This window comes from Ixodes scapularis, unplaced genomic scaffold (assembly GCF_016920785.2).
Source record: "Ixodes scapularis isolate PalLabHiFi unplaced genomic scaffold, ASM1692078v2 PGA_scaffold2__306_contigs__length_199485367, whole genome shotgun sequence".
Classification (NCBI taxonomy): Eukaryota; Metazoa; Arthropoda; class Arachnida; order Ixodida; family Ixodidae; genus Ixodes; species Ixodes scapularis.
The window spans coordinates 22,792,333-22,864,421 of NW_024609857.1; the positions used below are offsets into that span (position 1 = coordinate 22,792,333).

At 47.0% G+C, this 72,089-nt stretch overlaps 1 protein-coding gene across 1 annotated transcript; it reads left to right on the top strand.

The window, feature by feature from the left end:
* The first annotated feature begins 706 nt into the window (after positions 1-706).
* LOC120850838 lies at positions 707-44,156 on the top strand. The gene is made up of 7 exons (XM_040223505.3): positions 707-1,174; positions 9,319-9,512; positions 13,135-13,364; positions 15,628-15,878; positions 30,370-30,684; positions 36,350-40,441; positions 41,449-44,156. The coding sequence occupies exons 1-7, from the start codon at positions 1,061-1,063 to the stop codon at positions 43,201-43,203; spliced, it is 6,951 nt and encodes a 2,316-aa protein (XP_040079439.1). The 5' UTR covers positions 707-1,060; the 3' UTR covers positions 43,204-44,156.
* Positions 44,157-72,089: the final 27,933 nt, after the last annotated feature.

Consider the following 72,089-nt stretch of genomic DNA (forward strand, 5'->3'; position numbering starts at 1 on the left):
CACTCCGGCGGCTCCGGTCGTCGCTTTATCGCCTCCAAGCGGTGGCCGAAAGCGCGAGAGCACCGCGCCAACCGCGCGGCGTGCGTAGCTGTTGCCTCCCCCCTCTGCATCCCCCCCTCTTTCTCCGCGCGCGCGCGCCTCCGCGCTTGCTGTGTGTTGTGGTCGCAAATGGGAGGGATCGGATCCCCCGAAGGGATGATGTAGCCGGTCTCCGGAGGCTCGGGAGCGCTCCTCTCGCTCCGATGGGAGTTCTCCGGCCGCTGCCGCCGGACTCCACGTGTGACAACACGGGCACCCCCTCCGCTTCGCCGGCGCTGCTCGCCTCTTCCGACCCCCGCCTCGCGCTTTGAAAGTTCGCGCGCCGACGCGCTGTCCGGCGTGTCGCGCCGGGATGCTCCGGGCTGGAATGTCCCGATTCGGGACGCGATTTCTGTGAGGGGAAGGCGGCTTAGGAACCGATAATGCATCAGTGGCATCTCACGTACGACGGCCATCAAATGACGGGCCTGTCAGTTTCTTCGCAAACGCCATGTTTTGCTACTGTTATGGTGTCGTTTGGATTTTAAAACGCGGTAGCGAAGGGTGAGATATCGCGTTTGGTCGCCCGAAACGCGAATGGTGTTGTCATGCGCTGTCGTCTCTTAGGCGCATTTCTTTTTCGCCATTTTGTACAATTATTATTTTTGCTGGCACGATATCATTGACCGTTAGGGGGCTGTCTTGAACTTCTTGAAGTGGTGGGATGATGGCAGCGGGCCGCATTTTACAGCGATTGCTTCGGAGCAGATATTTGCGATCAAAGTGAGCGGTAGTGGTCGGCGGCGACGTTGTGATGCGTGCGAGCCAGTCGGGACCAGGCGCGTGGTCGCGCTGGTCGCGCTTCGAGCCGAATGTTTCGCCGTGCGCGTTTGTGTGTTTTCTTCCGTAGGTCACCTCACCGTGGTTCTCCGCCGAGTACTATGCATTCCGGATATGATACTTCTCCTTGATCCAATGAGATTCCGCCATCATACAATCTGGATCCAATGGGAACCCTTCATTTCAACGTTTAGCCAATGAGATGCCCGAACGCTTCGTGACAAGCCCAGATCTCAATATGGCGGCCGTGTCAGCCGCTCCGACCACAGAAAGATGCGAAGCGATCTCGATGGATTCAGTGCACTTTTCGCCAGAGGTACGATCACGATTCCTTCTCTTTGCGCTCTTCGAGGGACCGGAGGTTTCTTCGGGACCGTGCACGGCGCTCCCTGCAGGTTGCGTTTCGGTCGAGTGGTTATTTATTTATTATTGGAACAGTAGGCTTAATCATCAATCGAGAGTTCCTTGCGAACTCGACTGCACCGGGGACAGGGAACACCGGCCGCCGCGGCTGCGTCGTTTCGCGACCGATGGACCTCTTTCGGGCCACTATTGCTCATAACGTCTTTGGGGCGAGCACCGCGTGCGGGGGCATTTGCTTACGACGTGCACGATTCGTGTTTTGGGTTGCAATTGCGGCGCGACGTCTGGGCGTGACGCTTGTTGAAAAGCGCGGCCGCCGACATATTCCGTGACACTCGAGTTCAAATGCTATTTTTCGTCGTCGCTCTTCTCATCGATTACTACACGCACTGCGGCATCAAAACCACGTCAGTGAACTGAACACTGAACATAATGTCTGAGTCTGACAGAGATTCATGTTGATTGGACTCGGCACATGCCTGTTTATTAGCGAAAGAAAACAATTGATTCCCAGGCGAAAATGTTGTGCGTGTTTTAATATCCCCTAACCTCCGCCAGTAACCAGCGTGGCGTCGTAAGACCGTTTCGATCGTCAAATGGTTATGCCTTTCACGGTTAGTTAACTCCTGTTTTTAAAATATACTGCAAATACTCCGTGCTCGAAAGAGCGTTGGGATCCCATGTTAGCGTTTGTAATCGTGAGAAAAGGTTTAACGAGTATAATTTAGCTTCGAGAAAAAACAAAAAAACGGTATCCTTTTCCCGTCATGATGGATTGTCTAAAGTCTCGTTCCGCTTTGTCTGACGACCGGTTAGTTGCTGCGGTGTTATGGACACGTAAAATGTCCTAAATATAAATCGTGCTTTCCCCGTTGAAGCTGTCCGGCGCAGGACTTGCCAACGTCGTTTGTGTTGCATCGCGAAAATATCGCGACTGAAACGATATATATATATATTTTTTTTTGTGTGTGTGTGTGTGATTATGTTTTTTGAATAGGACATACCGTTCCGAGTTGTGTTTACGTGCGGGTGGAAGGTTTTGCTCGCGGCGGTCTCGGCTTCGCTCACGAAGCCCGGTTTTTTTTTGCGCTGCATGGCGGGCTCATCCTTTTGCTAGGCTTGCTCGATCTACCACGCAGCGCGGAGTACGCGATCCGACTGAAAAGTCTGGAAAGTTTGACGGCTGTTTGTTTATCGAGGATGTGTCTCAGATCACAAACGTCATTCTTGGGAATTTGTCGATGTGACCTCTCGAGCGTATTTATAGTGGTTTGCGCGAAGCCGATGATTTTGTTCGGATGGGCTGGAACGAATGGGGCCCAACTGATACGTTTTTCATATCGCTATTGTCGATATGGACACGTTATCCAAGCGCACGTATTGTACTTGTAGGCTTTGTTTTATGCGGGGCAACATGTGCACAATACCTTTTCGCGCTGTTGCAAATGTTTCTTCCTTAGAAGAAAAAAAAAAAGAAGAGGAGGTTAATATGGGATGCGGTCTTGGATATTAAACAACCAAGATGTAGTGACATCGACACTAGATCAGTGGCACCCTAAATGCTCACATGCATTTTGATCCCCCTCCCCTTGGAAAATGATTCCTGGCTATGCCACTCGCATGCACTAGATTCAGTACAATCATTTTTGTACAAGTCACAAAATGGTACAGCCTCAAACTGATAAGGGTATGCTAAACATCAATCTAATTTTTGGATAGAAAAAAAAAAAAAAGTTGGAACAGAAAATGCAGTTAGGTCGTTGCAGTTTGGTTTTATATTCTTTCTATTAGGAGGTGCCTTGATATGGAAGAGCAGTTGTAATGGTGCACACTGGTTATGGTATAGCTATTATTTCTGTGAAGATACGCGTTAACACGAGACGTTTTGAGCAACTGAGTATGCAACTATACTCGTTTTCACCTCAAGAACCGTACTAAAGAAAAGTACAGCTTCCCCCTTTATGTAAAGAATTAAGATATACATACATAGGTGCATTTTGTATTAGATTTGTGTTATGTTATCAAGACATACAGGTTTAAATCTGAGCACAACCAAATCCTGTAAGAACTACTCCGTGCGGCCGGTGTAAGAACAATGCTTAAAACTACCTCTTTTCTCAAAGCAAAAACGAGCGAGTTTGTAAATTGTATTTTTAGTCCTAGTGCACTTTCTCTTTAACATTCCCTGCTGCTTGATTCTTTCCGTAATGCTGCACTTGAGTGCCATGTGGAACAGACACCAATGAACATGGATTTTCAATTGTTTTATTTTACATGTTGTAGGGGGATTTTTGATCTTGTAATTTGTTACACTTGCAGTGGTTGCTTGTCTGTTGTTTTCCAATCAATCAGCAAAGAGGGAAGGAATTTTGCATGCTGTTTTCTTCAGCATAAGCCCACCTCAAGAAAACGCCCTTGAATATGAGGGAAAATAGACCCCGAAAACGCGGAACGCTGATTACGAGCCTTGCACACTTTGTGAGGCAGTGGCTTCTCCAACAGTGTAACTCGCTCCAGAAGCTGCATCGTTGTTCAAGCAGAGAGTGCTGACGACATCACTGCAGCCGCCTATTGACCTGACCTAATAATGACAGCTGATCCAGCTGTCTTTATTAGTTTTAATTTGGGTTTCTCTCCTTTGCATGTTATTGCTGGTTTGCTCCCTTACTGGAGAGTGCCAACTGACTTGTTGCCTTCAGCTCTTTCTTTGGGAAGTAGGTGGTTGCTTGTATGTCAGGTAGTTAATTGTATGTATGCTTATATGCCAGTGGAAAAGGGTTGGGAACCTGTCAAGCTATCTCACTGCACCCTTTTTTCTTAGTCTCCTCCATTTGAGGTAGAAAATCTAATAAATTAAATTATAGATAAAGGATCTCTTACATGCCGTGATTGTGCTGCCTGCAAGATATTATACTGGGATGATTGGCTGGTTTAGGAGAAATTGAGAATGCCTTCCAAACTTTGCCAACATCAGCTGGATACTTTTCTTATTTATCACAGTCAATATAAGACACTCTGAACGCAATGTGAGCACTGAAGGCATCTGGATAGTCATTGCACATTTCTGTACAAAAATACGACTTGAAGTTAGAGACACGGGGGCACTATGGCAACTCACCTGGAACATTTCATTGGTCGTTTAATACTCGGCTAAGTCGAATTACCTTATTACCCCCAAGAAGTTTGCATGGCGCCCTCTTACGGTGAACCGGGGTGACATGCCGGCAAGGACAGAATTTTTGCCCGACTCGCTCCGCTCGCCCTGCGGAGGCTGTGACGACGTTTGCTTTCGACGCGCTCCTTTCTATTTAATATTTTTGTGCACGTTTTTCGTTGGAAGTGTAAATTTTTATATGTGGCTTTATTCAAGTATGGCCTCTAGCTACAGACGAAACTTCAACCAACATTTCAGTCATGGCTGACAGGGCAGGCCAGAGCCGTATATGTAGAGAGTTTGGCCATTCGTTGGGAAGTATAGGAGACAAATGAAGCGGCGCCATTGGCCGAAAGCGGGCTGGGCGTGTTCCAGGGCGTCTTCAGAAATTTGAATGTGACCAACCAGAAGCCGGAAATAATACCCTGGCGGTGGTCGCGAGAAACAAACCTGATAACTGAATTGGAGTAACTCTCGATGGCTGAAAATATGGTGTACGTGATGTTTCAATCACACTCATCTAAAATGATGGTGGAAGAGTGCGACTAGCGGAAAGATCGACATAATCCTTACGCCAAACGCCGAGCGCCGGGAATCTGCCGTCAGAGCGGTCACACTCTGTCCGCGCAAAACAGAGTTGAGCGGCGCATTCGTTTCTTACATCTTTCTGCATGATCATGATGAAACAACACGTGAACCCTATTTTCAACCACAAAGAGTTACTACACTTCACTCTTACGCACTTATTAAAACCATATACGAGCAGAGACCTTCGATGATTGATCGGCTCAGAACTGTTTCTTGCTACCACCGCTAGGGGATTCTTTTCGGCTTCTGGTTGGTCAAGAAAGCATGCCAAGCCCTCTTTCCGAGTCTGCCGCATGCCCTGGCTCTGCCCGCACCTCCCATTGACCAAACTCTCTACATATACGGCTCTGGGGCAGGCAAGGCATGAATCGCAGCTGGTATATGAAAATGAAGAAATATGGCCACAGTTGCAGGAGCATCACTATAGATTTGCATCTCACACAATGGTCTGAATGAATTGGCAGCTTATGCATACTTTTTTTTTTTTTTTTGTATCTGTTTTTAAACAAAAACGCCGAAGCAGAAAAGTTGCATGCTGCTCGCGCAACATGTTAAATGTAGTCTGGGCCATGGAGAGAGAATCACAAGTGAGACAGCCCAAGTACAGGGATAAAGTAAAAAAAGAATGAACACAGGCATATATAGTTCTTTATTTAAATCTGTTTATATTGCTTGCATTTGGTCTTTGCTGGATTCAGATAGTATTTCAATGGACTCGACTGGTGCTATCTGTGGACTTCTTTATAATATCACTCAAGTAATGTACAACAAATGTAGGTGAAGGTGTTTAGCCCATTATTAGTTTCTTAGGCTCTAAAAATTGAGATTTTAGCTGAATCAAATTGTCCTGAAGCTAAAATACAAGGAGCTTTGATCACACAAACTGTCGCCCTTCACAGGTTCCACGTTTTCTGCTATTAGTGCAGCATCTACCACTGGATAGCCGTTCGAATGCTCGATGCTGCTCCTGTTTTCCTCTGTTGTCAGAGGGTCCATCTGTAGGGAGTTTTGAGGCTGAGGAAGCTTTTGGGCACCTGCAGCAATGTCTCTTTAAGTTGGAAATGACAATTCATACTAAACACTGTTTTTTCCGAATACACAAAGCTGGAATAAAGGAAGAATGCCAAGAAAAAGTATAAGCATTCCAAAGTATGGCACTATTGCTGCGCATATTTTGGGCAGCTCAATACATCTCCTATAGGCAACTGGGGGCAATTCGTCCGTTTTTCCTGCTACCGTACAAACTCATTTCCAGGAATGTGCATGTTCTAAAAAATAAAACATGCCTGCATACGTGTATGAACTATATCATAATTCTCGAAGAAGCTACATTGTTGTAAAACAACCCTGTTCCACAAACACTTCAAAGGTCTTCAGACCTTTGAAAAACCAGCGCACGCTGAGTGGTACGCGCAGAGTCGGGGTCGCGAGTGAATTTGCTGACCGCCCAAAGGCTTTTGATATAAATGCCATTTGAAAGGCCTGCAAAGCAGTATGTAATATTCTCCTAAATCGTGAACATGCAAGGAATAGAATTCCAGCGTCTGAAACACTTAGCCGCCGCTTCACCGGCCCCTCGCACGATTGCCTTGTACCGTGTGGACCAACAGGGAGGTTCATCGGCGGTATCGCCTCTGCCGATAGCTTTTGGGATTTTTAACCCAATTATAAAGGTCAAAGTGACAAGCACACTTATAGAAGGTACGAAAGCACGTTGGTATCGGCCTAACCCAGCATCTTGTACACCGGGTAAACAAGGTCCCGCTCCTCGGAGTACTTGCGGCACACAACGGCTAAACCTTGAAATTGAGGCAGGGAAGCGAGCCGGGTGCGAGATCGTGAGGCAGTGTCCTTCCTCTGACGTCGCGGTACACTTCACCCAATCGGGGCGTGGCGACCGCTGCGACGCTTGTGTTCCCTCTCGGAACTAATGGCATCTGATGAGGAGAAAACTACAATATACAATCTCCCGAATACACTATACTAACTAAGCTTCACTGAAATGACACTTGGATAAGGACGAGCTGGCGACTGTTTATGTCGAAAAAAGCCTGATACTGGTAGTCACAAAAAAGGGAGACAAACGCACTTATTTTTATGTCTGGCATCTTACACTGGCACATCCACATTTACCCGAGTAATGTGTGCACTTATGTTTTCCTGTAGGGCATCCATCAAGCCATTGCAATCTCCAGAAGGAGCCTAACAAACGATGAGGCAGGCAAGACATTCTCGCACAAGTAGTCATATCTGCATCCGACATTTTCCGGCCTGGAATCTAGAGAAGATAGAATGTTTGGGAATGGCTGATCATTTGCTGGGTTCACTTTCTACGTTGTCCAGAATAAGCCACTGAATGAGTTACGCTTCAGTGTAGCAGCACTTTAGCCATCAGATGGATGAATGAGTAATAATTAAAGCCCTGCATATTTGCAGAGTAAACAGGCGGATGCGGATAAAAATTGGACAAATTTTGGCGGATTGCGGATCGGATGCAGATGTCGGGGGCTGCGGATGCGAATATCCGCGGATACGGATCTAAAATTTTGCCCGGTGGCATTCAGTTTGTGATAACTGACTTTTCATCTACAGTTTGTTTCGTTGACATGCAACATTTGATCGAAAGGCTTCTTATGTTCGCTTCCACGAAAAACCTGAGACGTTTCGTCGCACACAGCCCTGCTATTTTTGTAACAAACTTTCTGCATTTCGCGTGGATTACAGAGGGGAGGGGAGCATGGTTTGGTTAAGTTCGCCTTAGTGAATTGCACGCTAGCTTTTAGCGGCTTAGTAAAAAAATGAGTCGTCGACAAAATGTCGCAGGGGCATGTGCCCACAAAACATACAGTGTCGACAAAACAGTGTGTTTATGAAATGTATGTCCATGAAAAGTTGTCCATGAAACATGTTTCCACAAAACGCGTTTCGAGGAAACGATAGAGATCCTAAGAAAGATCTGATTCTCAGTGAAGATTGCTTCAGTTAATGTGTTTCCTCTCGTCAAAAATGCTATCTACAGAAAAAGTAAAGATTGCAGGGCATCAATTGTCCCGAGAAAGCTAGTGCATTGGCAGGGAAAGAGTGGAAACTTTCTCCGGGCAAAGAAAACCTCAAACGTACAAGTCACAAGAAAGTAGAAGAAACGTCCCCCTCTCTGCAAAGAAGAGTGTGGTCATGCTTCCAAAAACAAAAGCTCCACGGTTTGTAAAATTTCAAAATCGACAGCGCACTCACATAGGCAGCCCGTAAACTGCCTGCGTGTTTCTTTCTTGTATGCTTTGAGTCCTAGCCAAGAAGTCTGGTAGTTCATATTCGTCCAACTACGACGCCAGGGCGTCAAAGCCGGACAAATATGAACCTGTCTTACTTTTTAATTGTCTGGTGTAACTAAAATGTCATAATTTAGTATGCACTTTTTTAACTTTTATGTTTCAAAAGTTTGTGTCCCCAAAAAATAAGTGTTACAAAGCAAAAAAAAAAAAAAAAAGTTTTATGCATTTTTTGGGGGCAGAGTGTCGCAGGCTCCTTGTACGATCACATAACTGAGATCATTTTTTCTTCGATGCGCGGTGTCTCGGGAAGGCTGATCGCTTTTCATATAAATATGATTTAACTGATAATGATAAAATGACATCCCCTTTGAATGGTGACCCGAAGATTTCTTTGTACAAAGATAAGCAAAAAGCTTAAAAAGTGCTATTTGTATTTGTATTTTTTTTCATTAATGCTTGATATTATGATATACAATGAATGTCTGGATTGTGTGTTGGAGCTGGTTCCACATTTTCCGGATGCAGTTCGGATACGGATACGGATACAACAATGTGAAAAGTTTGTGGATGCGGATATAGTCTGCGGATGCAGATCGGATGCGGATAATCAAACTGTTGTCCGCGCAGGACTCTAATAATAATGGCTGTATCTTTTATAACAGGCGGTAACTTGCGCCCATTACCATTGATGGTTAAAATTATGGTTGCCAGTTATCTGAAGCTTTATCTGAAACAGCAGGGAACGCTTTTTCCTTCTCCAGAAATGTTGAAACAGTCTGCGACAGAGCAAAACGATATCGCCTGAACTCCCCGATACCTCATCTCAACCTCAGAAAGTCGCATTATCCAATTGCAGCAATCGCCCATTGTGCGCATTGTGGGCGCCACTAAGCAACAAGATGGCGGGCCCATAAGAAAATTGGGAAAAAGAGTGCCGCTACTCTTAAGCATAGCCTACTTAGTGGCTCTGGTACCGTTTAGGTGGATACACTCTCCGCAAGAGAATAGGTGCGCGGGCCTCGGTGATGAGCATATAAGTAGCGTGGAAGCTGTTTGATTGAACCTCATTCCCTTTTCTCGCAGCGGCTGTGGAGACGATTGGGGGACAGGAGGCCCTCGATTGCACAGCAGGAGTTCCTGCGTTTCCTGGGCGACTCCGACAACGAATCGGGCCGGGACGCCGGGGAGCGCGTAATGTCTCTCGTCTCTTGCTGGGCCACCCTGACGTCCTGGTATCGCGCTCTGCCCTATGAGGACGCCGCTCGGGTCCTCTCGCTGTAAGTGCTTTCTGCCCATCCCTTTGTCGAGTCTTCGACCCGCTTCGTTCGGCTCTTCGAACATTACCGGTGCCGTGCAACAGTCTGTAATAACATTGGTTGTCTGCGCAGTAATCACTGATACCCTATGAAATTTTGGGCTGTCAAGGCCCGAGCATGTTGTTATCGCTCCACAGCCAGTGAGATTGCGTCAGTTGCCACTGGGAGTGCCAAACAATGAATCGCGAAGAAACAAGCATCAACTTAATAGGCCATATTCTGTGTTTGTTATACTGTCAGCGACTGTGCAGCACGTAAACTAACGCTTCTAAGGCACTTTAGACGACCTGCAGAAGTCTGTTTTTCTATGTATCGTGCAGCAATTTACTACAGAGATGCAAGCAGGTGGTGGGAGTTTATAGTGAACAAATAAAAAAATTAACTTGCCTCGTTTAAAAAAAATAAAAAACGTGTGTTGGGCAATTAACATTGCATCGAGGGAGCGCCAACCAATTCAGGTCCTTTTGAGAGATTCTCTGCTATCAACCCGAATCAGCTGACGCTACCTCAATTCGGCGTACGCCATCTGTCGGCAGCACTTCTCTCTGCACGTGTATCGTCTGCAAAATGGCGGCGCAACACAGATTGCCCAGAACAGATTTTTTTTTTTTTTCTTTCGAACAAAGTAAGTTTATTCCTTGATTTTTTCATTGTAAACTTCGACCACCTGCTTTCATCTTCATAGTAGTAAATTGCAGCGCAATACGTTGAGAGACTGATTTTTCCGGGCCGTCTAAAGTGCCTCGGAAGCTTTAGTTTACATGCTGTAGAAGGAATGCCCTGAACTGTGGAATCTGTTCAGGCATAGCACATACTGTTAGAAGGGAGGTTTGTGCACCCTTCTTCTCATAGGGCACAGGAGAGCCAGTCGTTGCAGTCCACTAAAGGCCATCTGTGCTGAATTCTGAGCAAATGAAGCAGCGTGTCGCAGCGCAGATGGTATTCTTGCGCGAGCAGTTGATCTGTCTCATAACGTATAACACCAGAGGTGTGCAAAGTTGGGGTCGTTGTATCTTAAAACACAGTTTGTTTTGGGAATGGGCATAGTGTGCTGAAAACTCTGTGTGGTATGGGGGAATACACTTAATTGTCGATCTTGCACTCAGTGCCAAGCTGTGAATATTTGACATTGAGTGCATGAAGGGTGCATCCCAGATGCACTTCGAAACCTGCTTTGGAAGCCTTAACGGAGCTGTGCAACAGTTTCAGTGCTTTGCTTAAATAATTTGGGAGTTTGTGTCTCGACCTTTCTGAAGTAAAGAACAAAAAACCGCTTTTGCCTACAGGTCCTAGTTTTTATTTTAAAAATGGATAAAGATTGAGGTTTTCGGCACCCCTCAACTCCTTCACCATCTCATACCTGCCAACTCTTCCGAATTTTTCGTAAAATGTACGAATTGGGACTAAGTTTACGATTTTGCGAATCTTGCTTCAAATCTTACGAAAAATATATTTTTAAATTTTTTTTTACTTTTTTTTTTTTTTTTTTGTTGTTGGCGGTATCTTGCACCGCCACAAGAGGACGATAGGTACCGTCCACAGCAGCGTCGTGGTTTTTACTATCCGTCTATTCGGTGGCCATGGATCGAAAACCAATCCAAAGCTCAAAGCCTTTGTTCGTGTGTTTGGCGGTGCACGGGTGCACGTTGGTTCGGCGTGTTCAGACTTTGTTGGGCCTCGCTGCTTCGGCCAGTTTTGAGGCGAGAAGTATGGCGTCTGTGTTTGTTGCACGTGTTATCATTCTCCTGGTCACTGTGGCTTCGCGGCGCAATGCCGAACTCCAAACCTCGAAAGAGGTACTTTCTTGTGTTCCTGAAGTCCTACACGTCGAAATTTCCGTGCTTCGGGCTGCCCAAAAAGCGAGAGAAGTTTGGATTCTGTGGCACGTGCACGTGTGATGTAAGCTTTTCGCACGCTGGCCAGGCTGACATTAAGCTGCACATCGCTTCGCGTAACCCCCCCCCCCGGCGTGGCTGCGAAACTTTTACGAATTTGACAGTCCACAGGTTGGCAGGTATGCCATCCTCCAAGTCACGTGTGCTGTGACGTCAATGGGGGTGACGCGGGGTTCCGGTGAAGCTCTCTCTCTAGAGCCCATCAGTAAGCAGCGAGAACTCATCCGCTTGCGACCGCGTGACCACGTGACCACGTGCTGGTGGGAGCAGCGCAAACAATTTGGTGAAAGGAGGAAAGTCTCATCCGGGTCCGGCCATACCCGTCCGGCTCTGCACCCCTCCCCCTCCGGCTTCTGGCGGCTGTTCCGCTGTTCGCGGTAGCAGTTAGAGCTGACGGTTTTGTGGACCTAGGATAGATGGCGCCATTAAAACTCCATATAATAAAAGTTTTGTCGATGATACCAGGTTTTTGATGCATTTATATTTATGTTGGAACGACAAGATTTATAGAAAAGTTACCTTTTACTGAGCAGGTATTCACACAACTTGATATCTTTCTATAAGACCCCCATTGACGTCATGCTGCATGTTTCTCATGGCCGCCGCTCGTTGCTGCAGGTCGAGGAATATTCTAATTTTTGCCTTGCGATTACGCGGCGGAATCGCAACATTTTGAAGGAAGGGGGTGTGTTTTCCGTCCTTTGTGACAAGGTTAACAATGTCAAAAGTAGAAGGTGCCAATTCTTTCAACGTTAAAATCGTTGCACAGCTCCTTTAATTTAAATGTCCGTGGCAGATTATAATGACGAAATCAAACGAGTAAGAGCTTTTCTGTTTCTAACGAGCGTGTTGGTAAGATGTACTAGATAACAGAAAGTATAAAAAAGAGAGAGGACGAAACACAGACGAGTACATTTTTTTCATACAAAGGCAACACAAACAGAACACTTGTAATATTAATGTAAATTATGCACATTCCATCAATCCAACGAACATACAGTAAAACCTCGTTATAACAAAGTTGAAGTAGCGATCGTAATTATTTCGTTATAACCATTAGTTTGTTATAGCCAATGTCCATTTCTTCCCTATTAGCATGCAAGGGGAATTATGATTGCTTTGTTATATCCATTAGTTTGTTATATCCCATTTTGTTATAACGAGGTTTTACTGTAACATAAATTTTGCATATAAAACAATTTTATACTTTTAAAATAATCAGTGAAATATGCCCTCGAAACTAGAACAAATTCTTACCTCCTTAATAAATGTGTTAACACTTGGGAATTTGCAAAAATTCTGCTGTTCTGTCCCAAAATGTTTGTGGACACTGCTATTTAACTTCCTCCATTGATTGCAGTGATTGAACCGTGTTTGCTTTGTGGGAAAGTATGTGCACGATCCTCCTCTTTTCTTTTTAACAGTATGTGCTATACTTAAGCACACTGTACATTCATTGGAGCCTTTTAGTGGATCTCATTTAAGGTTGACTACCCGCGGGACAGTTTAAAATTGTTGGCGAATCTGTTTCCTCGGTTTGTTTCCCGAGTTTTCCCTTTGTTCTCGGCAGCCAAAGCAAGAACAGTTTTTTTGGTCGGACATTCTCAAGGTTTGTCCGAATTGGACCAATCGGGGAAAAGGGTGCCCCCCACCAAATTCTAAGGCTTTGTTTGCACATGGACGTGCAGGGAGACGTTCAAGTTCGTCAGCGCGTCCTCTGCCGACATCCCCGAGGTCCTGAAGGAGGAGCTGCTCGATGCCATCACCAGCTGCTGTAGCGTCCTGGGGCCAATGGTGATCCCCTTCTCGTCCGTGTGCGACGTCCTGCTGACGGCCACGACTTCGCCCGGCAAGGGCTCGCTGCTGAAGAGGCTGCTCGATGCCACGGACCCTGAAGCCTGCATTCTTCTGTCCAAAGGTGGGGCGTAAGCATGAGCAAAATGCAAAATAGACCTGCAAAAAAATCCCAAAAGTTTGCACGTGAAGTCCTGTACATGGTGACACTGAAGAGAGCAAAAGAGAAGGAGGGTAGTGCAGTTGTTTGAGTGCCTTCGCCTGGAGTCACTGAATGTTTCCAGAGTATCGCATTCAATAGCATCCGCTGTGACTGTTCAATTTTAGCTTTGATCGACCATTTTGGTGCCGATACATATAACGGTGGAAGGGGCTTCAGGGATGCCAACTCCCGTCCCCCATGCGGACGCGCCGCAAATTACCACTGAAGTTAGAGCGTGCCCAGGTCCTAAAATCACTGCTGAGACATGGTTGTTTAAAACCAATATTAATTGTGCCAAAAAACCTTGTAAACTAAAATTTTGTGAAAGCATCAAACTCCGATCATTCTGTACTAATCTCTAATAAAAGATCCTACGAAAAAGCTTTTTCCGTTTTTACGCAAAAAGCTGCTTTCTATACACTCATAGTAACCACAGTAAAAAAAAGAAGTCTGAGGACACTTAAAGCACTTTTTATGAGTTGTGAATGTGGAAGCATGAATGTTGTTCTTCCGCTCCTCTTCATCGTGTGCCGTCTGCTTCCTTTTCGTAGGGGGGAAGGGGGGTGCCAGGTGCTTCGAGACTCCATTGTCGGCGGGCGGAGCGGGTGCACCCAGTCAGGGTGTCTAGCGACCGGGAAAACTGGGAATTGTCAGGGATACTGTCACAAAGCGAGCCCAGTCAGGGAAAATGAACCGGAAATGCCACTGAATGCCCTGAGCATAGACTTGAGGACTTGGGGGGCAGTAAAATAGGCAATAAATTCTGCTTAGAGCTGAGCGCGGGTTCTACTTACCCGATGTAGAATGTGCTACCCAATGCAAAAGGAACTGCCGACAAATCCAGTCCAAGCCTTGGATCGGATCGAGGGTGCGACACTAGGCTAGATCCAGTTAGAGCTACTAGATTTAGTAGCAGATGGGAAAGCTGCAGACCCCAATCCGATCCAAGCCTTAAACCGAAACTATCCAAAAGTGTACATCTGGCGGCCACGCTGCCATTCGGTTATTGACGTGTGTGGTTGAGCGTCGTGTTTTCATCGTGTTTCCGGAAGAGGCCTCTTCACCGACGATGTCGGCGGCAAGAAATTGCTCGTTTAATCCGGACTGGACAAAACCGATTATTTCAGAATATGCAAGTTGGATTAAGCCCGTGCAAAATAATCCTCAAAGTGCTCAATGCTCAATATATTGTGTTGTAATGGTCGCATATATTTAACCGCCTCTACGGTGGTCATGGAATTTCACCTGAAATTGTCAGAGAAAACCTGGAAAGGTCGGGGAATTTCAAAATAATAATTTGCTAGACAGGAGGAGGGGAAAGCCTCTCGGGCAGTCGTAGCCGCCTGGCGGGTGTCCGACGTGAGACGCCTCGCCTCGGCTTGCACCGCCGCACGAGAGCCAATGGAAGCCTATGCCTCAGCTTTTTGGCTTTTTGCGTTTTTCGAAGCTGGGATGCCTGAGATTGCGGCTTCGGGAATTTATCTGTCGTTCGGCGGGGCTGATGACATAGCTCGCTCCATGGGACAGTTAATGCTTTCGCTTTAAAAATATTGAGCCGCCAACATGGCGTCATGTGCCTCGCTCCGGCACTCCTCTTGTGTCGCGGGGTCTGTACCCGCACAGTTCGCTAGGTGCGAACTGTGATTTCACGTGCAGTGCCCTTCCCCAGAGGTTTGCCTCTCGTTGTTTTAAGCGTCATGATTTCGTGGACGGCTTACAGTAACTACTACTGTGTACTCCATGGAACACGCAGGTTTTGAAGTTTGGTGTCTAGGTGGTGCTTTACCGTAGCTTTTCCCATAATATCAGTTTTTAATCACGACCTTTGGGCGGCACTTTGAACGGCTGGTGGTGGCCTTTGGGGGGAGAGGCGGTGCTCACTTTTGCATGGGAGCTCCACAACCAAGTTATCTATGGTCACTGACAGGATAAGCGCAGCAAAGAGGAATTTCAGCTTCCAGTGCGAGCTTCCCATCTTCGATAACGCAGCCAAAGCGCGTCGGAAGGCAATGAAGAAACAGACGCCCTTCCATTCTCCCCTTTTCATTGAGTATAGTGACATTGTTCCTAGTGTTGCTGGAAAGTGCCGAAGACTGGGCTTTGTTCCCGGGGAGTTATCTGCTAAAAGACGCGCGGTGCCCAGTTGCTTTGTCCGAACCAACGCCCCGGCGAACGTGGTTTGCAGCGGTGTGCTCTGAGGGAAACCTGCTGAACCACCTGGAGTGCCTGCGCTTCTGGGAGCAGGACAGCGTCGTGGAGGCCCTGTGCCGAGAGCAGCTGGCGCGGGTGGCGCGCAGGGGGAGCGCCGAGGGGAGGTCGGAAGAGGACCACCTGGACCTCGAGAGGGTGGAGGGGGCCCTCGAGGGCCAGGAGTTCCTCGAGCAGCTGCTGTGTGTCCTCTACCGGCAGCGGAGGATAGAGGAGCTCTGCACCGAGGTGAGTGGGGCTTCCCCTTCCTTGTCGCTCCCTCCGGTAAGCGTCCGGGCTGCAAATGCAGAAATAAAGCTGTCTGTTTCGTTTCTTTATTTTATTTTTTTTATTTTGTGAAGCGCCACATGCTATTGGAGAAGGAAATTTCCCGGGTAACTACCAACGAGGCTTCTTACTGTCGACCAGTGTTCTGCTGGGAGAAGACAGAATGGGAATCTCGGTAATGTGCAACTCAACTTTATATGACTGCCTTTGTGATATAAAGTTGAGTTAAAAAAACAAAAAAAAGCTGCAATATTTTTTTTTTTTTAGTCATGTGCGATTAGTGGATTTTGAGCTCAAAGTGAATTTGAAACTGATAGTGGTTTTGCCCGAATATATTTGAATTGAATATCAAATAGCTTTTTCAAGCATTTTGCTATTGTTACACCATGCTTAACCGAAAACCCAGTTAAGCTCATGAAGGTTGTTCCCAAGCTTCCATTTGTCCATCTATAAGCTGATTTTAATCTAACGTATATTTACATAATGTGACCTCAGAAAGTCCGATACCTTGGGATGGCAAGTAAATCACGGATTTGCCATAAAATGAAACCTAGAGACATGCCCAGCTATAGCTACTTGAGTGGGTTTACAAATCTTGCTATATGCAAATATTCTTTCTTTAATCTCGAATTTGAAAATGAGAAAAGGAATTACAAATGATGAATGCAGGTTGTCAAGGCATCTCTGCCTAACTACTCCTGCTTAAAAGCCACAGTTTAATTTTCAAAATTTTACTGCACTGTAGATATATCCCCATTCACAAAGTTTCCTTTTTTTTTTTTTTTAATACACCAGGCAGGTGCATGCACCATCCCACTTTGAAAATATGCTTTTCTCCCAAGCACGCCATTGCAATATTCCTATTTTTCCAAGTGTTGATTGCGGCAGGTTACTTTCTTGAGTGCGCTTCTTGCCGAGCACCGATGCACTGCAGAGATGCAACACCTGCGGAGCTCAGTTTTGCAGGCGTTGCTTCTCCGCAGTGCACCCGTGCTCAATAAGAAGTGCGACCAACCCTTAAAAAAAAAAAAAAAAAAAATATCGCATTTTGTTACAAAGTGAATATCGTATAGTGTATTATTTGAAGCTACTATTTGAAATTTCAAATATTTGCACAACGCTGATTTTTTTATTGGTACTTGTATCTTTTGGATATTTTAGCCTAGAGATTGAGTTTGGAATACTTCGGAGCCCATAAAACCGTGGGTTAGGAATGCTTGACCTTGACTCAAGTCAAGCCTTGCTATCTCTGAGTAAATGTTTGAGGGTGTAAGCTTGTAGGATACGCCAGCTGAACGAAGGAAGAAATATGCAAGACAGAGAAAGTCACAAGGAACGCACACACACACACCGCTGGCGTATACAGGGTATACGGGGTGTGAGCTGCTTACTTCAACTATAAAGCATGCTAACCAAGAAAATGACTGTACCGTATTTACTCAAGTAATAACCGCACTATTTATGAACAAGGCCCTTGCGTCTACTTTACCATAGAACATACATACAACCAATCATTGCATTGCACATAAATAACAGTGAATAACCAGATTGAGAATACGATTCTCCATACAAATTCACTCTTCAAAGATGGTATCTTGACACAAAGATGTTATCTCTGTCCTGTAAACAGCTGGAATCATGCTGTCGAACGCGGTGATTGACAGTCTGCGTGCTCCGCAGAAAAGCAAACCCTCAGGCTTCCTTCATAAACAGTGCGGCTATTACTCAAGTAAATACGGTATTTCCCTGTATACGGAAGATGAATATGGCAGGGGTCAGACAGCTTTGCCAATTTTGCCATTTTTATACATTCACAATTTCCTGCGTCTAGTGGCGCCAAAAGTGTGAAATCAATTAAAATTGCTCCGCACTACACCAAAGATCATGGTGACGCTAGATTTAGCAAAAAGGGAATGCTCGATTGACAACCTTGGCTATTCCATTGCCAGGTGGCGCAAGCCGCCACCTGCTTCCGTGGTTTAGCCGTATCTGTACATTTATTCATCCAATTGGTTCTATTTATATATCTATACATCCTAACCATCATACCGTTGCATCACATACATCATACATGCCATTACTAGATTAGCCCAGTTACGGAACAGCCCACAGGCTCCCACAAGCATAACCCCCCCCCTTCCCTACCCTCCCCTCCCCTCACAGCCCGCTTCCTGTTGCTTGACGCGCCACCGTTTTGAGAATGGCTGTTATGGTAACTGCAGTGTATTCCATGGATTGCATATGTTCCAAGGCACAGAATTTGGATGGCGTTTTCCTGTACTCTAGGGAACACACAGTTTTGAAATGAAAATTTAGATGGAGCTTCAAACGACGGGAGGCAGACTGGGGGGAGAGGGAAACTGCATGGGAGTTCCAGAACTGAGCTCATTTAGTGACGTTGGTACATTCTACGATGCATGATGCAACATAGCATGTAGCATTAAAAGGGTACTGCAGCGAAATTCTATTGTCTAAGTGTCAACCACTTCCTGGCGACACCACAGAGACACCCATATTTTGCTCAAAAAGACACCAAAAGGACATTTAAAGGGACCATGATATTACCTTTTTACTTTTGTCAAATAACTTTTACATTAAACCTTCAACGCTCACTGAATGCCGAACAGGCATCCGTTTTCGTCTCTGTTCATTAACTTCTAGACAAAAAAATTAATGAAATATCGACTTTTTCTTTCCCTCCAACTGACCGCAAAACAAGTTGCGGCGTAGTTTTGATGATCGTGACGTACCCTGGCACAGGAACCGGAAGTTCTCTCGGCAGTAGGAGAATGGGAGCGTTAGCGGCGGCGAGTTGGGGGTGCACCGGTAGGTTTTACTGCGCTGATGTCACCGACGTATTCTGAATCGGCGCCTTTCATTGCCGCGATAGCCATGGACACATCGCAGCTGAGCGAAATTCAATGAGACATGTTGCGCTACAGCGACAGCATGGGACTAGTCTCATACGCCGGTATGCCTGTTGGGAAGTGCGGCGAGTGAAGACTCCAGAAGTCAACCCAACTGTCATTGTTGGTAAAAGGCGGTCCGTGTCAGTCGTTGGCAAAGCGATGTAGATGGAAACAAATTGCCGCGGTGTTTTTCGCGGCCTCGGAGATACAGGAGCGAGCCGACGCAAGAGCCACTTAAATACCTGTTCAAACTTGGAGCGGATGCGCGCGTTTGATGGAAGTGCTGTATTCGTGCTGTTGGTAAGCGCTTCGGGACCAGTCTTCTATGATTGCAACTCGATACTGACGTGACACTCGGCAAAGGAAGGTTGAACCGGCATTGCACGTAGCTCCCACGAACTGTTATAGCCTGACAGTGATGTGCAGTCGTGTCAGAATAAAAATGGCATACTAATAACAATGTGTACATACCGTGTTACGAAGGTAATCCATACGGCGTTTATTCAAGCTCTATATCATACAAAACGAAGATAGAATCGACGAGAGTCCCTTTTCGTTGACAGTGTTCATCAACGGTTGATAGTGGAGCTTGTTGGTACATACTTGTATATATTTGACAGCTTGAACCAGGGGAAGATATAGAGAAATTGAGACAGGAGAGAATAGACAGCTGACTACCAACGATTATTTAGTGGGAACTTCTTTTTCCTTGCGTGTTTTCAGACACCAACAAAAATTATTACATATTAAAACCTATTATACTAATATAATAATGCATGTGTATGTTTACAAAATTTTCACATTACCTAAACCTAAACTAATATTTTAAATTCACCCGCCACAAGCTCATACTGCCATTTTCTGGACCGTGACGCACCGTAGATATTGTCTCTCCTTTTTGTGAATAGTGATGGACGGGGTGCTGACGCACCCACTCGCTTGTTCTTCGATAGCAAGCGCCTCGAGCATCTCGCGCGCATGAGTATTGTTATTACTGGCTAGGATGGTTATGTCCTTGAACGCTGCACTGCAGTGGCAAGTCCTGCAATGAGCTGCAAGATGCCCTGCCGACGTTCCTTTAAGGGATGCTGCGTGCTCGCGGGCTCTGTCGTTAATGCATCGGCCCGTCTGGCCGATGTAGCACTTCCCGCATGAAAGGGGAATGTTGTAAACCACTCCTGTCATGCATGGTACATATTGTGTTCTGTGGGCAATGTCGCACGTTTTTTCTTTGCCTGTTTTGTTGTTAACTCGTCTGCACATGGAGTACGCTTTGTTAGGCGCGGAGCATACTACTTGGATCTCATTCCTCGCGGCGATCTTTTTCAATTTGTGCGTAATCCCGTGAACGTATGGTAGCACAGCGATCTTCCTTCGGGTTTTCTCGTTTACTTTTTTGCCCGACTTTGCACTCTTCAAGTTTCTGCAGATGGTCTCACAAACGGGTACCAAGATACTTGTTGGGTATCCCGAATTCCGTAATCGTGACATCTGTTTTTCAAAGCTCTGCCCTATCTGGTGTTTACATGATTTGTTTAAGGCAGAAACTAACGCCGTGCTGGCGATACCTCTCTTAATAGTTCTTGAGTGGCCAGAGGTAAACGGCAGAAACCCTTTTGCTGACCGGGGTTCGTACCTCCAGCAAACGTGCCCTTGTTGGAAAATTAGCGCGAGGTCTAGGAATTTGATATTTTTGTCCACAGGTGATTCATGTGTGAACACCAATTCGGGGCAACTTTCTTGAAACACTTGCAGAATAGTATCCTTGCATTCTTCACTCTGGTCGTCACCTTCTGTGGCACAAAGTACTAAAAAATCGTCCACATATCGGAAGATGGCTGTGACCCTTGTATCTGTCAGATTACTTGCGATGATCTTTCCGCATGCCCCCAGGAATAAGTCACACAATTGCGGCGCTACCCGAGATCCAATACACACTCCACTCTTTTGCACATATTGTTGATCTTGAAAGTCTACTACAGTGGAAGTCAAATATACACCTAATAGTTCCAAGAAGGTGCTCACACTTAGTCCAGCAGTATTCTGAAACGCTGTAGAGCCCTGCTCCTCGATGGTGGATCGGAGAATTGCCATGAGTCTTCTGTGTGGGATTGAGTAATACATATCTTGGATATCGATGGAAAATCCAGATGTGACGCTTTCTCCATTCTTCTTAAGATATTCAATTAAATGTTCCGAATTCTTAATTCTGTACGGATCGTCGGATTCTATCAAGGACAACTGTTTCGCCAGGAATGTCGACAAATGGACTTGCCAGGTTCCTCTTTCCGACACAATGGCCCGAAACGGTATGCCTTCCTTATGTGTTTTTGCTGAGAAAAAAACTTGCAGGTGTCCCTTCTTCGTTTTCTTTATTTTTGTGCTGAGGCTGTTAAGCTCGTTGTTATCAAGTAGCTTCAGGGCTGCTGGTTTAGACTTCTTGCTTCTTTTTTCTTCCACATGAATGAAGTTCTTAGCCATTGCAGCAGAAGCTTTTTCTTCGTATGCGTCTGAATCTAAGACCACAAATCCGCCTTCCTTATCAGAAACACAGAGCTTAAGATCTTTGCTGATTAGCTCATGTACTGTGGTACCAAAGCTCCTATTTGCTTTTGCTGAGCTTCTTTGGCTTGCGATGCAGTCAATCCCTTCACTGATTATGCTTGAAGCGCTCTCATCTTGAGCCTTGGATGCGATGTTTCTGACCAAGGCAACCTTGTCAATGGGCTGTAGCCGTGGTGGTAGAGCAAACTTCGGCCCTTGTTCTAGTATGTTTCTCGCCTTATTTGAGATACTGATATCTCCGATGACTTGAAGGGCCTGTCTTTTTGGATGTTCCTTGTCCTTCCTTGCCAGGTGCTCCTTGAAATATGGGAGATACTGTGTTGTCCACATGGTCTCTGTTGAATGCCTTGCGATAGTCAGGTGGTTAATAAAAACATTGTAGTGGGGACACTTGGCACGTAGAAAATCTGTGAGGAGACGTTGTTGTCGCCAAGTCTCTGACCTGAGGATCTTGCTTACTCGCATAGCATGTCCCTGCGACGGAGCTATAAGGCCGAAGACTTGCCTTACATCATCTAGGATGATATTCTTGTTGATGCTACGTGCTAGTAGCCTACCTTGGCACGTGGTGGTGGCAATAAGATGGCTTAGAGTCTGCGGGGCCATTGATTGAATGCGTAGGAAGGAGGGGCTCAAATAACTAGAAAGAAACTGAGTAACGGTTGATAGTGGAGCTTGTTGGTACATACTTGTATATATTTGACAGCTTGAACCAGGGGAAGATATAGAGAAATTGAGACAGGAGAGAATAGACAGCTGACTACCAACGATTATTTAGTGGGAACTTCTTTTTCCTTGCGTGTTTTCAGACACCAACAAAAATTATTACATATTAAAACCTATTATACTAATATAATAATGCATGTGTATGTTTACAAAATTTTCACATTACCTAAACCTAAACTAATATTTTAAATTCACCCGCCACAAGCTCATACTGCCATTTTCTGGACCGTGACGCACCGTAGATATTGTCTCTCCTTTTTGTGAATAGTGATGGACGGGGTGCTGACGCACCCACTCGCTTGTTCTTCGATAGCAAGCGCCTCGAGCATCTCGCGCGCATGAGTATTGTTATTACTGGCTAGGATGGTTATGTCCTTGAACGCTGCACTGCAGTGGCAAGTCCTGCAATGAGCTGCAAGATGCCCTGCCGACGTTCCTTTAAGGGATGCTGCGTGCTCGCGGGCTCTGTCGTTAATGCATCGGCCCGTCTGGCCGATGTAGCACTTCCCGCATGAAAGGGGAATGTTGTAAACCACTCCTGTCATGCATGGTACATATTGTGTTCTGTGGGCAATGTCGCACGTTTTTTCTTTGCCTGTTTTGTTGTTAACTCGTCTGCACATGGAGTACGCTTTGTTAGGCGCGGAGCATACTACTTGGATCTCATTCCTCGCGGCGATCTTTTTCAATTTGTGCGTAATCCCGTGAACGTATGGTAGCACAGCGATCTTCCTTCGGGTTTTCTCGTTTACTTTTTTGCCCGACTTTGCACTCTTCAAGTTTCTGCAGATGGTCTCACAAACGGGTACCAAGATACTTGTTGGGTATCCCGAATTCCGTAATCGTGACATCTGTTTTTCAAAGCTCTGCCCTATCTGGTGTTTACATGATTTGTTTAAGGCAGAAACTAACGCCGTGCTGGCGATACCTCTCTTAATAGTTCTTGAGTGGCCAGAGGTAAACGGCAGAAACCCTTTTGCTGACCGGGGTTCGTACCTCCAGCAAACGTGCCCTTGTTGGAAAATTAGCGCGAGGTCTAGGAATTTGATATTTTTGTCCACAGGTGATTCATGTGTGAACACCAATTCGGGGCAACTTTCTTGAAACACTTGCAGAATAGTATCCTTGCATTCTTCACTCTGGTCGTCACCTTCTGTGGCACAAAGTACTAAAAAATCGTCCACATATCGGAAGATGGCTGTGACCCTTGTATCTGTCAGATTACTTGCGATGATCTTTCCGCATGCCCCCAGGAATAAGTCACACAATTGCGGCGCTACCCGAGATCCAATACACACTCCACTCTTTTGCACATATTGTTGATCTTGAAAGTCTACTACAGTGGAAGTCAAATATACACCTAATAGTTCCAAGAAGGTGCTCACACTTAGTCCAGCAGTATTCTGAAACGCTGTAGAGCCCTGCTCCTCGATGGTGGATCGGAGAATTGCCATGAGTCTTCTGTGTGGGATTGAGTAATACATATCTTGGATATCGATGGAAAATCCAGATGTGACGCTTTCTCCATTCTTCTTAAGATATTCAATTAAATGTTCCGAATTCTTAATTCTGTACGGATCGTCGGATTCTATCAAGGACAACTGTTTCGCCAGGAATGTCGACAAATGGACTTGCCAGGTTCCTCTTTCCGACACAATGGCCCGAAACGGTATGCCTTCCTTATGTGTTTTTGCTGAGAAAAAAACTTGCAGGTGTCCCTTCTTCGTTTTCTTTATTTTTGTGCTGAGGCTGTTAAGCTCGTTGTTATCAAGTAGCTTCAGGGCTGCTGGTTTAGACTTCTTGCTTCTTTTTTCTTCCACATGAATGAAGTTCTTAGCCATTGCAGCAGAAGCTTTTTTTTCCTCGTATGCGTCTGAATCTAAGACCACAAATCCGCCTTCCTTATCAGAAACACAGAGCTTAAGATCTTTGCTGATTAGCTCATGTACTGTGGTACCAAAGCTCCTATTTGCTTTTGCTGAGCTTCTTTGGCTTGCGATGCAGTCAATCCCTTCACTGATTATGCTTGAAGCGCTCTCATCTTGAGCCTTGGATGCGATGTTTCTGACCAAGGCAACCTTGTCAATGGGCTGTAGCCGTGGTGGTAGAGCAAACTTCGGCCCTTGTTCTAGTATGTTTCTCGCCTTATTTGAGATACTGATATCTCCGATGACTTGAAGGGCCTGTCTTTTTGGATGTTCCTTGTCCTTCCTTGCCAGGTGCTCCTTGAAATATGGGAGATACTGTGTTGTCCACATGGTCTCTGTTGAATGCCTTGCGATAGTCAGGTGGTTAATAAAAACATTGTAGTGGGGACACTTGGCACGTAGAAAATCTGTGAGGAGACGTTGTTGTCGCCAAGTCTCTGACCTGAGGATCTTGCTTACTCGCATAGCATGTCCCTGCGACGGAGCTATAAGGCCGAAGACTTGCCTTACATCATCTAGGATGATATTCTTGTTGATGCTACGTGCTAGTAGCCTACCTTGGCACGTGGTGGTGGCAATAAGATGGCTTAGAGTCTGCGGGGCCATTGATTGAATGCGTAGGAAGGAGGGGCTCAAATAACTAGAAAGAAACTGAGTAACGGTTGATAGTGGAGCTTGTTGGTACATACTTGTATATATTTGACAGCTTGAACCAGGGGAAGATATAGAGAAATTGAGACAGGAGAGAATAGACAGCTGACTACCAACGATTATTTAGTGGGAACTTCTTTTTCCTTGCGTGTTTTCAGACACCAACAAAAATTATTACATATTAAAACCTATTATACTAATATAATAATGCATGTGTATGTTTACAAAATTTTCACATTACCTAAACCTAAACTAATATTTTAAATTCACCCGCCACAAGCTCATACTGCCATTTTCTGGACCGTGACGCACCGTAGATAGATCCTAGCCAGTAATAACAATACTCATGCGCGCGAGATGCTCGAGGCGCTTGCTATCGAAGAACAAGCGAGTGGGTGCGTCAGCACCCCGTCCATCACTATTCACAAAAAGGAGAGACAATATCTACGGTGCGTCACGGTCCAGAAAATGGCAGTATGAGCTTGTGGCGGGTGAATTTAAAATATTAGTTTAGGTTTAGGTAATGTGAAAATTTTGTAAACATACACATGCATTATTATATTAGTATAATAGGTTTTAATATGTAATAATTTTTGTTGGTGTCTGAAAACACGCAAGGAAAAAGAAGTTCCCACTAAATAATCGTTGGTAGTCAGCTGTCTATTCTCTCCTGTCTCAATTTCTCTATATCTTCCCCTGGTTCAAGCTGTCAAATATATACAAGTATGTACCAACAAGCTCCACTATCAACCGTTACTCAGTTTCTTTCTAGTTATTTGAGCCCCTCCTTCCTACGCATTCAATCAATGGCCCCGCAGACTCTAAGCCATCTTATTGCCACCACCACGTGCCAAGGTAGGCTACTAGCACGTAGCATCAACAAGAATATCATCCTAGATGATGTAAGGCAAGTCTTCGGCCTTATAGCTCCGTCGCAGGGACATGCTATGCGAGTAAGCAAGATCCTCAGGTCAGAGACTTGGCGACAACAACGTCTCCTCACAGATTTTCTACGTGCCAAGTGTCCCCACTACAATGTTTTTATTAACCACCTGACTATCGCAAGGCATTCAACAGAGACCATGTGGACAACACAGTATCTCCCATATTTCAAGGAGCACCTGGCAAGGAAGGACAAGGAACATCCAAAAAGACAGGCCCTTCAAGTCATCGGAGATATCAGTATCTCAAATAAGGCGAGAAACATACTAGAACAAGGGCCGAAGTTTGCTCTACCACCACGGCTACAGCCCATTGACAAGGTTGCCTTGGTCAGAAACATCGCATCCAAGGCTCAAGATGAGAGCGCTTCAAGCATAATCAGTGAAGGGATCGACTGCATCGCAAGCCAAAGAAGCTCAGCAAAAGCAAATAGGAGCTTTGGTACCACAGTACATGAGCTAATCAGCAAAGATCTTAAGCTCTGTGTTTCTGATAAGGAAGGCGGATTTGTGGTCTTAGATTCAGACGCATACGAAGAAAAAGCTTCTGCTGCAATGGCTAAGAACTTCATTCATGTGGAAGAAAAAAGAAGCAAGAAGTCTAAACCAGCAGCCCTGAAGCTACTTGATAACAACGAGCTTAACAGCCTCAGCACAAAAATAAAGAAAACGAAGAAGGGACACCTGCAAGTTTTTTTCTCAGCAAAAACACATAAGGAAGGCATACCGTTTCGGGCCATTGTGTCGGAAAGAGGAACCTGGCAAGTCCATTTGTCGACATTCCTGGCGAAACAGTTGTCCTTGATAGAATCCGACGATCCGTACAGAATTAAGAATTCGGAACATTTAATTGAATATCTTAAGAAGAATGGAGAAAGCGTCACATCTGGATTTTCCATCGATATCCAAGATATGTATTACTCAATCCCACACAGAAGACTCATGGCAATTCTCCGATCCACCATCGAGGAGCAGGGCTCTACAGCGTTTCAGAATACTGCTGGACTAAGTGTGAGCACCTTCTTGGAACTATTAGGTGTATATTTGACTTCCACTGTAGTAGACTTTCAAGATCAACAATATGTGCAAAAGAGTGGAGTGTGTATTGGATCTCGGGTAGCGCCGCAATTGTGTGACTTATTCCTGGGGGCATGCGGAAAGATCATCGCAAGTAATCTGACAGATACAAGGGTCACAGCCATCTTCCGATATGTGGACGATTTTTTAGTACTTTGTGCCACAGAAGGTGACGACCAGAGTGAAGAATGCAAGGATACTATTCTGCAAGTGTTTCAAGAAAGTTGCCCCGAATTGGTGTTCACACATGAATCACCTGTGGACAAAAATATCAAATTCCTAGACCTCGCGCTAATTTTCCAACAAGGGCACGTTTGCTGGAGGTACGAACCCCGGTCAGCAAAAGGGTTTCTGCCGTTTACCTCTGGCCACTCAAGAACTATTAAGAGAGGTATCGCCAGCACGGCGTTAGTTTCTGCCTTAAACAAATCATGTAAACACCAGATAGGGCAGAGCTTTGAAAAACAGATGTCACGATTACGGAATTCGGGATACCCAACAAGTATCTTGGTACCCGTTTGTGAGACCATCTGCAGAAACTTGAAGAGTGCAAAGTCGGGCAAAAAAGTAAACGAGAAAACCCGAAGGAAGATCGCTGTGCTACCATACGTTCACGGGATTACGCACAAATTGAAAAAGATCGCCGCGAGGAATGAGATCCAAGTAGTATGCTCCGCGCCTAACAAAGCGTACTCCATGTGCAGACGAGTTAACAACAAAACAGGCAAAGAAAAAACGTGCGACATTGCCCACAGAACACAATATGTACCATGCATGACAGGAGTGGTTTACAACATTCCCCTTTCATGCGGGAAGTGCTACATCGGCCAGACGGGCCGATGCATTAACGACAGAGCCCGCGAGCACGCAGCATCCCTTAAAGGAACGTCGGCAGGGCATCTTGCAGCTCATTGCAGGACTTGCCACTGCAGTGCAGCGTTCAAGGACATAACCATCCTAGCCAGTAATAACAATACTCATGCGCGCGAGATGCTCGAGGCGCTTGCTATCGAAGAACAAGCGAGTGGGTGCGTCAGCACCCCGTCCATCACTATTCACAAAAAGGAGAGACAATATCTACGGTGCGTCACGGTCCAGAAAATGGCAGTATGAGCTTGTGGCGGGTGAATTTAAAATATTAGTTTAGGTTTAGGTAATGTGAAAATTTTGTAAACATACACATGCATTATTATATTAGTATAATAGGTTTTAATATGTAATAATTTTTGTTGGTGTCTGAAAACACGCAAGGAAAAAGAAGTTCCCACTAAATAATCGTTGGTAGTCAGCTGTCTATTCTCTCCTGTCTCAATTTCTCTATATCTTCCCCTGGTTCAAGCTGTCAAATATATACAAGTGTTCATCAACACTGCTTTGGAAAAATAAAGAGATGACAAGGGGAAGAGATTGACCTCACCTCTTAATCTAAAATTGAGGTCAGAGGTCAAACTATAATACGGGAAGGGTCCACGATGGTTGCACGGGCTTATTCCATTCAGCACGCCAGCCGGTCGTGGGCAGACTGTCTTGGCCAAGTACCGTTGAAGCAACGCTGCGCCGAGTCAGAGTGCCTGCTAGGCCTATATTCTACCCAGCTCGCTTGGTTGGGGTCGGTGGAGTCATGGCCGTTGTAGCTTTTCTCGGGTGTTTGTGGATCCAGCGTTCTTGTTCGTTGTCTGTTGTAAGTACTTTTTTCTTGCTGCTTGAAGTTGGGACGTGCGAGAAGAACACGTAAAAAATAAACGTTAGTTGGTCGTTGCGACCAAGTAACTGAGCTGACTGAGCGACGCTGTCAGCCCTTCTGCGCAAGCGCAGTAGTTGCTTCGTTTACCACACGATAGATGGCACTTGGCTTTCAGCATAAGTAGAGATGTGACAAAAAGTTGGCAATTTTCGTCACATCTCTACTTATGCTACAAAATGTGGATCTGAATATTATTTAACAAAACATTTAGGAAACATTCGCCGGCTATTTATTGTTTATGATCGCGGTGCTGGTGAGGTAGGCTCTTACCCAATAGGCGACGTGGATTCGGCTGTTGTGCTGCGATTCCGCGGATGCATCACAGTGAAAAGGCAGAGCTTTCGAAGGAAAGAAGGCGCAAAAGAGTCCAGTTTTCTTTTAAAAGTTCTATAGCGAAGAATTTTTTTTGGCTCCCTATTTTAGTGTTTTTGTGTTTCTTTTCACACCTTTTACGACAAGTGGTGGATGAAATTCAATTTCAGAATCGTTTTATGGTCTCTTTAAAATGAATAAACCAAATGTTGTTACGTCAAACTACCCATGAGATACCTAAACTACCCAAATTCCCTGTAATCTTGCCAGTGAAGGTAAACCCAACGTCATGAAGGCGCTGGAGGCGCGAGGTCGTCAGAGACTCATCACGCTCTCCGATGGCCGCTCTTCGAGCGCTTGCTAAAATCTGCTGCCGGTTGGAATTACAAATATAGCCATCCGTTCAAAATACAAACATGTAATTGCCAGTAGCAGATTTCGTTTCTGAATGTGAGGTATACTTTGATTATTTGTTCAGCATCCCTGTAATGTGCCCAAACCGTGCCCCTCCATTTCTAATCTAAATTTGTCCCTAAAATAAAATATTCTCCGTGCAATTTCAGATATTTCACAGTAAAGTTCTATTCAGTAGTCTCCAACACTTGTAGTGCAAACCTAGTTTGCTTGAATTGTGATGGTACAACTGGCTAAGATGCTCTCTTCAAGTGATGTCACAGCTACTACTAAAGTACTTTAAAAGGAAGATTTTTTTTTAATCCTTAGTGTCTCAAAAGGGAGTCTCTTCCTAAGTTGCTCCACAATGCAGATTTTCTTGCTCACAAATTCCAAATGCTTGAAGTTGAAATGGCCCGCTCTGCCAGACCGTTGCACATCTTACATTAAATCGGCTGTTTTTCGGCATGGTTCGATCGGAGCTCTTTTCTTTTATTTCCTCTTGCAAGAGATCGGACGTCTTTTGAGTATCTCAAGGGTTCCGAAACTTTTCAATCCTGGCAGATGCCTGCTTCTCCGATCTGGGATGCCACAACAGAGATTATCGAGTGCCAGCGACACTTTAGATGGTGCGTGTAAAAAGCACAGCTGAAGCTCGGAGTCGTTGCATCCTTAAACTGACACCATCAAAGTTGACAGTCTGACGTCCTTATTTTCATGAGTGAAAGTAGGATTCATCGTACTCAAGACGTCGTAGTGAACATTTGGCCTATCGTGGAAGGCCGATTAGCGGCTACGCTTTTGGTAGAGCACGTCACCGATAGCCAGGGAACCCTTTCCGGTCTCGGCATTGACGTAATAATGCTGCGTAGAAGCCTGGAGACCTTGTGAGTCATAATGCACATACTAGGGAGTGCTTGGGGACATAGCTATGCATCGGTGGATGGCTCGGATCTCCTCAAGTACTCCTCAAACTGGGGAAATAACTTACATATGCTGAGGCTGAGGAAATTTGAGTTCCTGAGGAATCCTCGGGTTCCTAGGCATCTGGTTTTAAGATTGCGAGTATTACTTGTTGCGTGTTGGGCCGTTGTACATGGGCGGCCCCCGTAGCTCGTCCCCGGCACATTCTTTGAATGCGAAGGGGACGCACTTGGGGAGGACTGTCCCGAGCCGTCGTTGACGAGAGGGCCTCTACGTTTGCAGACGTCTCAGTACACCTGCCACCAGGCGGTGCAGCTGATCCGGGGGACCAAGGAGCGGGCCCAGCGGATGCCCGGGCAGCGGGACTCCGAGCGGCTGGACGTGGCGGAAGCCCTGGCCCACGTGTTCCTGGTGCGGGACCTGCTGGTGCCCTCGCCCTACTGCTGCACGCGGGACCTGATGGGGCTCTGGTGCGAGCTGCAGGCTCTGCAGGGACACCGCACGGGGGAAGTGGCCAGGGCCGCCTTGAGGCTGGTGGTGCCCCACGCTGCCACCAGCGCTCACTTCTACCTCTTCTCGGACGTCCTCTGGGAACACGTGAGGGCCGCTTCTTTCGTCTGTGTGGGCACGTTTGGCGTGTGTGCAGTGCAGGGGACCTAGAGATGAAAGCCAACGTTTAGTGCAACGGGGTCTCTGTTTGCTGCGAAAATCATTGGCATTCTAAAACTTGGCCAACTAACATGCCACAAGACAAGTACAAATACAAGTTCGGAACTTTCAAACTCAGCTTTTTTTCGGGTAATAAATTTAGAAAGTGATTGGCTCCCTAAAACTACTAATCTAGGTATAAAAACAATTGTTTATCATATATAGGTTCCACTGCACTTTCAGCTTTTTTTTGTGTGTGTGTGTGTGTTTGTGTGATTTGGCATTGCAAGGTAAATGCAAAAAAATATAATTCTTAATACATCTTTAGAGAATTTGTGTCTTTGCTTTGTTTTTGTGTATTCCATGCTTTTATACACGTATGTCATTCGAAGGGCTATATCGTAGTGCATGTGCCGAAATGGTATGATTAATAAAGGAAAGATGGGGCACTTCAACATTTTGGAAAAAAAAACACTTGAATTGCGCTCATTTGGCCTTTAGAATAACAGATATCACAATTATGTTTGAATGAGACGCGCCGGAGAGCCATAAGAGCAATTTCAAAATAGTGGTGAAGCCCCGCCTCCCTAGCCTTGGGCAGCCAAAAGACCCATTGATGACGTCAGATACAGCGACTGTCTTTCGAGTTTTCTCGCGTTTAGCAATACTTGCATATCAAATGGCTTGGGTATTCGGGTTTACGGGTTAAAAACCTCCGTAGCTTCCCTTTATGGGGGAACAGTGGTCTTGTGGCTTTTTTTCTTATTCTGATTCCAAATACCTGTTCGTTTTTTTAAAGCTCGGCTCTTGGGCATTCGTTCTCGTGTTTCTCGGTGTCGCCGTCAGCATAACCGCGCGCGTTGCATTATGGGACACCACAGACCTATAGGCCAACTCAATAGACCATATGCGAAATGTAAAGTGCCATTTAGTAGCGCGCCGAGAACTACGTCTGCCATCTTGGTAGCGGCGAGAAAACGAAACCAGTGACTTTACCGGCAAAGACCCCATGTATAAACAAGCAACCGCGCTTCGTGCAAGAAGTGCGATGCCAACGCGTTGCTGCGTTCCGCTGCGAATGGTGCGATAAACCTTCGATTCAAGCTTGACGTGAACGCAAACGTAAACGGGATTCACAGTTTTTTATTTTTTTTTTATTTGTTACTTGAGACGCAGCTTTTCAAATAAGCAATTGGATCGGTGACAACACAAAGAAACGTGCGGACATTATCTCGCGGTGTGAAGCCATTTACAACTATTGAACTGGACCCTAATCATTTCACAAAGTTGTACCAAATTTGTTTCCAAACTTTTTTTTATGCATGTTGTAGGGTATGTTTGCGTTTTTCTTGATGCGCAAGCATCTCAATGTATGCGGACGAGACCAGAGGTGACAGTTTTAATAATCTACGCCACCAACCATTAAATGAAGGTGCGTATGGTTAACAGTGAACAACAAAAGCGAAAGCACAACAGAGCCCTCATTTTAATGGAATATATTAAAAAAATTAATTACTTTAATAAGTCGGAAGACAATCTCATTGCTTTGCTGCGATTTCTTTCACTTGATTTGGCGTCGGTAAAAGGGGTTTCTAAAACACCCTTAAAACAAAACGGGAGGGTTTTTTGATCAAATATTCTTGAATACTTAAAGTGTGGTCATGTAAAATAGAAAACACAACAAACATGGAGGACGTGTCTGTTTGCTCAACACTCAGAGAGACAAGATTTTTCTGTCTTCTTTGTCGAACGCCACGTTCGATTAGATAGAACGTGGTGTTCGACTTAGGTTCATTGCAGCGGTTAAAACTTCAATGTCAGCGGCAGCGAAAACTTACGTTGCGGACGTTGAATTGAGCAACACGGGCTGTGCCAACTTCATTTCACAATCTCCTTTTCTTTTGTTTGTCGCAGCTGAGGTAAAAATTATGTTTAGTGCAGAGAAGCTCGGGGGGTAGTTTTGAGAAAGTCAATGCAGCTGAGTTAAAAATTATGTTTAGTGCAAAGAAGTTTTGGGGGTAGCTTAGAGAAAGTCAATGCAGTTATTCTGCCAGGGCTGATCAAATTTTTATTAATAACGCAACATCCGTCAACTGTGCCTGAGGTCAATGCTATTTGAAACCAATTTGAGCTCTTTGCAATGCCTGAAGTATATTACCCAGGGCACAATTTTTTCTTAAAAAAACACACAACTTTCAAAAAAAAAAAAAAAGAACCCTGAGTTGCATGTATTGGCGTCGAGGAGTTTACCGCTAAACAGTATGACTTCATGCATATTCGCATAAAAAAAAAATAATGAAAAGTGTCCTCAGAGATAAAAGGCATGATGGCCTAGTCCTTTTTCCACGTCAGACAATCTGAAGTCAGAAAACAATAAAGTTTCCGAATCACACTTAGTGGCAAGGCGTCTATGCCCAGGAAATGCTGAGAAACCAAAACTCAAGATATTGACGCTACCAAGATGGTCGCATGCACAGTGTTGCCAGACCACCTAGCAGTTTTGCATATCGTCTATTCCCCACTAAATTTAGCGAAGAAACTGAATTGGTGTGTAGGTCTGTGACGTCCCATAATGTAACACTGCGCATTCAGTTTTCTCGCTAAATTTTGTCTAAAAACTGACGTCACATGACCTCAACACCAATTCAGTTTCCCCGCTAAATTTAGCGGCGAATTGAATCGGTCTTGAGAAGTCACATGACGTTAATGTTCCCGCTAAATCTAACTGAGAAACTGAAATTTTTCATAGGTGACGTGACACCAAGTAATGCGACGTCATTTTCCCCGCTAAATTTAGCGGGGAAGCTGAAGTAGTGTTGAGTTCACGTGGCGTTAATTTTTCAGCTAAATTTAGGGAAATGTGGGAGGGGGGAATCATAAAGGAGGAGGAGTGGAGGGATACCTTCCCCTTCTCCTTCTCCTCCCCTACCCTCCTCTATACACTCCACTCCTCCTCCTGCGTACCCTCCTGTCACGGTATACCGCAAAATCAAAATACCTGAAGAGCTGTACTCTAATTCTACATTACAGGGATTTTTAAACATTTTTCAATTTTTTAATTAGGTGGTTACTTCTCAGGATAATTACAGTTAACCAGACTTAGTTTCCAAAAACAATTAAGAAAAATCATCTTTAAAGAAGAATGATTTTACATATGGTCAGGTACTACAAATTATGAAGAATGCAGTGTTGGAAGCACTTTTTAGATTGAATCATTATTAGTGACTTTACAACACATTGGAGTTCAGTGCGTAGTGTGTGGCTACCAAGCAATAAAAAAGTAATTCAGTTAAAACTTTCCTACACCTACAGTGTATTGAGAAATCTGCTTCCAACATTCCATTCTTTGCATATTTAGCTACATGTTGCTAAAAAAAGTTATATCTCTGTCTGCCGTAGATGCTGAAATATCCCTCCTGAAAATTTGTAAAGAGTCCAAAATTTTGTTTTGAGAATGTGTTGTTTTAGCATCACCTTCAGTGCAATTTCAGCCCACATGGATATTATAAAGTGATATTATGGCTCAAATATTAATCTTAAAACTAAGAACCATGCAAATCAAAAGAAACATAGCTTTAGATTTCAAAATCGCCATTTTCCAAAATAAACCAAAAAAACCCAGATATTTGTTTCCTTACAAAAAAAAAAAAACTAGAGTAAAAATGCGCGCGAGCTGGTGCACATCAGTAATGAGAATTCTTGAGACCAGGAACAGAAGGGTCGAGGAGAACAGCATCTGATAACCAGCACAGAAATTACTTAATTCAGGACAAGCTTCTTCCTTGCTCTCTAAAACACATCCTGACATCTGCAATTTTACATTGTGAAAGTCTTGAGCATTTAACCTCAGATTTAAAGGCAGTCTGAAAAGTCTGTTGCAAACCATCAATTATAAATGGTAAAAATGGTAAGTGATGGTGTGGGAAGCTTCATTACAAAAAGAAGACGGCAAACACCGCACTACTACAGGACACAGGGGGACTATCAAGGCCAAAAAACTAATGTCTTTGACGGACAAAAAAAAAGCAGGCTTTTAAAACTTTGAAAACCCCTTGAATTTGAAAATGGAATTTCCCAGACCATGAAAGCCTTGGAATTTCCTGCAGTGGTTGAAAACCCTTAAATTTTCCAATAATGGTCCTTTTTTTTTTCTTTGCAATGATGGCTTTTTTTTAATAATAATAAAATAAAATTATTCTTTATACTTATATGTTAACATAAATTTCAAAATTTCAATGCAGAAGTTTTCTTATATGGCACATTTACACACATATAGCGGGTGCCCATTAAGCGCCTGGCCACAATGGTAGCAGTCCCGTTAATTTTGGATCCGGCCTCGCCCGTCCGCCATCTTGTGACCTTGCTCCTCGTTCGCCTTGTTCTCTCGAGTACTGTTTACTAGTTACTCCTGGTTTGCTTGTTCCGCATCTGTTTTACGCTGCACATGGTGGACGTAGGTTGTGTGCAATGCCCGGGAAGTGCAACCTTTGGCGGTCGTGGCTGGGTCGCAACGACTACAGACACCGGAAAGCAGAGGCAACAGGGGCCATCACCTACATTGTCAAGTTGAACAGCCTAAGGAGCACAGCAAAAGTGAAGATGCCATAACTTCTAAACATGAACCCAGAAACCAAGGAAAAGCTGCAGTAGCTCTACTGAACCCCTTACTACCACCTCTTTGACAAATGTGCCTTTTCCTAGGTATTGTGCAGTAAAGAATTCTCGGAGTGCATTTGAAAAAGTTGTTATATTATAAATTTACTAGATATCATATTGGAAAGGGTCTTTGAAAATATCTTTACAGGCTTTTAAAAGTTCTTGAAAACCCTTAAATGTTTTTCTTTGAAGCCTGTGCGAACCCTGAAGAGGAAGATGTCGAGCACACAAATACAACAAGACTTCAGTGTTTTTGTCTTTCTAGTCCCCCTGTGTCCTGTAGGAGTGTGGTGTTTGCCTTCTTTTTGTAATGAAGCTTCCCACACCGTCACTTCTGGGAGTCGTGGTTTTACCATTTACAATTGATGGTGTGCAAGAAACTTTTCAGACTGCCTTTTATACCCCATTCACACGATCATAAAGGTCCCTTTAGCTAAGGGACCTTTATGGCCAGCGGCAAATCAGTTCGCGATCCTCCGCGCGTGGCATGTGCTCGTGATCTTTCAGCGCGGGCTGATTCACCGATTGCAAAGGGACCTATGTTAAAGGTACCTTTATGCTGGTCGTGTGAATGGGGGATAAATCTGTGGTTAAATGCTTAAGACTTCCACGATGTAGAACTGCAGATAATGTGGGGATGTTTTTGAGAACAAGGAAGAACCTTGTCCTTAATTAAATAATTTCTGTGCTGGTTATGAGACGGTACTGTCCTTGTCCCTTCTGTTGCTGGTCTCAAGGTTTCTTGTTATGAATGGTATGATACCATCTTGAACTCCTGCTGTTTTCCCACTGATTGCCAGAAAACTATAAAAATGTGAAAATGGTATCCAGAAACACTGAAAGGAAATAGACACTGAGTGACAGGGCTTAGCCTGCAGGAAAGATGAGCACCAGGAACTAGAGATTTTAAGCAGGATCAGGCCGCACGAGTGACGGGGATTTCGTTTCTCTGCCGCAGTTTGGCCTGAGGCTGCTCCCCGTCTACCTGGACTTCTTTGTGCGGGGCCTCACAACGGACATTAACACAATGCAGAATGCCCTCCACCGCGAAAACTGGCCCAGCGTGCGTGAGATGGAAATCCACCTGTCCAACGTCTATCTCAAGCTGTCCACGCTCTTCTCGAATTCCCCTCTGCTTTGCCGCGAGTGCGTCCTGAGCGCATTTGCGTTGGACCCAACAGAGGAGCGCCTCGAACAGCTCAACCAGTTGACCCTCAGTGTGCGACAGACGGAGGAGATGGCCGGGCCATCGCACGAGCCGGGGGAACGGAACGGACGGGCGTGTCGCTGCGGGGGGAGGTGCACGGACGAGCCCGTGTTGCAGACGACGAGTTCGGCGCGTCGCGACGGCCGGCCAGAGTATGAGATGGACTTCTGGCACCCCGTGTTAGAGTTGGGGCTATCTGGGGTGCCTTACCTGCTCCTCAAGGACTTTGTGACAGTGTTGGAGTGCGTGCGTCCACGCAGCGTCCACTTGTGCTCGGACTGGCGACGCTACATGGAGCTGTTCGAGAGCCGAAGACAGGGGCTGGGGCAGGGGAGGCCTCAGTCGAGTCCAGAAGAGTACTGTGGCAGTGCGGACAGCGAAACAGACTCTCCGTCGGAGAATGAGGAGGAAGAGCGCAAGACTCAGGAGCAGATCCAGAAGTTGATAGAGAGCACCGCGGCGGGTTTTCCACCCAAGCGGAGGGACAAGCGCAGAGCCAATGCCAAGTGCAAGTCGTCGCGGAAGAAGAAGAAAGGGTCCCGCAAGCGCAAGAAGGAAGTGAGGGCACAAGGCAAGGGACCGGGGAATGAGGACGCCCTCGCAGAAGGCGAGGGCGGGCCCAGCACAGCTCCTAAGGACGTTCCGAGAGTTAAAAAGAAGAGCAAGAAGAAAGGGTCCCATCGAAAGAAAGAGGAAGAGGGTGCACCACCGCCGGTGCCAGAGGCGAGCAGTGCTAACAGCGGAGGCTGTCTCGAGAGCCTCAGGGTCATCTTGGAGCGTTTTGACCGCCTTTCGGGCGTGAGCGACAAGCCGCCAGCGGACGGGACGAGTGGGCCTTGCGTCGTGCCATCATTGTCTCTCCCCAACATCTCAATGCTCCGGTTAGACGAGAAGATTGAACAGCCACTACCGCACCCCTTGGAGGCAGACCAGCCTCTGCCTCTCCCGGAGGGTCCCCTGGGGGAGTCTTTGCAGAGGGTGATGGATGCATTTCAGAGTGGTCTGGCCAAGACGCCCTTGAAGAGGTTCCTCAAGTTCCAGACCCGGAGACCCACCTTCACGACCAAGAAGGCAGTGCCCGTCAAGGTCTCCATGCGGACATCCAAGTCACATTGTCCCGTGCCCCCTATAATCAAGTCCCCCCTGAGCACTAGGGCAACTACTTCCATGACTGCACCGGTGGCAACTATAGTGACAGCGCGGCCGATCAAGGTCACGAGGACAGTGGTTTCTGGCGGTACGGTGAAGCCCACCATAATCAAGTCCAGCTTTGCCAAGGCCACTATTGCCAAGGCCAACGTGGTCGGCCCCAGCCTGATAAACCCCGACATGGTGCAGCCTAGTGCAATAAAGGCGAGCGTGGTGAAAACCAGCTTGGTGAAGCCCAGCATTGTGAAGGCCACCGTGGTAAAATCTAATGCGGGTCAGGTATCGGCAATGGTCACGGGGCCAGCGGCACTGGCCCCGGCAACAGCTGGTACCTCCGCAGCCAGTACAGTTTGTGCGGCCCATTCCGAATTTTTGGCACCTGTTACCAGTGTCGTCAAGCCAGTCGTTGCGGTACAGCCACCTTCTTCACCCGTACCGGCCTCCCTGCAGGCAACTATTGCCCCAACGCCCATTGCTCCAGCACCCATTGCTCCAGTGCCCATAGCCCCTGCAGCGGTTTCATCTGTGTTGGCACCGAGAATCCTTCCCTCCGTACAACCAACGCCGGTTCTTCAGAGTCCTCAGGCAGTCGTTCCTCCAAGAGCTGTAGCGATTATGCAGAAGAGTGTGCAAAACATTGCCCCGCAGCAACCTACAATGTCCCAAACGGTTCCACGGGTGGCGCTCGTGACCACAACGGCAGCGGCAACGTTGGCGACCAGCTGTGCACCCCAAATGGCATCCTGTTCCTCGGTGGTGACGACCATGTCTGCCGAGAGTGCCGCTCACGTCTTCAGTCAGCTGAAGCAGGGGCAAGCCACGGTGCTTCGAGTGCCCGTTTACTCGCGTGCCATGCAGCAAGGGCAGCAGGGTGGGGTGAAGTCGGAAGGCCCGGGCGTCTGCATGCTGCCGATGAAGTTCCTCAACGCGGCCATGCTCTCTGGGCAGGACAAGGTAATCAGCATCGGGAACCAGAAGATTGCTATCAACTCGCTGCCGAACCTGATCGCAGCCGCGACTGCCAGCAGCACGGGAGCCGCTACCATGACCACGACGATGGCCGGCACCGTTGTGAGCAGCTCGGGGGGAGGCATGATGACGGCCAAGATGATGCCGGCCATGGTTGCAGGTGGGCAGAATGTGCAGCAAATGCTTCCGCAGATGGTTCGCCTTAATACCCTCGGGGGTGGCATCCAGATGAGCGGTGCCAATGCCACCGTTCTTTCGGCCGACCAACTGGCAGGACAGCCCGGAATGGCAAACTTGGCGGCACTCACGGTGCCTCTTCAGGGGGGCCTCATGGGAGGACGTGTCATTGCAGGCAAGATTATGATTCCCGTCAACAGTCTCCTGCAACAAGGAGCTACCTTGTCAACAGGCACTGGCATGCCCATGATCATCCTTAAAAACCAGCCTTCACAGGCCAAGATAATGACGGATGTCTCAGGTCTGGCACAACAGGTTCAGCAACAAGTTCAACAGCAAGTTCAGCAGCAGCAGGTGCAGATCCAGCAACATATTCAAGTGCAGCAGGTTCAGCAACAAGTTCAGCAGCAAGTCCAACAAGTTCAACAACAGGTTCACCAGCAAGTTCAACAACAACAAGTTCAGCAACAGGTTCAGCAGCAAGTTCAGCAGCAGGTCCAGCAACAGCTGCAGGCTAATGGAAGTCCGGTGGTTGTCTCTACCGGTGCAACTGTCGGAGTTCCGCTGGCCATCTCTACCACTGCCTCGTCAAATGCCACAATCATCAAGAAGACCTGGATGCCCATCCGAAGCAAGCCGGGTGCCATGGAGTACCGGAAAGTGTGCAACATGCCCCCCGTGAAGGTCACAAGGGCCAAGTTTCTGGCTCCTGTGTCTTCGCAGCAGCTCCCCATCGTGTACACCAGTCCTCAGGCTCCAGTGTCCGTCACTAGCGCGACTCGGGTGGTCTCTCAGCCCATGTGCAAGACCATTCCATTCACCGGCATGCCCGGGGTAACGCACCTCACAGTTCCTACGGTCCAGATGGGGATGCCGATGACGGTGGTGTCTTCCAGCTCGATGGTGGGCCAGCAATTGTCTGTGCCGGTCGCCCCGAAGGTGGTGACGCGTCAGGTGACGGTGCCGATTGCCAAGCTGTTGCAGAAGCCGACCTCTACCGTTTACAAGGTGGCGGACGGACACACGCCTATCCTCCCAGCCCCAAGCGTCCTCTGCACACAGCCGACAGTTCAGGTCGTGCAGACGTCGCAGGCGACCACGGTGGCTGCCGTTCCTGTTCCCATCAGACCGCGTGAGGAATCTGTTCCCACGGACGCACCGAAGGCGACGACGCCTGGCGAGGCCGTCCCCGTCGCTTCTTCTACGCCCAAGACTGCTGCCGTTCCGAGCCAGCGTCCGACAGAAATCCAGTTCCCCCTGCCGGAAGATTTGGTGGATCCGAGTCCGAGTGGAGCGACGTACGTTCCGGTCAACAGTGCGGAGCTGATGCCGACGGGACGTACGGAGAAACAGCAACGAGAAGAAGAGGAGACGGCGAGAGCCCATCGTCGGCGCAAGGCGCTCCTCGCCGCAAAAGCAAAAGGGGCGCCGCCGGCTGCGCCCAAGCCCCTCTCGCAGTCCATGTCAAAGTCCCTGGCTTCGATCTGTGATGCCGTCCGTTCCAGTCTCCTCTTCTTCGAGGATGCCAAGGACAGGGTGGATGCACAGGTGAGTTGGGCAGCTGCTGTTTAGGGCCTGCACTTTGAACTGCAGTGCCATACTTGAAAACATGAAAACAAAGTGCAGCACCCTGTCTGCAATTCTGACCTTGTCCAAGTTCAGTGGTGGCCCGATTAAGAAATCATTATGTAAAGATAATTGGTGTTTGCGCCTCGGTTGCTTTATTGAATTTCTTCCCATCTCCGAGGGCAAGTGCAAGGAGGGAATTCTATGTGACAAGATTCACAAAAGTGCTTTCTTACGGAGCTCCTCCTTATAGCAAACCTTGATCATCAGCCCTGATGCCAGAGGGATGTGTTTGAATTGCTTTTCAGTAAAAATAACAACCCCAAAAGCTAATTCTTTTTTTTTTTTTTTTTAATTTTGCCATTTGTATTTTAGATGTTCTGGCTGGTGGAAACAATCTAACAAATTTCCACTGACAGTGGACCTTTGTTAAATGATTCGTTTATGAAGAAGCGTGCTAGCATCTGCAGCAGTAATTTACTTTATGAAAAGTTCGAACAAGTGTTACTTTAAATCTGTAGAATAGGTGAGCATGTATACCTACAAACACGGTTTGCTCCTCGGTGTTACAATCCTTTGCTAAAAGTCTGTGTTTGATGCATTGGCTGATCTAACTAAATTATTTTGACAAGGCAGGAGAGCTTAAACTGTCCCAACAGCACTGTCTTGTTTTGGTAAACGGGAGGGGACAAGTCATTGGCCGTAATATCTAGGTAGTCTTTAAGCCTCTTTACCACAGATGACAAGCTAAAAGTCATAATAAGTCAAGTTTTATAGCATAGTTAATTAGATATTCGTATAACGACGATGCAAGTAGGTTCTGCTGCATTATGTTGGACAAAAGTGGGGACTTGCTTTAGATGAAGGCAGTATGTCACTCTGGAATATGTCCACGGAGGTAGGTGCAGCTGTGACGAGGTTCGGCGGACGTTTTACCGAAGCGGGAAGGCCGAGTCTCAAATGCAATACTGCCCTCTCGTTTCATTCAGGCCACCATCAAGGAGTGTCAAGACTACGAGCTGGACTACTGGAGCGACGACTCTTCCAACTGCAGCGTGGAGGACTTGTTTGAGGAGAAGGCGCTGCTGCGCCGCCTAGAGCACGAAGAGGAGCTGAACAGCATCCTCTATGTGTCAGATTCAGTGGCATCCGAGCCGGACTGCGACGCCTTTCCCTGGTCTAGTCAGTCCTCGATGCTGCTGGACCAACTCAACTCCGACGGCGACGCGAGGGACACCATGACGCCCTCTTCCGTCGCCGACAGCCTCGCGGAGGTCTCTGACCGGCAGGCCAAGAAGTCTCATAAAGCCAAGAAGTCTCACAAGGCCAAGATGTCCCTGCAGGAAAATGGGCTCCAGTCGCCTTCTAAGTTCTCGTGCGACCGCTGCAGGCGAGGGTTCTTCTCCGCCTACAACCTGCGTCGACACCAGAAGAACGTCCACAAGATGGAGTTCAAGTCGTTCCACCCCTCCTCGATTGGCAGAGACACCCCATCTCCCCAGCACCGCCCGGTGCCGTTGTCGAAACAGCCCGTTGCCGCGGCATCCGGCGGCCAGAGAAGGGCCATCACAACGTACCCCGCACACAAGTCGTCGTCTCCGCAGCTGCCAGCTGCTTCTAAGCGGACGCTGTTCGACGCCGCTCTTGCGGACCAGGACGAAGAGAGCTCGAGCCCGGAGAAGCTGTTCTGCGCCCACTCGGAGGAACAGAGGCTCTCGTTCGAGAGTTCGGCGGTGCCATCCGACTCGGAGGAGAGTCCGCTGTACGGCATCAAGGACGAGCCTTCGGAGCACGGCATGGAGTCGCTCATCTGCGACAATGCCTCGTTTGACGTCATCCAGCAAACCCCACTGGACTTTTATCCGGAAAAGCGGGACCGCCCTGAGCTGTCCCTCTCAAGCGTGGTCGCAGGAGGCAGCGGCGGCAGCGGCGCAGCGAGGTCACAGGGGCGCAAAACGTACGGCTCCTCCAAGAGGGCTGGAGGAGAGGGTGGGGGCTCTCCTGAGGAGCTCTCCAAGAACCTGGACCCGGCGGACATCTTGGAGTCGCTCGAAGTGGCCAAGATGTCCGGGTGGTCGTCGGCAAACAGCCCCCTGGTGGACGCGGCGGGCGCCATGAGCGTGAAGCTGGAGTTCAAGGACGAGGACGCCGTGTCTCGGTCGGCGTTGGAGTCGCTACTCGGGAAGGCGGGAGGGGTGAACCACAGTGGCGGTGAAGGCCAGGACGACATTGATGACATCCAGCCGACAGTCCAGCACATGGGGGTCTCGGACGGCAAGGAGGAGGATGAGGGACAGGGCTCGGAGCCTTGGAACGACCTGTCGGCAGACCAGGCGGCGCTCCTCGAAGACATCAAGGCGGTGGAGTCGCTTGCAGAGTACGGTACAGACAGCCTTGACTTTTTTGTGGCACCCCGGAATGTGATGACGATGGAAGATCAGGGGGACTTGCTCGGCTTTGCCGACGGGTCGCCGCCCATGGGCGAGGACCCTGGGGAGGAGGGGGAGGAGGAAGAGGATATGGCCGAGGCACATCTTCCCGATGGGAAGATGCTTAGCGTGAAGACGGAACCGGAGGAAGAGGCCAAACCGTGCACGAGCCACTGCCGCACGAGGGCACGCGAGACGTCCATCAAGCGCAGCTGCCCGTGCTGCGAGGACAGTTCTCCGAGGAGGCGACTCACCCGCAGTTCTTCATCCGGGGGCAAGACGCGGTCGTCTGCGAAGAAAGTGCGGACGAGGTGATTGGCTTTTTCAAAGCCTGCGGTTAAACGGACCGAGGAGCCCGCTTTCGGCGGCAGCAATGTCGGGGACGAGTTTGAAACCTGCCTGTGATAGCAGTGCATTTGACCAAAGTGTGGATGCGGAGGGTGGGAGCACGCCAGTGTCGAGCGAGACGGCGTGGTCAGAGTCATGGGATCGGCGAGGAGCTCTTGCCGCCTGGCAGAGGTCCGGGTACTCCGGGGGTGTTCTATACATAGAAACAAGCTCTCCTCTGCGACATTTTCCATAGGCCAGAATTTTTTTTTTATTGTTGTTACGTTCCCCTTACTCTTTGTTGCGTATGAAATGCCTGCTGCGATAACGGAACCAAATGGTGCGTGGAGACTGTCCAGTATCGTGAGAGAGTTGTACAAACGGAGGCTCTGAATTTGTGTCGGGCAGTGGGTCTATTTTGGAACTGTTTGCTTCGAAGTTAACTTATGACATAGTACTTGTAATTTATTTTTATGTTGGCAGCCCATTTTCTTTTTGTGTTTCTCGCCGCTGCCACAAAGTACTGCTTGTGTCAAAGCCCCATGTTTTCTTTTAAGATGGAACTTGCCGCAGTTGTCAACCTTAAATTGTGCAAGTACATAGTGTAGATTACTAGATAATGCCATTTTTAAGTATCCTCATCCACAGTTCTGACGTTAGGGAGCAGGTTGTGACTTGACGGATAAAGTCATTCCCTTGTGGCTAGCAGAAGGCTTGCAATGCCCTAAATGTTGATTGGAGTGTTACCGAGGCTGGTGGATTGGGTGGTAAACGTGCGTGCTTTTAACATATGTAAATACTTCCAAAGAATCATTTTCTTGAAAAAGGTGCTTTCTTTTGCAGGCTAAGAACTGCACTTGTACATATGGTTGCTTCAGATATTGTTCTTCAGAGACACTGTATAATACTTGTCACAATACAATAAACTTTTTAATCTATAAGCATTGGCCATTCATTGCACATACAAGGTGTTTTTTTTTTTTAGTACTTACGGATTTGTTTTAAAAAGTTATGAAAGTTACACTAATTCAATTTGTGCAGGTGAGTTATACAGATAAGAACATAGAGTAGGTTCCGGATAATTCACCCGGATATTTCATACTTCTGGTTAATTCAAACAAATTTCAATATTTGGTTGTCCCACTGCTTCAAGAGGCCCCAGAAAAAAAAAAAAGAAAAAGCTTTTTTTAAACAGTTTGGTTGGGACATGCGTGTGAAAAAATGTATTTGAAAAATTTTTTTTTAGCAATATTGGTGGTGTGAGAGACGATTTAGTTTGTTGTCACATACTTTCCACTTGTTTTCTCAGCATGTTGGGCATGTGGAGTTGAGGTGGATCGGCTTGGTCATCCCGTTGAGGTGGAGAAAGTGCATAACCATCTCGTTGAGGTAGAAAGAGTGTATGATCGTTCCGGGATGTCATGGACTTGGCGCGCAAAATTTAAATTGCTGTAAACGACTTATTTTTCGCGAGCTCAATATTTCACAATTTAGGTCAAAGCTGAAGTTTTGGAATAACTCGCGGGTTCTAATTTTCGCGACTCTGATCTCAAAATAGATTCCGATGTGTTTGCATTTTACCGGAATTGTAGGCGATTAAAAAAAATTGAGTCATTTACAGTAAATCTCGTGCCGTCAATATTGCCCTAAACATTTTTTTTTCTCGGATAAAATTAATTTTCGGACACGCATGTCCCAAACACTGTTTAAAAAAACTTTTTTTCTTTGCAGGGGCCCTTTAATGTGTTTGTAAGCTGCTTAATTCGAATGGCATTTTTGTGCAATTCATACTTTTTAGTTCTCGTGGCCCTGTTGACTGCACTTTTTTCCAAGCACCAGTGCACCGCATGGCAGTTTTCATAGCGCGGACGCCGTGATGACCTATGCCATGCTGCCACGTCACAGTGTACGCGCAAGTCGATATGGAAGTTTCCTCGTAGTGCCCATATTCGTCGCTCGTGTGCCCTGCTTGAGCCCCATTGAGTGCACTTCTCACTCAGCACCAGTGCACTGCGGAAAAGCAACACCTGCAGTGCACAGGTGCTAAGCGAGAAGTGCATTCAATGGGGCTCAAGCAGGGTACATGAGTTACGAATGCGGGCACCATGAGAAAACTCTCAACTTGCGCCAACGCTGCGACGTGGCAGCATAGCATAGGTTCAAGTCACAGCGTCCGTGCAAGTTGCTATGAAAACTGCCGTGCAGCGCCCGTTTTCGTCGCTCGTGTCCCCTGCTTCATAGTTCACATTCGACAACTTCTCGGCCTGATGAACAAACTTACATTTTGTTTTGAATTGTCACGTGCTGTCTAAACAGCCCACGATAAACAACATTTCTGAGGGATAAATAAACTCTACATACAATTCACAAATGTTTCTTTTGTGGGATACCTGCCTATATATTTGTATGGGAAATCATGATCTTAAGTAATCATGTTTATAAATGAATTTGATTATTCAAACTTCCAATAACAAACAAAATTTGTGGCTTCCTGGAGTTGGAACTAATGAGTCTGCTCCAGGGGGCTAATTGTCACCACAAGTCTGATAATTAACTAAAATTTGTTAATGATTTAATTAGCAAAAACGAACACGGTTCTAATAGACTGGTCTCGCAGCCAGTGTCATTACCCGACCGCTGCCGCTATGCCTCTTGGGCTTGCGCTTGTGGCACGAGAGGACTTTATTGCACCACCACATTTCCTATGTGCTGTGTCTTTCTAAACTTTACTGAAATGGTAGTTTTTGAAGATGCTCAGCCAGTTTGTAATAGTCTGATCTCGCCGAGCGTCCCCAATTGTAGTTCACAGGAACCAAATAATAGTAAACGAGACAGCTCGTGCTGTCTCGTGCTCTGCTAGTGCCAACCCTGAGGGGTTGTCGCGCAGGCAGAGAGGCTACAATTCCCACGATACGTGCCAGCAGCAGCGGCGTAGCGAAACTGGCTGGTGAGATCGGTCTATTGTACCCATATGTTATCTTCACTAATTAAGTCACCTAACTAATATGAGTTAACAGGCTTATTGCAACGATTGGCCCCCTATAGGGTGCTTTCACATGATGTTAATCCACCATTTTGTTCGATGTCAATGTGACGACACTTGCAAGCTTCTGTGCACTAAGGGTGCGATGCGAATCTTTCGGAGTGCTTGCCTTCTGCACGCACCAGACTGCTCATAACAAAATGGACGAAATGGCGACGATGAAAACACCCTATATTGTGTTTCCCTGGCCATGCAAATTATCTGCACAGACAAATCGGCCTAGCTTTCGTGGCTTTTAATAAAACAGTGAAAAGCTTACAAAGAACATCCTGTATATGCATACTAGCAGCAATGGCTGCCTATCAACACACTACAATTTTGTGAAACAAAACAAAAGCTGAAAACCAGCCCAGAATTTAGCGGAGAAAAAATTGGAAATTATTGGTACGCATTTATCACATTGAGACCTACATTTCTTGCACGTCGTCAAACCATGCTGATGGTCATCCCTTAATTATTCTTGGCAAAAAAAAGATTGTACAGCCCTTCCACTTTGCAAAGCTGTTTCTTTACGTCGTCTAGGATGATGCCTAGAGGACAACGTCTAGGACGACCTCTAGGACAACATCTAGGACTACCCCAAAGGACAACTTCTAGAACTACCTCGAGGACGATGCCTAGGACCTCTCGGATGCCGCCTAGAGGACGACCTCAAGGACAACTTCTGAACGACCTCGAGGATGATGCCTCGAGATAACAAGGGATCAGTACCTCACTGTCTAATAATGCCAAGGAAGGCTGACTCACACTGGTTGCCCCCTCTTTTTTAGTCATACTTGCCACGACCAATGGGGAGTTTGTGAGGACTAGGCTGACCATATTTCTCAAGGTAGAAAACGGGACATCCCAGCCCGGAGGGGAGGGGGGGGGGGGGGGGGGGGGGAGTGAGTGAGTGATGGGGAAAAAGAAGGAGGAGGGAGCGGAGAGAGACAGAGAGGAGGGGAGGGAAGGGAGGGGATGGGTATAGTAAAGGTTGAGATAGGAAGTACAAATTTAATGCCAGATTTTCGATTTCAAAGCGTTAACATATTTCATGCGTGCTGTATTCATTAACTAAAAAAAAAATTTCTATTCACGAGTCTCGACAAAAATATGTGTTTGTGGGCAAGAACAGTTCTCCGAATTTTACTGGGTAAAGGTTTTAAAATACCTACTTTTTTTTTTTTTTTTGTAAAGTATATTTGTATCAAGTGGGCATAGTTTCCGCTTGCTCCAACTCGCTTTGTGACAAGTTCGAAATTATGCACTCCTGCGAAAACGGGACATGATTCCTTATTGGGACAAAAAGACGGGACGGCCCAAACGGAGCTCAAAAACGGGACTGTCCCTGCCAAAACGGGACGTCTGGTCACCCTAGTGAGGACGCATTTTTTCCTAGACCCTAGCGTATAACAGCTTTGCTGGAAAAAAAGTGCAAATTGTGGGCTGTGAAGGTATGCAGTCAGCAGCAAGGCCGGCATAATGGCTGCTAATGGGAGGTCGCTGCAAGTCGCAAGTCTGGAGAGAGGCTAGGCTCATTCGATTTACCTGCACCTGTTGCACTGGTGCAGAAAAGTGTAGGGCGGTGTAGGTACTTCCGGTCGTATCTCAATGCAGGTAAATCGAACGAGCCTAGTGAGCAGTGCATTCTAGGCTGCACTGGGCATTGTTTTGCCAAGCTTTTCTGCGCTTGGGAACAGGGGCGGATCCAGAACTCCGTTTTGGGGGGGGCAGAAAATTTGTAAGGATACTATTCTCCCATTCTTTCTTGTGCACCGGGGGGTACACCCATGTCAAATTGCTCTCCGAGAAGGGGGAGGGGGGGTGCCCCTGCTTGGGAAACATGCTGCACATAACGGCATCGACTTTTTTAATAGGATTATGGTGCAGGACGTTTATTGTGGTGCCAAGGGGATGGCATCTTCCTTGTGCTTTGTGCATTGCTGATACACCTGGTCTGTCTGCTTGCCTCCCAGGAGCCGTTTTAAAACGCAACTGCGCTAATATGGAGTTTACGACGTCAAGTTTCCCGATGCAATCGTGATCACGTGATGAGGTAACACAACCACCTACGCACTCCAACTGCTCGTACCTGGCAGCTGTAAGCTTTCATTTGTGTTGTCCAGCTGGTAGAGGTAGAGCGCTGGGCTGCAAATGACGGGGCTTGGGTTATTCCCTTTGCAGGACGTGCCATGTTCCTCTCTTATAATTAATAATTAACCATTCGTATTTGCACGAGACGTGGGCACGTCCTCCGAACCAGAAGCTTTTTACCCCCGCCTTCCCAGTTGCGCACACATATAATACGTGGCAGTTAATAACTATCACAATGATCACTTAGTCATTAATTTATGCCGTCATGGTAACGCAACGTTAGACCTGTGTCATGGCACCGAGCCCCGTAACACATTCTTCGTTAAAGACCGACCAACGAAACCATTTTCCGCAAGGTAGGAAAATGCCCCTCGCGCCCTCCTCTTTTCACTCTCTCCCCAAAATCACGTGACGGCGGGGGCTTCTTTTGTGTCGGCTTTTTCTGTAGGGATAATCCTCAAAAAGCGCGAAATGAGCGGCTAGCTGCGAGCGCCACAACGACCTTGAGACGTCCAGGTGCTTTCCCTCCTTGACGCGGGGCGCGGGCACGCTCAATCCGCGAGATTGAGGAAGCCAGCGCGACCGAACGGTTTTTTCCCATGAGCTGCAGGTCCGAGGCCGCTCGCTCGGTGGAGATCGAGGGGACGTGGCATGGCTGGGTTCTTTCCAGCAGCCGCTTTCTGGCATCGCGCGGCTGATGGAACCGTGTCTGCAGAAGGATTGGCTTGCGCAATAAACGGTTCAGGTCGTTGAAAATACATTTATTTCCGAAACTTATAAATCAAGTTGCTTTCCCTAATCTGTTTATTACTATTTGAAACACATCTGCTCTCATAGGTTGTTCATCCCATTTTGAACTCTTGCGTATTTATTCGTTCTTACCTCTGCTTGATGTCTGTTCTCTTACTTGAAGACCTTTAAATATTGGCGCGGGCTTGCGCGATCAACGCTGTCCCGGATTTATCCAAAATTGGAAAGATTGGCGTCAGGAGGGGTTGAAGAAGCAAATCGAAATTATTGTTTCTAATGGGTAGCGCCTTTTTGAGAGCGAGAGAGAAAAGGGGAAAGGGCTACCGGCGCTTTCCCCCTTTCTGATTGTGTAGAAAGAGTGTAAGTCCCGGATGAGAGGCTTGGCCGGTGTTGGGCGTCTGCAGTGCCCCAACTTCGTTCGCGCTTTGTTCTACGTTTCAAACTTCCAAACTTAATTAGAGCCATGGTCTTCAATGGCGACAGTCCCCCGGTTATCGGGACACCATTGCTGGGTGATAGGGTGCACGAATAACGACAGAAAGCGTCGAATACTGTCCGAGGACCTATGTAGCTTGCATGGAATCCGGCAAGGCAAGTACGGCTGGAATGTTTTTAAGCTCCATTGCTTTCCGCATGACTGGAAATGATGAACCATTTATACATTTTTGCTTGCAATGGGCCTATTTCAACGTAGCCGCTTTTAATCAACAAGCGATACACGAAACGGGAACCTCAATTAACTTTGTAAACACCCGGAGCTGCTACATCTCGTCTTGCTGTGCTGTTTTTATCTTCGTGTCCCTGTTCTTATATCTCCTTGTGAATGAACGACGAAGACGCTCTAGATGTACTTTTATCGAACCGCAAAAAGCCTCGAAGCAGCCACGAATTAGTTTACTATTTGATGCATTATTTTTAATACTCACCTCCAATTTCTATCGCTGGCACGTTCGCTGCCGCTGTTCCCCCCGTGGCCACACTGGTGGATGCCATGACTCAAATAAAGAAACGTGCACACTGGGCTCGAAAACGCAGATCGCAACACACGAGACGTTCCTGCAGCGACTATCAAGCGCCTCAAAGCGCCTTAGTCAACGGAAACAACCCACCAGCGGCACTTCAAGGAGCGCTTTTGCCGGCTCTCTGGTATCGCGCAGAAGATCGCGATTAAAAAACAAACAAACAAACAATAGAACTACGTTTTCAACAATTTCCAGCTTCACCCGGCGGTGGAAATGAGCCTCAACTAAGTGTTGTAGATGATAAAATCGAGTCAGTCAGCACTGCAAATTATCACTATTAAGATAAATTCAGTTATGAAATTTTACAAACTGAAACAGCAGTTATCATGAGAAAACTCGCACGCACATTGCGAGCGTACCCCATGTTCATCGGCGGTACAGCGTTCGGTGCGCGCTCCATTCACGAAATGTTCCGAGCGAAGTCGAGAGGATGGCGTTGAGGAAACGCCTTTTCGGTTTATGGACGCAATCCACTGCCGCCGGAGACAGGGGTCATGTGGAAAGCGATGGAGCTCAAAGACATTGCAGCCGCTCTCGCCTTGCCGGGTTCCTTGCAAGCTACATATGTCCTCGGACAGTATTCTATGCTTTCTGTTTTTATTCGTGCACCCTATGACCCAGCAATGGTGTCCCGATGACCGGGGGACTGTTGCCATCGAAGCCTCTGGCTCTAATTAAGTTTGCGAGTTTAAAACAGGAAAGAAAGCGCGAACGAAGTTCGGGCACAGCAGACACCCAACACCGGCGAAGCCTCTCATCCGGGACTTTCACTCTTTCTACACAATCAGAAAGGAGGAAAGCGCCGGTAGCCCTTTCCCCTTTTCTCTCTCGCCCTCTTTCAGTAAAACGGTCTAAAAAAAAGCGTTTCGCCGCAGTAAGGTTGCAATGCCTATTGGCTGACAAAAAAAAGCAAAAACAAGCAAAACATCACAAACCGGAAGTGACGAAAGTTTTTGTTTTGTTTGTTTATGCTTGTTTCAATTTTATTTTTTTGTTTTTACTTTTTGTTTCTCCAAGTGTTTGTTGGGTGCTTTTTGGAGCGGTCGCGTCGGTTCCAGCGGTCTTTCTTGTATTTTACGTTGTCGTGTTATGGGCCGCCGTATTGCCGAGTGGAGTTGGTCGTGATATTCAATGCTTGGGAACGAGCGTCGGCAGTGAAGTTCACAGCGCATTCATGCAAGCTAGCAGGCCCCGTCTCGCCACATGGAGGCCCGTGGGACGCTTGTTCGGAACGTAAAAGGTGAGTGGAATTTACCTACTCTAGTGGCGTTCGATCGTCGATGCGACACCGCAGTGGTGGAATTTGATAGCGCTTGGCTACCTCACGTAGCGTCGGGGACAAAGAAGAAGATAATAGAGATTATCAACGGGAGCGGCATGTGGCTCCCGGGTGCCGCCTGCGCCGCATTTGCATTCAGTAATCGCACTTAAAGAAGGACCAAGCGCGTTGGGAATGTCAGCTTTTGACGAGCTCGTGCAGTCACAAAAACGTTCTGTCGAAAGACGGGATTTAAAAACAGATCAGGCTTCGCGAATGGCCCTCCCGGCGCGTCGAATTTGTGGCGGGTAATAATGTTACTGTTCATCCTGGTAGGCCTGCGATGGTGTTTTCTGCACAAATGCTGTATTCTGCCTCGTGGTACATTCACACCTGCCGCAGAACTGCTAAGCGATTCTGCTACAGGTTAATCGCGAAGAGTTGTGCTCTTCCATAATGTGCATGTTAAAGTGACAACAAATAAGTGCCTCTCTGTTCTACTTCTCCTTTGGTATTCAGCTGGTTGTATTTTCTACTACATTTTCTTCAGAAAGCCACTGCGAGACAGGCATTATTGATGTATACTATCCAAAATAATGCTTGAGCATGAGACGAGGTAACAGAAATACTTCTATATGTGCCTGCTTTTTGTGTTTTTGCAAGACAAGGTTTTATGTGCCTGCTTTTTATGTTTTTGCAATTCACCGGCTAGACCACTCTTCTCATGGTTATTGTTTTGTTGGGTGCAAAATTTTCCACCCCAGGTGTCTGATGCTTGCGGCTGATGGCTTCTACCTATGTGCATCAAACAGCGGGCCTGCACCTTCGCCGAGACAGCAGTAAAACAGTTCTGGGTAACTGCAGCGACTGGGTCACCGATGCCGTTCCACTTCCTGCAATGCACTCCACGTGGGTCAAAGGGCCAGCGCATGCCTTTTATGGGTTGTCGCTAGCCATAGTGAGTATGGCTTGGAGTAACGTCATGCGAGTGAAATGCTTGTCGCCTGAGTGACGTCAGTGGGGGGGGGCGGGGCTGCGGCTGCCGCCGCCGCCGCCGCCGCCGTTGGTGGGGCTATGATGGTGGTGTGCGATCACAGACCACCAAGCACCATTGTACTGTTCCTCGATGAACTAGCCGCTCCTGAGGAAGAACAGGGTGCTTTGGGAAGAGCTATGGTGTCCGCTTTTTCACTAGCTCCAGCTGTCGCCACAGACATTTTGTCGAAAGGAGCAACAGCTATGTATGAGTAGACAGCGCTGAATGGCTGCAAGGGGCCTCGCTTCTGATCGAGGGGGTCAAGATAGTCCCGTTTCAACAGAGGTACCTCTTGGGGTATTGTACAACACAGGAAATAAAGGGCCCAAAAGTTTTCTACCTCGACGAGGTGTGGGTTATGGCAGGACCAATTTTATCAAAGGTGCGAGTAGATACAAATGCGGCTTTGTTCCGTGGACACCTTCATGTTTGGTGGCATGAGGCAGTCATTGCTTAACCCTGCTTAAAGATCAACGACTGGACTGGTCAAGGGTTGCATGCCTGAGAGTGGGACAGTAGACGGCTGTTATATACCAACTTTAGACTTCATTCACCCCTTAACTGACAGGGCACTGGAGGCTACGTGCTCGGTGAACCAGCCGATTGTCAGTCTTGCATCACTTATCATGCCCCTTTCTCATACAGATGTGCAGGTCGGACATGAGGCAATAAAAGCTTGGCACACCAACCACATGGCTCCTTCCGCCCTGTCAGCGTAGGGGTGAACGGAGCGTAAGGGCGGCAGAGTTCGTGTGTCTGCTGAGTGCTTCTGCCGTAGCAGTTCGGCAGTGGTGAGTTACTAGAGCACTAAATGCAATGCCGCACCTTACTCTGAATGCTGCGAGCCATCGGAGCCAATCCAGTGCCGAAGGTGTGTCACGTGGCCTGTCCGTTGGGCGCAACGGCACGTCGAGCACAGTGTCATCTGGCAGCGACAAAGAGTTGGATTGTCTCCGGTGGCTCGTATAGTTGGTTGCGGTACAACACAAGGTGAAACGGAGTAGACTGTGATGGCGTGTCGCATCACAGAAGGTTAGCAAAGTAAACAGATAAAGGTTTGATTTTTAGAGTGCCTATTTTAGGTTTTTGTTGCCCTCTTTCGGTGCCCTTAAAGGGGCCCTCTGGAGCTTTCTGCGATCGTCTTTTTATGTTGTTATATTGCGTAGTAGGTGCAAGTTAATATGTATCCAAAGTTTTAGATTACAAAACCGTTTATTAAGCAGATGGCAGAAGAAATATATTGGGACTATTTTCTCTTGGAAGACAATCCCCCATTCCCTGCCCATCGCTAAAACTTGACCAATGGAAATGCTGCATCTCGGGGTGAATGCGAACGTTATTATTGCAACACTTTTTAAGCTTGTTTTAAATTAGAGTTTGAGAAAAACGTAAACTGATTGTGGTGCAGGAAACATAGTCCGCAATTATCGCTCCAAAACCAGCGAACTATGTTTTCTCCCCGCAAGCTTCTTGCTAGGGGGTGATGCGTCGGCTCGTCTGCTTCTTGGGGTGTCTACAAGCGTGCGTTTGCGGGACACGTGTTCCTGCTTCCCATGGATCCCGACTCCGAAGCCAGCTTTGCGATCCTTCCACGTCAACGAGTCAATTTTTTCCTTGTCATCTGTGCAATCCGACTGCGTATTGCAGCAGCAGCGCGACGGTGCAATGCGACGAACGACGACGGTCCACGCGTGTTAAAGAGATTCAACCACAGATGGGCGGTCGGCCGCGTTGGTGACGCGCAGAGACGCCAGACTCCTTCGCTTGCTATTGGCTGACGCATAAAGAGATGCCCTTCCCGTTTTCCGGGGTCATCTCAGAAAGGGGGGCGTGCCGGGGACTTCAATAGCAACTTTAATAGGGAAATCCGCCATGCATGACCGTAATTTTATGATTTTTAGGATCCTTAGGGCCTGTAGATTGAGTTACCGCCATAAATAGACCATCGCAGAACGCTCCGGAGGGCCCCTTTAAGAGCCCAAAGACCTGCCCATCCCGACATTTGTAGTCCCTATATTTCCGGACTTGAGTGACTGCACGACCGAGGACCAAATCAAACTGTTCCAAATCCTGAATATAGGTCTACACCCTTTTCACTAAAAAGTTGGAATACAGCTATTGGTGCAGGTCCGTGACCCTGGCGGGCACTCTCGCTCATACAGCTGAATCACATTCAAAATGAGGAAGTTTCACCCTTGTCTCAATGACGGACTGTTTTTGGCACAGTTGTTTGACTGGCTGCTAACACAGAAGCACAGTTTTTCAGCTTGGCAAACACCATGGCAGAGACTCAATACTGGACATGGAATTTCATTCCAACACTAGTAGCACTACAAGCAGCAAAGGTAGCCCTAGGATTACACTTGCAAAAGTTCTCCAACAGAATGTGTCCAGGACGTTGGTGCTTGATGGGCATCCAAGCGTTCGGGGGCGCGAGTCACTATGCCGTCACTTGACGAGGAGTCAAACAAGCTCTTGTTGATTGCACCACGATTCTGATCAAAGCAAGTTGCGCTGCCTCTCCACAGTCCTGCACTTTTTAAAAATTATGTCTGGATTCTCGAGGGTAATAGCTAGCATTTGTAACAAGTGTCACAGAAATTTCTGGACAAGCGGCGATAATCAAGAATGAAACGTGCCCTACAGCTAGCTAGCTTCGAGAGTGTTGCACATCGCAGTGTCAAACGAAATGGCAATATCAGTCAACAAGACCGAGTACCGCTTTACAGCGAGACTGAGCCCGCCACCAAGTTCACACCCATCCAAAATAGCGTGAAACTGGCAAACAATATTCTAACCCTAAAATTAAGTTGCGCTCTTGTACAGAAGGAGCACGCATCAGAGAAACGCGTCGTGTGGGCATCCTTTTGTTCCGCAAAGCGTGCCTAGCCTTCAAATTTCTTGCGTTTGCTCTGATCAAGCTTTTGCGCAAACAGTTTTTTTCCGGTGTATCGTTCAACAGAAAGTTACAGCTGTTTTGTACTGAGCTGGTTACAGGAACTAATGCCATCTGTAAATATCTCTTACAGCCGAGCTGTTTGAAGTCATCACAGATATAAGCTGCTTGTTGCAGCAACTCACAATCGTATTCCTGCCCGTCATGTCGAACAGCGGAGCGCTAATTTCGGTTTGAGGTCTGCACTCTTACTACAATACAAATGGTGACAGCATCAGGCTGCACTCGGTAAGTTAGTTTGAGACCGGTTCTTCATGCGGCACTCCGCGAGTGCGGTGCACTCTGGGAGATGACTCGCATAATGCCAGTGCATATGAAACGAGCTTGCTCTAAGGCCCGCTACTCATAGGATAAGTTACTGATATAGTTTTTGGGCAGCGGATGAGTTATTCCTTCCTCCACAGCGACACGCATTGCTGGGTTTGGGTACGACTTGAAACCGACGAGCAGCTCTGACAACTGTGTTTGAAGCGGCAGGAGCAGTTCAGGAACACAATATTTCTACGTGACCTCCCTTGCAGTAGTAGTGATGGTGCGTTCAGTAGCGGCTCCCTCAGCTCCGAACGGAGTAACTCGAGTTGGAGTTCTCGGTGCACATACTGAACGTCAAAACAAACGCAGCTCTTCAGCAGCTGAGCACGATTGCTTTATTTGACGGCTGTATTGAAGAAGTCTCGATAATTTTGTTAATGGAAAAGTGAGTGTCTGTTGTGGGAGCCACTGGTTTCCCTCCCCCAGGGGACGTAAGCCGCGGACGTGCAGACATTCCTTCTGGAGTCGTCTGGCTTTAAGGCTGCTCGTTCCGAATCGTGTCAGGGAGAGTATGCCACCCTGCTGGCCTATTCTCGCACTCCTCCGCACGTCTCCCATTTTCGGGGGACCTGCGAGATCGTGTGGGACGGTCTTCTGAATTGACGGTCGTCTGGCGATTAGTCCTGAAGTGTGCTATGGGCGACAGGTGAAGTGCGAAGAGATTCTATGAGTGCTGTGCAATTTAGAACACCTTTAAAAAATCCCAACGAAAGCTGCTTTTTTTTTTTATGGATGTCATGTCTGTTGGATTTTTCACTAGCCACTGTTGTTAAACTTCCAGAACTCTATGTGCCAAGAAATTGAGAGAGAGGAGGGGATGAGGGTGCAGGAATGTCAAAACGCAGAGCTCCAATTGGAACGATTAGTGGGTTGACCTAAAGCTAACTGCCTTTGTCTGTACTGCACGTGCAGAACGTCAATGTCCAGCGTTTCGCATTTGCATTCGAATGTGTTTGACGAGTGCAGTGGGGATAAAGGCAACCTTTGTTTCTGCTGCAGTCGTTGAACACGTTCGACTGCAGAATGCGGGCGTCCAGTGTTTGCCTCTCGCATTCAAACGTCCTCGACGAGTGCAGGGAGACAAAGGCACCTAGCTTTAGGTGTACCCACCAATCCCTCTAACCAGAGTTCGGGTGTCCTGACGTCCCCGCGTGCTCTCTTCCACTCTTGTCCCTCATTTTCTTGGCACATGCATCATGGGCAGATTTTAAGGGTGGGGGGACTAGGGACCCCAAGGTTAACTTTTTTCAGTGAAAAATCTACACATGCCAGCTTTTGTTAGGAAGAAATGATTAGTGGCTTCCATCCATACTCGAGAACCGAACTAAACGCAATAGACTACTTCCATAAATTCCTGCATGCAACACAGTGCGCATTGCACTCTGGGAACTAGTTAGCCAGGGAGGAGAGTGGCATGGTTTCGGTTTCGATCAACACATCGACAAGAGATTATACACGGAGTGTGGACTATAAACGGCCGTTATTTCATGTTTTCTGGTCCCGAGAATGCCATTTGTGGTCTTTAAACTAACCTAAATAGCCAGACCTCGAAGCTTTAGCACAAGCCTGAGATGTATAAATGCTTGTTGTATTTTTGTACTTGAGCCTTTTTCTTAGCGTTTCGAGGTATGTGGACGAGCCAGTGCTGGGAATCTTGACGCTGCGAAGCTGGGGGATCTTGCTTGTGTACGAATCAACAAGCTGTAGCAACCAATAAGTATGCATACATCGAGCTCGCGCCTTTACATTAGTGTTGTTGATCAGGAAGTTTTTTTTTTTTTTTTTTGTTATTTTACGTGCATTCATAGACGAAATATAACTTTTTGCCATTACTGTTTTTCTTAATACGCCCGAGTATGCGAAATAAAACTCGGACGCGCCATTGAAAAGCTCCATTCCAACACACTTCTCATCTCTTATCTGTACTGCCCCGCAGCACTGCACGAAGTGAAGTCCCCGCCCGCTCCCCTTCCACTAATATTCAACATTGCGTATGCTCATAAAGTTATCCTGCAATAATATAGGTACATTCGCACATACAAAAAAAAAAGCAGAAGTCGAGCACTAGTGTGAACAATGTTGCACCGTTCGCCGGAAGTGCACTGGACGGGCCTGAATTATGCGGTGCGCCGAACAAACAAACTTATTCAAAGCGCATTTGACGGTTGCTAATGGCCATAATATTTGTTATGTGTTTGCTTTCTTCCTGACTGAGTATGCCGAGATAATTTCAGACACACCGTTCAGGCAGAGATCTTGGGCGTTAGTAAAAGCTCGTCCAAGAAGGCTTAGTGAGGAGTAGGGGACGCTTGTTAGGGCCTCCGTCGTAGCTAGCCAATCTTAGCGTTTGCGAAAATTTAATCTTCTATCAGCTTAAAATTTAAGTGTGAGATACGTGATGACATGGGGAAGACATCATAGTAACTCTTGTGCAGTAGTGAGGTTGAATTTATTGTGTTTCCTTAAAAGTTAATGCGCCAACGGTGGGCTCAACTTTGATACTCCTGTGAGGATGCAGCTTGCTTTTCGCCCAATGAAGTAACAAGAAGCGTACGTTTGGCGAACAAAATATGTGTAGGGCTCAAGGTGACCAAATTTCAGTTGTAGTTCACTGGTACTGGACGGGATTACTGACACAGAGCTTAAAGATGCAAAAGGTAAGGGCGCAAACGAGCTGGTGGTGGTTAAACATTTTGACAAAAACCCCGAGACTGGGACAAAAAGGGACGGACAAACACAAAGTCTCAAACACAGCAAATGAGCTGTGTTTGAGACTTTGTGTTTGTCCGTCCCTTTTTGCCCAAGTCTCGGGGGGTTTTTGTCGAAATGTTAAAGATGCACTCGTGGGGTGAGGTGACCAAGCCACGTCTTACTACGTTTGCATATGCACGCACAATATCCGGTGTTTTTGGAACCAAGGAAAGTGCCCCGGTCTTCGTTTTGTATCGCTCGAGAATGAGTGTATTGTACATTCGTAAAAAAATTCAGATAATCGAAAATGCGAGCAGCGTATTCGGTCGCGGCGTGATAGCATGAGATGAAGCTGCTCAGTCGAAACCAAAACTAAGTGGCCAACTAGTTCCCAGAGGGCACTGCGTGGTATTTCGCCGCGATGGGGCGCGTCGGTTTTTGGAAGAACTCTGTTGCAACGCCGCCATTTCTCCCACAGCAGCCACTAAGGAAACTCCACGGCTACACTTAGTGGTTCCGTCGAGTCGCAGAAGAGCCAGTGGCGCTAAAGTTCCTGTATAGGCTCCCTACGGGAGCCAGAGTTGCGTGTTCATCCCCGTAGCGCCGTCTTTCCTGCACGGCATATGGAGCCTGCTCCTGAGTGACTGAATTCGGCGAATGGCAGCACGGTGCGCTCAAAAGTTGGGGAACGTATGCCAGGGTGCGTGCAATGTGTACTTTCGTGCACGGCATTTGAGTCTGCTCCTCACATGATCGCATCTCGGTGAGTAGCGGTGCAGCGGTACGTGGAAAACAGTCATGCAACTATGGCTCCTGTAAAAAGCCTATACAGGAACTCTACGTGGCGCCGTCTCGCAGGGCCATTTTGCAGTAGCTAAATAAAACAACTTGCATGTTTTAATTCGTCGCAAAAGGGTGGCGCTGTTATCGTATTTAGTTTCGTCTCGGTGAACGCCAGCGGTCCAGGTTCCAAGAGTGAGTTTTCCAACTGAGCGTTTTAGTAACGTTGGTGTTTAGTGACAAAACAAATATTAGGTTAACAAAACAGATCTGGGCAACATTTTGCCCATGATATCATCTCCCTTCCCCCCCCCCCCCCCCCAGGCTGACCCATAAATTTGCCCTGCTCTGCATTGCCCTGCATGTTCGGGTCAGATATTGGTTCCTGTTGACCTGATGGACTCCTTTGTTCTCTGCAGAGCCGTATATGTAGAGAGTTTGGTCAATGGGAGGCGCGGGTAGTGCCAGGGCGTGCGGCAGACTCGGAAAGAGGGCTTGGCATGCTCTCTTGGCCAACCAGAAGCCGAAAAGAATCCCCTAGCGGTGGTAGCGAGAAACAGTTCTGAGCCGATCGATCATCGAAGGTCTATGTTCGTATATGGTTTAAATAAGTGCGTAAGAGTGAAGTGTAGTAACTCTTTGTGGTTGAAAATAGGGTTCACGTGTTGTTTTATCATGATCATGCAGAAAGATGTAAGAAACGAATGCGCCGCTCAACTCTGTTTTGCGCGGAAAGAGTGTGACCGCTCTGACGGGCAGATTCCCGGCGCTCGGCGTTTGGCGTAAGGATTATGTCGATCTTTCCGGTAGTCGCACTCTTCCACCATCATTTTAGATGAGTGTGATTGAAACATCACGTGTACCATATTTTCAGCCATTGAGAGTTACTCCAATGCAGTTATCAGGTTTGTTTCTCGCGACCACCGCCAGGGTATTATTTCCGGCTTCTGGTTGGTCACATTCGAATTTCTGAAGACGCCCTGGAACACGCCCAGCCCGCTTTCGGCCAATGGCGCCGCTTCATTTGTCTCCTATACTTCCCAAAGAATGGCCAAACTCTCTACATATACGGCTCTGGTTCTCTGCATTCATCATAGGTTACAGTCGTGAATCATGGACCAAGACTGCACTCTTAGGCCCACTCCTTTTTGGTGGATCGGGTCTTGCCATCTTCACCTTTCGTGGCTTCCTGTCGTAATTAAATAAGTTGTCATATTTTTTTCTGATGGTGGTGCATACCTCTGGCCACACTTGACAAAAATAGTGTGGTGAATCCATGCCACGGATTACTGCGAAACATGCGAGAAGGTAATTATTGAGAAGATTAAGCTCCGAAAAGTTTGATGGAAAGACGATAGATATACCCCTTTTAATATTTCTGGCCACTTTAAGCATGCTATCCCCAAAGTATTTCAGCCTATCATTGCATCGGCTTTTGACCATTCACACTTGCAAGGAAAGGCTATCAGCAAGGGTTTCCAAGTCTGTGTTCTGTTTGCATTTAATTACTGAAACAAGGTTTATAGACATTACCAAGTGAATTTCGGCACAACTAAATGTTCAAACTTTAGGCTATTTTGTTGCCATGATTTTAGTTTCTGCTAAGATGAATATGTGTTCCTTACATTAATTAAAACAAGAAAACGAAAAAAAGTGATTACATTTGTCCTCGGAGTTTTTACAGAAGACCCATCGCTATCACCATCACTATTTTGATTTTTTTAAGATGGCCGTTTTGTATCGTGAACGTTCTGTGACTTCGGCGATTTACGCGACTTACGAACAGCACTGCCTAATTGGTACGTTAATTTTGGTGGCTATTTATCGTATAATATCGTGGGTATCTTGTGTTTGTACAGAAAGTAGTATTTCAGGTTCAGATTGTTCTTCGTACAGCGTTAGGTCGAGCTCGGTGGGTCGTCTCCTCTGAACTGCTTGCCTTTTGTCTACGTTTCTTTCCATCCCAAACCCATCACACTTTCTGGTTAATTTTCCTGTTTTCAATACCTGCTATTTTGCTAGAAAATATCCAGAAACGTAGGTACCATGCAGCTCTACCTGCACTATTCTTTTTATGTTGCGCAATTGCAAGAACCGCTTTTGTTTTGCCGAAGCAAGACGGTAATGGTGCTGGTACGAAACTGAATAGTACCCTTTGTTAAATATTTATTTATTTGCTTGTCTGCTCGGCAGTGCCGCCTGTACCTGGACAATACCTTGGAAGATAATGCAAATACGGAGACAAAGCTGTACAGTGGTTATACCCTGCATCTGCACTCTGAATAACGTGATGTCTCGGTAACCACGCACGCTTTGTTACAGAGAAATTTGTTTCGCTACCTGCTAGGCATCACTGAGACGCTTTGTTACAGAGAAATTTGTTTCGCTACCTGCTAGGCATCACTGAGATGCCTTAGCTGTGTGCCTTTATTTTATGCTAATAGAATGTACTGCACCTACAACAAGCAGTTGTAGAGGAGCGCCGTTTAATGAATCCATTCGATTGTCGTAAGCAAATCTGAGACGCTAAAGGCTACCGCACGATTCAGTGAGGCTCTTTGACCTATGCTTTGAGCACCCACTCTTCTTTGTTAGGCCCTAAACCAGGCAGAACGTAAAATTATTATTGTGAAAACAGCAGGGTTGCGACTTGCACGAAAACTTGTCTATCATACTCTGAACATGCTGGCCGCCCAAGCGACCGACTTGCTGACTGACCGGCTCGGCTTTGTCATTGGCGAAGGCGGAACAAGCAAATGCTAGAGTATGCAGTCAAGTTCAGTGGATTGCGTATTTCTAAAAACAAATTTTCTAAAAGGTTGTTTGTCACCATTTTCTCTTAAAGGGCAACTCCGGCCAAAACTCAAGATGAAATAAATTACTGGTATCGCTGTAGTGACACAAAATACGACCCCAGCCAAAATATTACGTCCGTGGGACGCCGCATTCTCAACTAATGCTGATGATAAATATCCGACCCACCGCGAGCCGCTGCTCCTTAGCGGGCGGCCGATCGCTAAAGCAATGTTGGGCCGTGACGTCAGTATCATTCTTTTTTTTCTCCGGTCCAGGCGTTGCGCGGAGTGCGCTTCTCTGAGCTGCTGCCACCGCTACTTTGGCTTGTGATTGGCGTGTTTAGCTGTTGCTTTTATCTGTAGCCCATGTAGCTTCGGTATAGGCTTTTGTTTATTTGCTTGCGAGGACACAAAGACTTGTTTTAGCGAGCGACTCGGTGCGCCCAAGACTGCCCAGCTGTTCCTCGAAAGATGCCGAGTGAAACTTGTAGCGCTGTGGGATGCTCAAACAACCCGCTGCGCAGCACGGAGGTGCTTTTTCACAAGTTTCCAACGGACCGGAAATTGGAGAAGGTGTGGGTGAACGCTGTTCGGCAAGTGGACTTTGGACTCCGGCTTTTACGCGCCCGAGGAAAAAAAACGAAAATACAGACGCGTACAGCCCAGCACACGTGTGTTCGGGCTTTGAGGCTTCGTGTCCGAGACACGAAGCCTCAAAGCTTCGTGTCTCGAACTGACCCGCCGCGTGAAAGCGAGAGGGCCTCCAGTACTGTACGTCACTGGCAGCGCAGCGTAGACCAACGCCGCTTCATCCACGGAGCCCTGATGACAATTTAGGCCTAGCGACGAGTACGGAAGACCGCACACACGGCAAAAGCCGCCGAGTACGGCACCGAACGAGTTCACTCGTTTTGCAGTCGCTAGCTTTTGGGTATACAAGCGACGGGTACGGCATAGCGCACGCACGGCGGCGGCCGCCGAGTACGGCACCATACGAGTTCACGGGTTTTCCAGTCGCTAGCTTTTGGGTATACGCACTAACTCTTGCTACATATGCTGGATAACTAGCACGTACACAAAATTAAAACAAAATCAGCTTACTTCCTATGTTTAGACGGCTAGCGCAACAGAGGTAGGTGCCGCTCGGCCTGTGTACTCGTTGAACGAGAACGATCCTGACGTCACGTTCACATAGCGGCTGATTTCCAGTATTGCCGGGGCCTCTAGCAACTAGTTTCGGTTTTGTTGGCCGCGCCCCAAACAAAACTTTCAGGCGTCGATATCTTTAAAGCTACGCACAATAACGAGAAAAAATTACACCTTGCAATTCAGGGACGCTGACTGCACTAAAAACAGTCATAATCCCAAACTCGAAAGTATGGAGTGGAGTTGCCCTTTAACTGAGCGTCTTCTTGAAAGGATTCAAGAAAAGGGGGGTTTCAAAACCGGTGCTTGGGAAAACAGATGCCTCCGCTCAGGCGGTATTTGCCAATGTTATCAGATCTATCGGTTGACAAGCTCCACGGAAGAGCAGCGTTAAAAAAAATAAGACGTTTACAATTCTCTGTAATGCGAAAGTAGAACGCAGCACTTGACGAGGAGGGGAGGGTTTACATCTCCTTTCCCTCCAATTTAGCAGAAAATATTAGCTATATTTCCTGCCAAATTTAGCGGGTTAAGTTTCCCCGCTAAATTTGGCGGGGAAATTGACGTCAGCTGACCCAACACAAATTTAGTGGGGAAAATGACGACAGATGACTAACACCCATGAACAAATTCAGTTTCTCCGCTAGACTTAGCGGGAAAATTGATGTCACGTGACCTCAACACCAATTCAATTTCCCGCTAAATTTAGCGAGGTAGTTACATAGATTGTGACACCGCTAAATGCGGAAACAGGTGCCTAAGAGCCTATAAGAACCACAATAAAATTACTTTTCACTGCAGGTAATATGCATCAAACATTCCACCGGATCTGTCCATAGGGCGGGCTGATAGTGTGGCAGGCGCCACTGAGCAGACGCACCGCAAAAAGGCGTCTGGCGTTTTCAGAAGCTTGTCAACTGACCTAGATGTGTGAATGTTTGTACATGTATTGCTACCATTGCCCAGTGGGACCGGATATTGTTGGAGATCTGCGTTTCCTGAAAAATGTTTTTACAAAGTTCACACTTTGGTCAATGCAAGCACATCTTTTTTTTCACCAATATTGACTAACAGCATTGCAGCAATCAATCCAGTTGACACCAAAATGTTATAAGCAATAAAGAAATTAAAACCAGGCTGTTCTGTGAGTGCAGATTTTATATCTTGTTTCATTTTTAAGGGCGGCCAATAGACCGATCTCACGAGGAGTTGCGCGACGCCACCGCTCCCGCGGTGCATTCTGGTACCTGTAGTTCTCCCCAGTTTTCCGGCCGCGTCGGTGCGCATTGTACGCCCGGCGTTTGGAAATTTTCGGGTTAGCACAAGACTTTTAGCCAGGTGTTGAATCATGGTTTTCAATCGGTGGCTTCACATGGTGTATGCCACGGAGCTACCCTATAATAACAGCACCAGGCAAAAAGGCCTCGGATATATGTTTCCCCGCAAGAAAGAAGCATGGGAAAGAAAGGTCGACAGAGCGGCAGGAAAAATATCGTTTTACGATTTGTTTCGCGATTTGCTTCATGATTTATATTCAATTATTGCACGTCAGCTAAAATATGTAAGATTACAGGGCACGAGACATAAAGCGTGCCGAAGTGTTCCGTAAGCTGGGATCTTTCTGACCATTTGCTCCCTAACGGCCTATTCGTTGGTCTATCTCAAATAGGACCTCCGCACTGCTTTGCGAAGGCTTTTTAAATACACTTTTTACTTGGTGTATTTTGGTGGTTATAACTGTTATTGCGACGACATGTTTCAAGCACAACTGTGCTTCAAAAGATCAGGACAATCACTAAAAAAGAGCAGCGATTCCCGATATGCACCTCTTGATATAAAACAACTTTTTTTCGGGAACAGCCTTCATTTTTTTTTCCATACCAACGCGAAAACATTACATAATGCAATTTAGAAGTGCAACACGTAATTACCGCCGAAAATGTAACAAACGAACCTCATCCATTTTGTGGTGGTCTATTAGGCTGGTGTTACTGATCCATTCTGCACTAGCACCAGTCGAGACCGCAGAAAAAAGCTTTCCCCGTTGAGTGACTGTTAGCGTTCGGATCTTGCGCAAACAAAATAAAACTGAATAGAAACTGTGCACGAAAAATCATCTCCATCCCAAGCTTTCAGGTATCTGGCATGGTTGTTTCTTTTTGATAGATGCCAATTATTACGGCGCGTCAGGCATGGCCTTTCTGTAGATCAGTTCTTTGTGTGCAGGCGTCTCCCGCAGTTCATCTGCACCCTGTCGCACAGGCTGTCAACCAGAATGAAACAACTTTTATAAAACTATCGCTGACCGAGAAAGTCTATTTAGCTCCTCTTACTTGATGGCTGATTAAACGTTATGCACAAGACTGAGCACCACCAAGGTCAGTTTTTCATCACATTTGATGCTGTTCCGTGGTGCTACACCGAGCCGATGGTCCCTCAAGTTTTCTTGTTTTTTGCTATTGCACTATACTCCGTTTCACCTTCCGTCCGAGCACAGCGGACGCTAGGAGCCATCCCAGCCAATGCGGCGCTGAGGGACTGTCATGCGACCTTGAGCTCCCTGTGTCGCCCCGCCCCACCGGCAGGTCACGCGACTTTATGCGACCTTGAGCTCCCTGTGTCGCCCCGCCCCACCGGCAGGTCACGCGACTTTCTCCCGGCGCTGGATCGGCTGGGATGGCTCGTGGCGTCCACTGCGCTCGGACTGAAGGTGGAACGGAGTATAGATGTTCACTTGTTTGCAAGGTAATTGAGATGTCCGAGGAGCCGGAATGCTCGAGTAGTGGCGCCGTTGTTTTTTTTTTTCGCGGCCGCAGTGGGATTACCGTGTGAACGACAGTGGGCTCACGCGTTCACGAAGACGAAGAAGCAAACGACGACGAAGCAGACGACAAAGCGATTCTAAAGCGATAAGACGACTGAAGCTGCTTTTCTGCACTTGGCGAGGAAAGTAAGGCATCACAATTAACACAATCGTATGAAGTAAAAACATGCAAGAGAATCAAGGTGATACCGGGGCGTGCCAAATGATAATCTATGATGATGTACGTACGGTCAGCCGTATGTAGCCGGGAAGGGATGACTACAAGTAGCATGGAGACGGCACCACTTCCGGAATGCGCGCGCCTGCGCAGTTCGCTTGGTGACATCGGTCTATTTGTTTGCCCCTTTATTCAAGCATGCATTTTATCTCAGAGAAATCATGATCTTCCATTGTGCTGGAAGAGGTCTCGTAGTACAAGTAAAGGATGCTGGTGACATGTATAGGGTAGACATTCATTGCCTCGTTTCCTTACTGTATGCTTGTTTGAAAGTGTCTAGATAGTTAAACACAGATATGGGTCTTTTTACTCCAGTTAAAAAGCGGCACTATTCAATGTAATTTTTTTTTCAAAGGTTGCTCAGGAAAAACTATTTTATGTAAATTTGAATACACAGCACCGTTTGTTTTTGACGGAAGCAAGTTCATATAATTTATTTTGATTTATAACATGCTTTTGATAAGATCAACCACAAATTGGTTTCGTAAAAACCTTTATTGCATGGTGCAGCATTGCTACTTTTAAAAGTCGCTCACGAGGTGAGGACACTGGGAGAAACCTCAGTTCCCTGCCTCCAGCATGAGCTTCCCCCCTTCGGCAATGCATAGAGGCCAGACATTTGTAAGACACTCCCAGCCATTCGCATTCCGTTAACGACAATATCTAACATATCGCCTGAATTGTGTCTGGGTGCTCAGTAGACCATCACATGTTTTTGTACCAACTTGGAGTGTGCCTCGAGGACCAAATGCAAGACGAGAATGGCAGGGAGGAGCTTCCTACATTTGGCAATGCTTTGGCATCTTGCAAGCCTCAACAATCTACGCAGAGCGAAAGCATGAGAAAAGGCAACAAGTGCTTGCTGGAGGTTGGGCATTAAGAGATGCCCTGCATTTCTCATCTTGTCAGCGACTATTAGCACCGAGATGTTCTGGTGATATTCTTTTTCGTTTGCAACATCACGGGCAGTTTGATACTTCAGCCCCATGTTCCAGGTAAGAAAAAGAAAAGCCTTTCATGCAAGGCTTGTCAAAATATTAGGTGCCAGAAAATATCTGCCATCTACTTTCAGTCTTTATTAAGAATCCTATGTCCTGCGGCCGCATTGAAAAGCACTGCAAAGGAGCCCACATACTCACCTGATCTCACCACACCAGTCTCCCCCTGCACAATAAGCTCTGTCTGCTATGGTCACCTGTCAATAGATGCACATTCCAATGCAGCAACTGAAGCTAGCTACAGCCACACTGTCTTCCAAATGCAGTCTGCTACTAATGCAACAGTAGCTTGGGCTACAAGCTACGCTTCCAAACAGGCTGCAGGTCATCCCTCGCTTTGGCGAGGGGGTGACCATGTGGTCAGCTGCTGCAGTTTCCTAAAAGTTTTCATATCTACAGTAAATCAAGCAATAATCAAAAGTTGAAAACTATCTGCTATAAGACAGTGGCATATAACGAAGCCTTAGCAAATAGTCTGAGCATTGAGGAAATATATTTTGCAGCACATTGGTGGTGCAAATTCTCTATTTTGATGAAGCAGAGTGCACCACAATAGGGCAAGCACTTTGCTACAGTGATTGCATCAGAGTGATGGTGAACCCCTGTCGCATCCGAGCCAGCAGAGCAGACCCCTGCCAATGGCTTCATGCCATCCCTTCAATTTATTTCTAAAATTCTAGATCTTTTCACCCACCGTTGCATAGGCGCTGCCATGTTGAAATCACATGACACAGCCGCCATAAAGTGGCTTCAAATTCTCTCTCCCCTCTGCTCCTAGGCAAAGGCATATTGTTTTTGTTGTTTTCTTTGCCGCATTTTATTGCAATTTTTTGTTCTGCTTAGTGAAGTGTCGTCTGACACTTATTTTTATTACCTAACTGCATGCCATCATTATGTGCACAACTTACGTACCTTATTTTATAACAGGTTACGACTATTTGCTCTATCGGCATACCAGTGGTCCGAAGCGAGAGCAGGGAAAAAAAGCAGGCAATATGCTATGTTTTTTTTCTTCTTGCTTTGCGGCCATGCGATAGAGTTGTTCAAAGGCTTGCCGACTTTAGGCATACTTCAATTCAGTGCCAGCTGTTGGTGTTGTTTGCACAAAAAGAAAGCTTAAAAGAAAAGAATTATATGGCAAGTTATAAAGTTTACTACTTTGTATTTCTGAAAGGACAATATATAATTTTCATTTTGATCAAACCAGTCTCATGTAGCTCTAAGTGGTGGATACATGCTCTACGATCCCATCAGGCAGCAAACTATACTGTGCCTCAATGAAACTTGGCCAAAGGCAAAAACTTTTTCTCGGTTAAGTCCTCCAAGCAAAGTACCGGCCACCACACCACCACCAGCTGGTAGGGCACACTAGTTTTTAGCTCCACACTGTGATAAAGGAGAGTGAAATTAGATGTGTTCTATCTAAACCACTGTGCAGGCCTACTGTAAACCTTGGTCAAGGTTGAGCTGCTCTACCAAGAGCTATGTGCTATCTGTTCTACTTTCACACATTCTGGCAGACAGATTGGACAAATGTGATTCAATATGCCTCCCAGCCTTCTAATTGAGTGCAGCCTACGTAAGAAACTCGTTTTCAAAAAATGCTGCCGCAACATGGCAGTCGAGCAGCCCGCTAAAGCTGCAATCTTGTTCAAACAAGTGTAACAGTGGTCTTTGTATGCTGACTAAGCGCACTTTGTTGTCAGGACGAACAGAACGGATTGCCAGGAGGCCCGGGACTGGCCTCGGAAGGTAGGCCCACACAGTGCTCTAATGTGCACCACCATGGGACCAAACACAAGCGAGGCTCGGCAGCTCTGCTGGCATTCAGTCTGGCAATGGACTTGCACTTGTCCAGGGCCGGTGCTCAGTCTATACAGTACATATCCAGAAAGAGGACATCGTAATTGAACTTGGCAGCTTACAGAATCGGTTTGTTTCTATTCCTCTATTTTACCCTTGGAGCCAGGGGCATTACACAGTGATATTGTACATGCAACCATAGGAAACAAACATGTTAAACAATGGTGTGAACAAGTTATACAATAGTGGTTAAAATGCAAGACCAAAATATATGAAACTTAAAGGGGCCCTGCAAGCACTTTTTTACTGGTTTTTAATTTGCACCGAACCTGAGCGCACTGACCGTAGTATCTTAATGAAACTTTTCTTTTCTCGAATTTTGCTTTATTTTAAAAGTTATAGGCAAATTAAAATTACAAAAACAAGCGAAAAATAACCTCCCTCATGACGTCCTTGGTTGCTTGAATGGTCGTGAACTAGAGGAAGGGTAGTGAGCTGAGCGAGCGGTCACGGCTGCCGCACTCCGTGTCGACGGCGCGAGAGGGCGCCACTAAAGCATGCTCTGGCTAGGCTGTATGCAGCAGGCAGCCAGAGCGGCTCTCATTGTACTTGCTGCGCGATTAAACACTTAATTCGGCATGACACTTCATTGGCCACAAACGACAGCAAACACGGTGTGAAGATCAGCTCAGAAGGGGAGTGACTTCGCGCTGCCGTACCGCGAAACGGCCAAAACGCAAGACACTGCTGCTCGCTGAAGGCCTTGGGTACGCTCGGAGCTGGTCGGACGCTCCAGTCCGTAAATGACCGCAGCGCCGCCGCATGCATCCGGGACCTTTCCGCGTCAGCGCCTGATCCCACTACTCCTTTCTAGTTTGCGCCGCCTTTTCCACCGCTTGGTGGCGGGTATGTTGACGGGTCATTTCTTGTTTCCTTACTTTATAAACTGCATTTGTTTCTTTTCTTATGTGGTTGGTGGGCCAAGCTATTCTTGCCTCATGTCCGACCTGCACATCTGTAAGAGAAAGGGGCGTGATGAGTGATGCAAGACTGACAATCGGCTGGTTCACCGAGCACGTAGCCTCCAGTGCCCTGTCAGTTAAGGGGTGAATGAAGTCTAAAGTTGGTATATAACAGCCGTCTACTGTCCCACTCTCAGGCATGCAACCCTTGACCAGTCCAGTCGTTGATCTTTAAGCAGGGTAAAGCAATGACTGCCTCATGCCACCAAACATGAAGGTGTCCACGGAACAAAGCCGCATTTGTATCTACTCGCACCTTTGATAAAATTGGTCCTGCCATAACCCACACCTCGTCGAGGTAGAAAACTTTTGGGCCCTTTATTTCCTGTGTTGTACAATACCCCAAGAGGTACCTCTGTTGAAACGGGACTATCTTGACCCCCTCGATCAGAAGCGAGGCCCCTTGCAGCCATTCAGCGCTGTCTACTCATACATAGCTGTTGCTCCTTTCGACAAAATGTCTGTGGCGACAGCTGGAGCTAGTGGAAAAAGCGGACACCATAGCTCTTCCCAAAGCACCCTGTTCTTCCTCAGGAGCGGCTAGTTCATCGAGGAACAGTACAATGGTGCTTGGTGGTCTGTGATCGCAGACCACCATCATAGCCCCACCAGCGGCGGCGGCGGCGGCGGCAGCCGCAGCCCCCCCACCCACTGACGCCATTCAGGTGACAAGCATTTCACTCGCATGACGTGACTCCAAGCCATACTCACTATGGCTGGCGACAACCCATAAAAGGCATGCGGCCCTTTGACCCATGCGGAGTGCAGTGCAGGAAGTGGAACGGCATCGGTGACCCACTCGCTGCAGTTACCCAGAACTGTTTTACTGCTGTCTCGGCGAAGGTGCAGGCCCGCTGTTTGATGCACATAGGTAGAAGCCATCAGCCGCAAGCATCAGACACCTGGGGTGGAAAATTTTGCACCCAACAAAACAATAACCATGAGAAGAGTGGTCTAGCCAGTGAATTGCAAAAACATAAAAAGCAGGCACATAAAACCTTGTCTTGCAAAAACACAAAAAGCAGGCACATACAGAAGTATTTCTGTTACCTCGTCTCATGCTCAAGCATTATTTTGGATAGTATACGCTCCGGGCGCTGGTGTTTGGAAAAAACCCGTGGCGCCATCTGTCCGTCGAAATAAAAACTATTGGTATGTTACCGCGGTTACCGCCCTTCCCGACTGCTTTCGCGTTAGGCTTGCCAGGCGTAAAGTGCAGGCGTACCCGGCTGCTTTCGTTATGTCGTCCGCAACAACGCAGTCGAAAAAGCGCACTTCTGTTTATTGCTGTGTTTACGACTGCCACAACAGCTACGGAAACACAGCTGGGAAGCTCCCAGTGGTAGAGTTTTACCGCTTTCCAGCAAAGCCGTACGAGGCAGAGCGTCGACGGAAATGGGTTGCAGCGGTGCGGCGCGCAACGTAAAGAAACCTTTTTTTTTTTTTTTGTCGTTTCTCGGTTTTTGTTTGCTCTCCATGATACAGAATTGTTTCTCGCTGGCACAGTTAGACACTGCATTTTTGTGTACAGCGGAGACGGAGACTCCTGGGAACCCGCGAATGGGCAGGCCAGGATTTGCAGCTGCCACTTCGTAGGAAACAAATAAAGCTCCATCGCTCAGCACCCCGCTTACATCCCCACGATCTTCCCTTCGTCGTACAAGGCGAGATGCAATGTGACGACAGAGACACAACTGCAAAGATATGCAATGTGACGACAGAGACACACTGCTCCATGTTTGCACCACCCACGCACGCCAGCCTTGCAGGTGCAGCTCGCGCCCACGATGAGTCTCGGGTGCGCTGAAAACTGCCGTAGCAAAAAAAAAAAAAAAAAAAATGTGTGTTATGCACGGTTAAATTGAGAAATCAGAACAACAACAAATGAGGAGTGGAGGGGGAATACGCGAAACCGAACCGGGTGGCACGCTCACCTGAAGCCGGACGTTGTAAACAGTAGACTTCATCTGCGCGAGGCATTTCCCTACAACTTCGCTGGGAGCTGTGGAATGAAGGACTTCTTCTTTCACGCCAAACACGTGACGGCCCGCATAAAGTTGCTCCCCTAACTTCAGTGACTTTTCTTTGAAATATTCTGCGATCTCGTCAATCCTTCTGAAGCCGCAAAAGAGCACCGTCGGATCGCAC

What these genes read in the sequence shown, in the direction of transcription:
- LOC120850838 (XM_040223505.3), top strand. Translation starts at nt 1,061, where the DNA reads ATGCCCGAACGCTTCGTGACAAGCCCAGATCTCAATATGGCGGCCGTG. An exon ending in GCCGCTCGGGTCCTCTCGCT is followed by an intron (nt 9,513 to 13,134) that starts GTAAGTGCTTTC and finishes ATGGACGTGCAG; the next exon opens with GGAGACGTTCAAGTTCGTCA. An exon ending in AGGACAGGGTGGATGCACAG is followed by an intron (nt 40,442 to 41,448) that starts GTGAGTTGGGCA and finishes CGTTTCATTCAG; the next exon opens with GCCACCATCAAGGAGTGTCA.